At 33.5% G+C, this 72,089-nt stretch overlaps 1 protein-coding gene across 1 annotated transcript; it reads right to left on the bottom strand.

The window, feature by feature from the left end:
- Positions 1-33,643: 33,643 nt before the first annotated feature.
- LOC139848964 (protein NRT1/ PTR FAMILY 4.6-like) lies at positions 33,644-36,317 on the bottom strand. The gene is made up of 4 exons (XM_071838645.1): positions 36,105-36,317; positions 35,424-35,849; positions 34,724-34,845; positions 33,644-34,610 (listed from the first exon to the last, which is right to left on the bottom strand). Exons 1-4 carry the CDS (start codon positions 36,300-36,302, stop codon positions 33,644-33,646), a joined length of 1,713 nt encoding a protein of 570 aa, XP_071694746.1. The 5' UTR covers positions 36,303-36,317.
- Positions 36,318-72,089: the final 35,772 nt, after the last annotated feature.

Raw genomic sequence — 72,089 nt, 5'->3', positions numbered from 1 at the left:
TATTTTAGTAATAAAATATTAATTATTATGTGTTATATGAATATTTGTATTCATATTTTAAGTTATACGTTTCTACGTGTCGCGGATTTCTATCCGGCGAATCTTTTCGGTTTTAAAACCAACGGTCAAGTTTTTGGGATTTTTAAATCTAATTATTATAAATATGATATTTTAATGTCATATGATTATATATAGCATTTATATATATTTTTCGTCGCGTATTTGTATCTCTCCGAATTTTCAATCGCGTAGTCGTGTTTTCGCGTTTCGGGCTTCGTTCGGGCATTTGGGCCACAAGACTTCCTTCATTTATCAAATTTGGGCCATATGGGGCCCACCCCATACCATTTTCGTCTAGACCTCCCAAGGGAGGGGTTGGTTTTGCCATTCCGTGTAACTTGTGATTATTTTGATCAAAACCACAAAATTCATCTCATTCTAACCTAGCAACTATTTTATGTTTTTTTCTCCTCCTCCTTGCTTCTTTGGCCATCACCTACAGCACCAATATCACCATCATTCATCATCAAATCAAGCTTGGATCATAGGGCTTTTTACATAATCGGATTGCTCCCGTTCTTCTCTACGCGTTCATATAAATCAATTCTTGATTAGGGTATAAACCCTAACACTAGCTTTTAAATTTTTATTTAATTTTCTGTATTTTGATGTTATTTTGATAGTATGTTGATTACATGTTGTTGTAATGGTGTTTGTGAAATGTCCCGTTCTTATTGATTAAAAACGTTCCATATTAATTGATTTCGTTGCGAGGTTTTGACCTCTATATGAGACGTTTTTCAAAGACTGCATTCATTTTAAAACAAACCATAACCTTTATTTCATCAATAAAGGTTTAAAAAGCTTTACGTAGATTATCAAATAATGATAATCTAAAATATCCTGTTTACACACGACCATTACATAATGGTTTACAATACAAATATGTTACAACAAAATAAGTTTCTTGAATGCAGTTTTTACACAATATCATACAAGCATGGACTCCAAATCTCGTCCTTATTTAAGTATGCGACAGCGGAAGCTCTTAATAATCACCTGAGAATAAACATGCTTAAAACGTCAACAAAAATGTTGGTGAGTTATAGGTTTAACCTATATATATCAAATCATAATAATAGACCACAAGATTTCATATTTTAATACACATCCCATACATAGAGATAAAAATCATTCATATGGTGAACACCTGGTAACCGACATTAACAAGATGCATATATAAGAATATCCCCATCATTCCGGGACACCCTTCGGATATGATATAAATTTTGAAGTACTAAAGCATCCGGTACTTTGGATGGGGTTTGTTAGGCCCAATAGATCTATATTTAGGATTCGCGTCAATTAGGGTGTCTGTTCCCTAATTCATAGATTACCAGACTTAATAAAAAGGGGCATATTCGATTTCGATAATTCAACCATAGAATGTAGTTTCACGTACTTGTGTCTATTTTGTAAATCATTTATAAAACCTGCATATATTCTCATCCCAAAAATATTAGATTTTAAAAGTGGGACTATAACTCACTTTCACATATTTTTACTTCGTCGGGAAGTAAGACTTGGCCACTGGTTGATTCACGAACCTATAACAATATATACATATATATCAAAGTATGTTCAAAATATATTTACAACACTTTTAATATATTTTGATGTTTTAAGTTTATTAAGTCAGCTGTCCTCGTTAGTAACCTACAACTAGTTGTCCACAGTTAGATGTACAGAAATAAATCGATAAATATTATCTTGAATCAATCCACGACCCAGTGTATATGTATCTCAGTATTGATCACAACTCAAACTATATATATTTTGGAATCAACCTCAACCTTGTATAGCTAACTCCAACATTCACATATAGAGTGTCTATGGTTGTTCCGAAATATATATAGATGTGTCGACATGATAGGTCGAAACATTGTATACGTGTCTATGGTATCTCAAGATTACATAATATACAATACAAGTTGATTAAGTTATGGTTGGAATAGATTTGTTACCAATTTTCACGTAGCTAAAATGAGAAAAATTATCCAATCTTGTTTTACCCATAACTTCTTCATTTTAAATCCGTTTTGAGTGAATCAAATTGCTATGGTTTCATATTGAACTCTATTTTATGAATATAAACAGAAAAAGTATAGGTTTATAGTCGAAAAAATAAGTTACAAGTCATTTTTGTAAAGGTAGTCATTTCAGTCGAAAGAACGACGTCTAGATGACCATTTTAGAAAACATACTTCCACTTTGAGTTTAACCATAATTTTTGGATATAGTTTCATGTTCATAATAAAAATCATTTTCTCAGAATAACAACTTTTAAATTAAAGTTTATCATAGTTTTTAATTAACTAACCCAAAACAGCCCGCGGTGTTACTACGACGGCGTAAATCCGGTTTTACGGTGTTTTTCGTGTTTCCAGGTTTTAAATCATTAAGTTAGCATATCATATAGATATAGAATATGTGTTTAGTTGATTTTAAAAGTCAAGTTAGAAGGATTAACTTTTGTTTGCGAACAAGTTTAGAATTAACTAAACTATGTTCTAGTGATTACAAGTATAAACCTTCGAATAAGATAGCTTTATATGTATGAATCGAATGATGTTATGAACATCATTACTACCTTAAGTTCCTTGGATAAGCCTACTGGAAAAGAGAAAAATGGATCTAGCTTCAACGGATCCTTGGATGGCTCGAAGTTCTTGAAGCAGAATCATGACACGAAAACAAGTTGAAGTAAGATCATCACTTGAAATAAGATTGTTATAGTTATAGAAATTGAACCAAAGTTTGAATATGATTATTACCTTGTATTAGAATAATAACCTACTGTAAGAAACAAAGATTTCTTGAGGTTGGATGATCACCTTACAAGATTGGAAGTGAGCTAGCAAACTTGAAAGTATTCTTGATTTTATGTAACTAGAACTTGTAGAATATATGAAGAACACTTAGAACTTGAAGATAGAACTTGAGAGAGATCAATTAGATGAAGAAAATTAAAGAATGAAAGTGTTTGTAGGTGTTTTTCGTCGTTGGTGTATGGATTAGATATAAAGGATATGTAATTTTGTTTTCATGTAAATAAGTCATGAATGATTACTCATATTTTTGAAATTTTATGAGATATTTCATGCTAGTTGCCAAATGATGGTTCCCACATGTGTTAGGTGACTCACATGGGCTGCTAAGAGCTGATCATTGGAGTGTATATACCAATAGTACATACTGTAACATCCCGCATTTTTCCGTTAAATTATTTTAACGCCCGTCTTTTTCTTTTTAAATAATACCCTTCGTATCTAAATTCGTATCCTTTGTTATGTAACATTTTAAATATTTTCGTTATCGGATTTTAATATCTCCCGTACTCCCGTGTAACTTAAAATAATTCGTTCGGTTATTTTCCGCACCCGATTCAAAGTTGAGGGACCAAACTTGCCAAGGGTTCAAACCTTTGACTAGGTCAAAGGGTCAAACCCTTTCCACCCTTTCATTATCACCTCCTCCATTTTATTACTTCCTCCATTTTTCTCTCTAACTCCAAACACAAAGATTCATCATCCATTTATGATCTAGCGGGTATTTTGCAAAACAAATTACATATTTGAGCTCCTTGCAACTTCCTCTTCGTTTTGGTACCAACTTCATCTCATTTGGGTAACATTTCTAAAACACTAGATTTCTTTAAATTCGTGTTCTTGACTTATAAAGTTGTTAATTAGCGTCTATGGCTCATTGTGATGTCGTGTATGTAATTTGTATGCTCGATTCGTTGTTTTTGGTGTAACTAGTTCAATATAAAAATTACTTGCTAAATCCTTGATTTTGGATGATCAAATGTTGTTAGATTGTTAAAGTGCATGTTTTAAAAGTGTTACTAGTATCATTAGCTTTGTTTTGATGTATAGTTTGATTAAGGAAACCTCCTAAACTTGATTATGAAATTTGGTGAATTTAGTTTAGGGTTTGATGAACTTGAAATGAATCTTAGATGCATTGAATGATTACCATGTTGTTTTGTTTGCTTTTAGTTGTATTGTATGCTTGATTATCTTCAAAACGGCGTATTACACATGTGCATTAATTTCCCGAATCATAATATGGCATTTATGAACTTGGAGTAATAAATGATGAGCATTAATGGTGATTTTGATATGAGTTTGTTTGGTTTTGATTGAGTAAATGCGTTTAGTTATTCTCCTTGTCAAATTACCTTTCTAATGATATATGATATGCGTTTTAAGTGTTTTCGGTGCATGAGATGTGTTAAATTGTATTTTGGTTCGTGACTTGGACCATTTTTCTGCAAACTGCATGTTTCCCAGGTATTGCGCGCCGCGCATATACCCGCGCGCCGCGCAGAATTAGAAATCCCAGATGTTTGCCTTCGTGGTTAAGTTCTGACCAGGATTTACACTTGGGTGCGCGCCGCGCAACCCATAGCGCGCCGCGCATACTGCCCAGCTCATTTTGTCTTTGTTTTTCATGTCACAAAAATGTTTCCCTCTTTACTATAACCCCGTTTACCATGAAACTTGACTATTATGCTCGTATATGACTTCTCATCATGAGAAAATTGTCGGACACCCGACCCGACCCCGTTGACTTTGACTTTGACCAAGTTTGACTTTTAGTCAAACTTAACCAAACGATTATACAATCGTTCTAACATGCTTAACTACTTGTGTCGTGCATGAAACTTGACAAATTGATCCACGTGCTATATTAATCGAGTCGTAACGAGCCATAGGACTAATTGAACATCTTTGACCCTTCGTGACTATCGTTATTGATACAACCTATTTGTTTAGGTCAAGACTAGCATTGTTTCTTGCACGTTTACTTGTCGAAGTACTTTTTGGTTCGTGCATACAAGGTGAGATCATAGTCCCACTTTTACTCTTTTAAACTTACTTTTGGGATGAGAAAACATAAACGATTCTTTTGAACTAAGTGAACACAAGAACGGGAAAACAAACATTCTACATACGAGTTTAGAACGAAAATCCTCAATCCGATTATCATTAGTTACATCAGATGGTGTAAGCGAGAACTTATGTTATATGGCCATATGGGTTGACAACCCTCATCTTTGACGGTTCGCTACCGTCTACGGATGAAATATATTTTCGGGAAACAGTGTTGTTCTAGCACTAATTTATGGGGTATTCAACGGACGGAATGTTAAGCTTTGATAATTGGGTGCTCGTGAATATTAACTTTTAGAATGTACTATGACTTTATCAATATTGCAACTCTTGTGGTTCAGCTTGCTTTTACTCATTTACTTATTTAAACCTATGATTTCACCAACGTTTTCGTTGACAGATTCTCTATGTTTTTCTCAGGTCTTTGAACTTAGGTGATACATGCTTCCGCACATACTTTTTGACACTTGCATTGGATGTCGAGTATACTTGTATACGTGGAGCGTCTTTTTGGCTATTTTAAACTATGTCGCACGTGTTTCATATGAACAATAACTTTTGTTATGTACTTGTCTTGGGAATTACTTTTGTAAACATTGAAACATCCTTTATGAAATGTATGCGACATATTTTGGTCAAACGTTGTCATAAAGACTTATGACCAGGTGATGGGACCCATGTAGACGACGCCGTCACTTGACGATTTGTCGGGGTCGCTACACATACATCTAAAAGTTGTGTATTGTACGAGTACGAATACGGGTGCATACGAGTAGAATTGTTGATGAAACTGAACGAGGATGTAATTGTAAGCATTTTTGTCAAGTAGAAGTATTTTGATAAGTGTATTGAAGTCTTTCAAAAGTGTATAAATACATATTAAAACACTACATGTATATACATTTTAACTGAGTCGTTAAGTCATCGTTAGTCGTTACATGTAAGTGTTGTTTTGAAACCTTTAGGTTAACGATCTTGTTAAATGTTGTTAACCCAATGTTTATAATATCAAATGAGATTTTAAATTATTATATTATCATCATATTATCATGTATGAATATCTCTTAATATGATATATATACATTAAATGTCTTTACAACGATAATCTTTACATATATGTCTCGTTTAAAAATCATTAAGTTAGTAGTCTTGTTTTTACATATGTAGTTCATTGTTAATATATTTAATGATATGTTTACTTATCATAGTATCATGTTAACTATATATATATCCATATATATGTCATCATATAGTTTTTACAAGTTTTAACGTTCGTGAATCACCGGTCAACTTGGGTGGTCAATTGTCTATATGAAACATATTTCAATTAATCAAGTCTTAACAAGTTTGATTGCTTAACATGTTGGAAACATTTAATCATGTAAATATCAATCTCAATTAATATATATAAACATGAAAAAGTTCGGGTCACTACAGTACCTACCCGTTAAATAAATTTCGTCCCGAAATTTTAAGCTGTTGAAGGTGTTGACGAATCTTCTGGAAATAGATGCGGGTATTTCTTCTTCATCTGATCTTCATGCTCCCAGGTGAACTCGGGTCCTCTACGAGCATTCCATCGAACCTTAACAATTGGTATCTTGTTTTGCTTAAGTCTTTTAACCTCACGATCCATTATTTCGACGGGTTCTTCGATGAATTGTAGTTTTTCGTTGATTTGGATTTCATCTAACGGAATAGTGAGATCTTCTTTAGCAAAACATTTCTTCAAATTCGAGACGTGGAAAGTGTTATGTACAGCCGCGAGTTGTTAAGGTAACTCAAGTCGGTAAGCTACTGGTCCTACACGATCAATAATCTTGAATGGTCCAATATACCTTGGATTTAATTTCCCTCGTTTACCAAATCGAACAACGCCTTTCCAAGGTGCAACTTTAAGCATGACCATCTCTCCAATTTCAAATTCCATATCTTTTCTTTTAATGTCAGCGTAGCTCTTTTGTCGACTTTGGGCGGTTTTCAACCGTTGTTGAATTTAGATGATCTTCTCGGTAGTTTCTTGTATAATCTCCGGACCCGTAATCTGTCTATCCCCCACTTCACTCCAACAAATCGGAGACCTGCACTTTCTACCATAAAGTGCTTCAAACGGCGCCATCTCAATGCTTGAATGGTAGCTGTTGTTGTAGGAAAATTCTGCTAACGGTAGATGTCGATCCCAACTGTTTCCGAAATCAATAACACATGCTCGTAGCATGTCTTCAAGTGTTTGTATCGTCCTTTCGCTCTGCCCATCAGTTTGTGGATGATAGGCAGTACTCATGTCTAGACGAGTTCCTAATGCTTGCTGTAATGTCTGCCAAAATCTTGAAATAAATCTGCCATCCCTATCAGAGATAATAGAGATTTGTATTCCATGTATGGAGACGACTTCCTTCAAATACAGTCATGCTAACTTCTCCATCTTGTCATCTTCTCTTATTGGCAGGAAGTGTGCTGATTTGGTGAGACGATCAACTATTACCCAAATAGTATCAAAACCACTTGCAGTCCTTGGCAATTTAGTGACGAAATCCATGGTAATGTTTTCCCATTTCCATTCCGGGATTTCGGGTTGTTGAAGTAGACCTGATGGTTTCTGATGCTCAGCTTTGACCTTAGAACACGTCAAACATTCTCCTACGTATTTAGCAACATCGGCTTTCATACCCGGCCACCAAAAATGTTTCTTGAGATCCTTGTACATCTTCCCCGTTCCAGGATGTATTGAGTATCTGGTTTTATGAGCTTCTCTAAGTACCATTTCTCTCATATCTCCAAATTTTGGTACCCAAATCCTTTCAGCCCTATACCGGGTTCCGTCTTCCCGAATATTAAGATGCTTCTCCGATCCTTTGGGTATTTCATCCTTTAAATTTCCCTCTTTTAAAACTCCTTGTTGCGCCTCCTTTATTTGAGTAGTAAGGTTATTATGAATCATTATATTCATAGATTTTACTCGAATGGGTTCTCTGTCCTTCCTGCTCAAGGCATCGGCTACCACATTTTCCTTCCCCGGGTGGTAACGAATCTCAAAGTCGTAATCATTCAACAATTCAATCCACCTACGTTGCCTCATATTCAGTTGTTTCTGATTAAATATGTGTTGAAAACTTTTGTGGTCGGTATATATAATACTTTTGACCCCATATAAGTAGTGCATCCAAGTCTTTAATGCAAAAACAACCGCGCCTAATTCTAAATCATGCGTCGTATAATTTTGTTCGTGAATCTTCAATTGTCTAGACGCATAAGCAATCACCTTCGTTCGTTGCATTAATACACAACCGAGACCTTGCTTTGATGCGTCACAATAAATCACAAAATCATCATTCCCTTCAGGCAATGACAATATAGGTGCCGTAGTTAGCTTTTTCTTCAATAACTAAAACGCTTTCTCTTGTTCACCATTCCATTCAAATTTCTTCCCTTTATGCGTTAATGCAGTCAAGGGTTTTGCTATTCTGGAAAAGTCTTGGATGAACCTTCTGTAGTAACCAGCTAGTCCTAAAAACTGGCGTATGTGTTTCGGAGTTTTTGGGGTTTCCCACTTTTCAACAGTTTCTATCTTTGCCGGATCCACCTTAATACCTTCTTTGTTCACTATGTGACCGAGGAATTGAACTTCTTCCAACCAAAATGCACACTTTGAAAACTTAGCGTACAATTCTTCCTTCCTCAATACTTCTAACACCTTTCTCAAATGTTCACCGTGTTCTTGGTCATTCTTTGAGTAAATAAGTATGTCATCAATGAAAACAATGACAAACTTGTCAAGGTATGGTCCACACACTCGGTTCATAAGGTCCATGAACACAGCTGGTGCATTAGTTAAACCAAACGGCATGACCATAAACTCGTAATGACCGTAACGTGTTCTGAAAGCAGTCTTTGGAATATCATCTTCTTTCACCCGCATTTGATGATACCCGGAACGTAAGTCAATCTTTGAATAAACAGACGAGACTTGTAGTTGATCAAATAAGTCGTCGATTCTCGATAGTGGGTAGCGGTTCTTGATGGTAAGTTTGTTCAACTCTCGGTAGTCGATACACAACCTGAATGTACCATCTTTCTTCTTGACAAACAAAACAGGAGCTCCCCACGGTGATGTGCTTGGTCAAATGAAACCACGCTCTAAAAGTTCTTGTAATTGGCTTTGCAGTTCTTTCATCTCGCTGGGTGCGAGTCTGTAAGGAGCACGAGCTATTGGTGCAGCTCCTGGTACAAGATCTATTTGAAATTCAACGGATCGATGTGGGGGTAATCCCGGTAATTCTTTCGGAAATACATCGGGAAATTCTTTTGCAATGGGAACATCATTGATGCTCTTTTCTTCAGTTTGTACTTTCTCGACGTGTGCTAGAACAGCATAGCAACCTTTTCTTATTAGTTTTTGTGCCTTCAAATTACTAATAAGATGTAGCTTCGTGTTGCCCTTTTCTCCGTACACCATTAAGGGTTTTCCTTTTTCTCGTATAATGCGAATTGCATTTTTGTAACAAACGATCTCTGCTTTCACTTCTTTCAACCAGTCCATACCGATTATCACATCAAAACTCCCTAACTCTACTGGTATCAAATCAATCTTAAATGTTTCGCTAACCAGTTTAATTTCTCAATTCCGACATATATTATCTGCTGAAATTAATTTACCATTTGCTAATTCGAGTAAAAATTTACTATCCAAAGGCGTCAATGGACAACTTAATTTAGCACAAAAATCTCTACTCATATAGCTTCTATCCGCACCCGAATCAAATAAAACGTAAGCAGATTTATTGTCAATAAGAAACGTACCCGTAACAAGCTCCGGGTCTTCCTGTGCCTCTACCGCATTAATATTGAAAACTCTTCCGCGGCCTTGTCCATTCGTGTTCTCCTGGTTCGGGCAATTTCTAATAATGTGGCCCGGTTTTCCACATTTATAACAAACTACATTGGCATAACTTGCTCCGACACTACTTGCTCCGCCATTACTCGTTCCGACACCATTTGTTCCTTTCGTTCTATTAACCCCTGGTCCGTAGACCTCACACTTCGCCGCGCTATGACCATTTCTTTTACACTTGTTGCAAAATTTGGTGCAGAACCCCGAGTGATACTTTTCACACCTTTGGCATAGCTGCTTCTGATTGTTGTTGTTGTTGCGGTTATTATTGTTGTTGGGATGATTGTTGTAGTTGCTGTTGTTGTTGTTGTTGTTGTTGTTGGGCCGTTTGTTGTAGTTGCGATTGATGTTGCGATTGTTGGGATAATTGTTGCGATTATTGTTGTAATTGCTGTTGTTGTTGTATTGGTGATTCTTATCATCGTTTTCCTCCCACTTTCTTTTGACTTGCTTCACATTGGCCTCTTCAGCAGTCTGTTCTTTAATTCTTTCTTCAATCTGGTTCACTAGTTTGTGAGCCATTCTACATGCCTGTTGTATGGAGGCGGGCTCGTGTGAACTTATATCTTCTTGGATTCTTTCCGGTAATCCTTTCACAAACGCATCGATCTTCTCTTCCTCATCTTCGAATGCTCCCGGACACAATAGGCACAATTTTGTGAATCGTCTTTCGTACGTGGTAATATCAAATCCTTGGGTTCGTAACCCTCTAAGTTCTGTCTTGAGCTTATTGACCTCGGTTCTGGGACGGTACTTCTCGTTCATCAAGTGCTTGAATGCTGACCACGGTAGTGCGTACGCATCGTCTTGTCCCACTTGCTCTAGATAGGTATTCCACCATGTTAACGCAGAACCTGTGAAGGTATGCGTAGCGTACTTCACTTTGTCCTCTTCAGTACACTTACTTATGGCAAACACCGATTCGACCTTCTCGGTCCACCGTTTCAATCCAATCGGTCCTTCGGTTCCATCAAATTCCAAAGGTTTGCAGGCAGTGAATTCTTTGTAGGTGCATCCTACACGATTTCCTGTACTGCTGGATCCAAGATTATTGTTGGTATGTAGCGCAGCCTGTACTGCGGCTATGTTTGAAGCTAGAAAAGTACGGAATTCCTCTTCATTCATATTCATGGTGTGTCGAGTAGTCGGTGCCATTTCCTTCAAAATAGTCAAATGGAACAAGTTAATCATACAGAATATTAAGAGTAGTTAATAGTATTTCGTAGCATAATATGAACTCATTTATAAAAGCTTTTTCTTCATATTAGCGTTTTATAAGTTTAAATTCGGGTAGTACCTACCCGTTAAGTTCATACTTAGTAGCTAATATACAATTCAACTACTACAATTCTATATGAAAAACTGATTATAATAATATTTCGCGTTCAAACTTTTACACAATATTTTACAAACTTACAATACCGCTTATTTTACATATAGCATGAAATATAGCACACAATAAATTTGATACAAGATGGTTGTGAAGATAATTCTAGCTAGTACACAAGTCGTTCAGCAAAGGCAATAAAGACACGTAATTCATATGTCCAGAAACGAGTCATGCATTCTGGTTTTACTAGGATTACTTCCCATCCTTGGTCTTGTGGAACATAACCGTTATGGCCGTTGATAAGACAGCGTGTTGTAACGTCGTCAAAGGGACGAGGGTTACGTAATGTCCAACAGTCCCGTAACAATCTAAAAACCTCATTTCTTACCCCAATTACCGACTCCGTCACTTGTGGGAACGTTTTGTTTAATAGTTGTAGCCCGATGTTCTTGTTCTCACTTTCGTGAGAAGCGAACATTACTAATCTGTAAGCATAACATGCTTCTTTATGTTGCATGTTAGCCGCTTTTTCTAAATCACGAAGTCCAATATTCGGATATATTGAGTCAAAATAATTTCTTAACCCATTGCGTAAAATAGCATTTGGGTTCCCCGCAATATATGCGTCAAAGTAAACATATCGTAACTTATGGATTTCCCAATGTGATATTCCCCATCTTTCAAACAAAAGCCTTTTATAAACCAACGCATTCTTGGAACGTTCTTCGAATGTCTTACAAACTGATCTCGCCTTAAATAGTTGTGCCGAAGAATTCTGACCGACTCTAGACAAGATTTCATCAATCATGTCTCCGGGTAGGTCTCTTAAAATATTGGGTTGTCTATCCATTTTGTATTTTTATACTGTAAAATAGACAAGAGTTAGATTCATAAAAAAAAATACTTATTAATACAAGCAATTTTTACATATATCATAAAGCATAAGCACACTATATTACATATATTACACCACACGAATACAACTATCTTATTCCGACTCGCTTGTTTCTTCTTCTTTGGTTTTGGTTCGTTTTGCCAAGTTTCTAGGGATATATGATGTTCCCCTAATACGAACCATCGTTTTCCACATTGGTTTAGAAAAACCTGGTGGTTTAGAGGTTCCCGGGTCATTGTTACAACTTAAGGACTTCGGGGGTTGACGATACATATAAAGTTCATCGGGGTTGGAATTAGATTTCTCTATTTTTATGCCCTTTCCCTTATTATTTTCTTTTGCCTTTTTAAATTCAGTTGGGGTAATTTCTATAACATCATCGGAATTCTCGTCGGAATCCGATTCATCGGAGAATTGGTAATCCTCCCAATATTTTGCTTCCTTGGCGGAAACACCATTGACCATAATTAACCTTGGTCGGTTGGTTGAGGATTTTCTTTTACTTAACCGTTTTATTATTTCCCCCACCGGTTCTATTTCTTCATCCGGTTCCGATTCTTCCTCCGGTTCCGACTCTTCTTCCGGTTCCGACTCTTCTTCCGGTTCCTCTTCGGGAACTTGTGAATCAGTCCACGAATCATTCCAATTTACATTTGACTCTTCATTATTATTAGGTGAGTCAATGGGACTTGTTCTAGAGGTAGACATCTATCACATAATATCAAACGCGTTAAGAGATTAATATATCACATAATATTCACATGTTAAAAATATATAGTTTCCAACAAAATTTGTTAAGCAATCATTTTTCAAGTAAACACGGTCGAAGTCCAGACTCACTAATGCATCCTAACAAACTCGATAAGACACACTAATGCAAAATTCTGGTTCTCTAAGACCAACGCTCGGATACCAACTGAAATGTCCCGTTCTTATTGATTAAAAACGTTCCATATTAATTGATTTCGTTGCGAGGTTTTGACCTCTATATGAGACGTTTTTCAAAGACTGCATTCATTTTAAAACAAACCATAACCTTTATTTCATCAATAAAGGTTTAAAAAGCTTTACGTAGATTATCAAATAATGATAATCTAAAATATCATGTTTACACACGACCATTACATAATGGTTTACAATACAAATATGTTACAACAAAATAAGTTTCTTGAATGCAGTTTTTACACAATATCATACAAGCATGGACTCCAAATCTCGTCCTTATTTAAGTATGCGACAGCGGAAGCTCTTAATAATCACCTGAGAATAAACATGCTTAAAACGTCAACAAAAATGTTGGTGAGTTATAGGTTTAACCTATATATATCAAATCGTAACAATAGACCACAAGATTTCATATTTCAATATACATCCCATACATAGAGATAAAAATTATTCATATGGTGAACACCTGGTAATCGACATTAACAAGATGCATATATAAGAATATCCCCATCATTCCGGGACACCCTTCGGATATGATATAAATTTCGAAGTACTAAAGCATCCGGTACTTTGGATGGGGTTTGTTAGGCCCAATAGATCTATCTTTAGGATTCGCGTCAATTAGGGTGTATGTTCCCTAATTCTTAGATTACCAGACTTAATAAAAAGGGGCATATTCGATTTCGATAATTCAACCATAGAATGTAGTTTCACGTACTTGTGTCTATTTTGTAAATCATTTATAAAACCTGCATGTATTCTCATCCCAAAAATATTAGATTTTAAAAGTGGGACTATAACTCACTTTCACAGATTTTTACTTCGTCGGGAAGTAAGACTTGGCCAATGGTCGATTCACGAACCTATAACAAATATGTACATATATATCAAAGTATGTTCAAAATATATTTACAACACTTTTAATACATTTTGATGTTTTAAGTTTATTAAGTCAGCTGTCCTCGTTAGTAACCTACAACTAGTTGTCCACAGTTAGATGTACAGAAATAAATCGATAAATATTATCTTGAATCAATCCACGACCCAGTGTATACATATCTCAGTATTGATCACAACTCAAACTATATATATTTTGGAATCAACCTCAACCCTGTATAGCTAACTCCAACATTCACATATAGAGTGTCTATGGTTGTTCCGAAATATATATAGATGTGGCGACATGATAGGTCGAAACATTGTATACGTGTCTATGGTATCTCAAGATTACATAATATACAATACAAGTTGATTAAGTTATGGTTGGAATAGATTTGTTACCAATTTTCACGTAGCTAAAATGAGAAAAATTATCCAATCTTGTTTTACCCATAACTTCTTCATTTTAAATCCGTTTTGAGTGAATCAAATTGCTATGGTTTCATATTGAACTCTATTTTATGAATCTAAACAGAAAAATTATAGGTTTATAGTCAAAAAAATAAGTTACAAGTCGTTTTTGTAAAGGTAGTCATTTCAGTCGAAAGAACGACGTCTAGATGACCATTTTAGAAAACATACTTCCACTTTGAGTTTAACCATAATTTTTGGATATAGTTTCATGTTCATAATAAAAATCATTTTCTCAGAATAACAACTTTTAAATTAAAGTTTATCATAGTTTTTAATTAACTAACCCAAAACAGCCCGTGGTGTTACTACGACGGCGTAAATCCGGTTTTACGGTGTTTTTCGTGTTTCCAGGTTTTAAATCATTAAGTTAGTATATCATACAGATATAGAACATGTGTTTAGTTGATTTTAAAAGTCAAGTTAGAAGGATTAACTTTTGTTTGCGAACAAGTTTAGAATTAACTAAACTATGTTCTAGTGATTACAAGTATAAACCTTCGAATAAGATAGCTTTATATGTATGAATCTAATGATGTTATGAACATCATTACTACCTTAAGTTCCTTGGATAAACCTACTGGAAAAGAGAAAAATGGATCTAGCTTCAACGGATCCTTGGATGGCTCGAAGTTCTTGAAGCAGAATCATGACACGAAAACAAGTTCAAGTAAGATCATCACTTGAAATAAGATTGTTATAGTTATAGAAATTGAACCAAAGTTTGAATATGATTATTACCTTGTATTAGAATAATAACCTACTATAAGAAACAAAGATTTTTTGAGGTTGGATGATCACCTTACAAGATTGGAAGTGAGCTAGCAAACTTGAAAGTATTCTTGATTTTATGTAACTAGAACTTGTAGAATATATGAAGAACACTTAGAACTTGAAGATAGAACTTGAGAGAGATCAATTAGATGAAGAAAATTGAAGAATGAAAGTGTTTGTAGGTGTTTTTGGTCGTTGGTGTATGGATTAGATATAAAGGATATGTAATTTTGTTTTCATGTAAATAAGTCATGAATGATTACTCATATTTTTGTAATTTTATGAGATATTTCATGCTAGTTGCCAAATTATGGTTCCCACATGTGTTAGGTGACTCACATGGGCTGCTAAGAGCTAATAATTAGAGTGTATATAACAATAGTACATACATCTAAAAGCTGTGTATTGTACGAGTACGAATACGGGTGCATACGAGTAGAATTGTTGATGAAACTGAACGAGGATGTAATTGTAAGCATTTTTGTTAAGTAGAAGTATTTTGATAAGTGTATTGAAGTCTTTCAAAAGTGTATAAATACATATTAAAACACTACATGTATATACATTTTAACTGAGTCGTTAAGTCATCGTTAGTCGTTACATGTAAGTGTTGTTTTGAAACCTTTAGGTTAACGATCTTGTTAAATGTTGTTAACCCAATATTTATAATATCAAATGAGATTTTAAATTATTATATTATCATGATATTATCATGTATGAATATCTCTTAATATGATATATATACATTAAATGTCTTTACAACGATAATCGTTACATATATGTCTCGTTTAAAAATCATTAAGTTAGTAGTCTTGTTTTTACATATGTAGTTCATTGTTAATATATTTAATGATATGTTTACTTATCATAGTATCATGTCAACTATATATATATCCATATATATGTAATCATATAGTTTTTACAAGTTTTAACGTTCGTGAATCACCGGTCAACTTGGGTGGTCAATTGTCTATATGAAACATATTTCAATTAATCAAGTCTTAACAAGTTTGATTGCTTAACATGTTGGAAACATTTAATCATGTAAATATCAATCTCAATTAATATATATAAACATGAAAAAGTTCGGGTCACTACAGTTTGTATGCATAGAATTACTCATAAACACATGTTTTCGGTTTGATAAAATTGGGACAGCAGCTATTTCGTGTAGTTCTGATATTGTGACTGTTATAAAAGTTAAAATAAAGTATCTAGATGAGTTCCTCTCATCAAGACATTAATTTTAGACTCCGGATTCATGTCGTTTCGATTCCCGGAGCCCTAGATATGATCAAAGTGGTATTTTGTTAAGATTGAAATGTGATATTGGTAAGAACCAGGTTTGGTCCGACTATGTGACCATATTTGGTGACTTTAGGGTGTGTTAGTGTGTTAGGATCAATGATGGGAAGAACTTTCATGTTCGGGTCATCTAAATCCGAGCCACGAATCACCCGTTGCGTCTAAAACACGATTTTGATTGAATTAAAGTTTCAAGTGATGTCTTGGCTGATCACCACGACTTGTGGGCTGTTCTTGGTGTGTTATTGAGTGTACCGAAGTTTCGGGTGGTTTGATTAGGCGGAGATATATGTAAGGCTCGTCGAAAACCGACACCCGAGGCTCAAGATACGACCCGATGAACTTTTGATTTAAAACTTGTGATTAATTATTAAACTTATGATATAAATAATGAATTTCATTATCATTTAATTACTTATGATATAAAAAGTAATTATTATAATTTAAGACTTATGATATATATTTATTATATCATTTAATTATTACTTATGATTTAATTAACATTTTAATTAAACTTATGATTAATAATACTTTTATTATTAATGAAAAATACTTATGATAAGTATTAAACTTATACTATAAGATTATTATTATAAGACTTATAATAAAGATTAATTAATTATTTAATTATTATAAGGCTTAGTTATTATTTAATTATAATTTAATTATTAAATACTTATGATTTAATAATTATAATTAGAAACTTATGATATGATTAATAATTCATTATTAATTAATAATACTTATGATATGATTTAAAATTTATTATTAATTAATAATACTTATATTATGACTAATATTTAATTAATTAATTAAATACTTATGTTATATTAATTATATCATTTAAACTTATATTAACTTTAATAATTCATTTTAATTTAATTAAACTTATGTTATGACATAATTAGACATATTTAACTTTAATAAACATTATAACTTACATTATTATTACAACTTACACTTTTAAAATTAACGTTGACTATGTTTGACCAAGGTTGACTTTTGAGTTGACTTTCGGTTGACTTTGACTTTCATTTGACTTTTATTGACTTTCTAAATAAGGAAACTTTCCTAACTCAAAACTTTCCAAAAATAGAAACTTTCCAAAAATAGAAACTTTCCAAAAATGGAAACCTGCTAAAAATAGAAACTTTCTAAAAATAGAAAGTGTGTGTCCGTACGCTGCTCCGATCAAATCGATGCATGTTGAGTATTGTTCTATGACTACTTGCAACATGTACAATAGCTATCATACTAAGACTTGACCTAAGTTAGTTATTTATATCGACCTTCTTTATTTATAGGTCGGCGTTGTGATTATTCCTGATCACTTTACTTCATTTGATGTTCGCATATTTGTGTGGTTACTTCGTTTGCTATTAAGGTGAGTTATAGTCCCATTTTCTGTTTTAAATCTTTTGGGATGAGAATACATGCAATTTATTTTATATTTTGGACACAAGTGGAAGTTGGTTTAAATTATTCATTGTGAGTTGAACAAAAATATTCCCTAGTCTGGTAACTGTAATCACTGGTTTCTACTAGTGAACGCGAATCCTACGGATAGATATATCGGGTTTGACAATGTCGTGACCCGTCCCAATCCATAGGAACAAATACAACAACATATGATTACATCGCGAGGTACTTGACCTCTAAATGGTACATTTTACAAACGTTGCATTTGTTTTTAAAAGACAACCTTTCATTACATCAAAAGTTGACAGGTATGCATACCATTTCATAATATCCAACTATAAATGACCTAATCTGTCATTTACTTAATAACAATCTCTAATGAACTTCAATGACTCAAATGCAACGTCTTTTGAATTATGTCATGAATGACTCCAAGTAATATCTTTAAAATGAGCTAATGCACAGCGGAAGATTTCTTTCAAACCTGAGAATAAACATGCTTTAAAGTGTCAACCAAAAGGTTGGTGAGTTCATTAGTTTATCATAATCATTTATTTCCATCATTTTAATAGACCACAAGAATTTCATTTCCAGTTCTCATAAATATACGTCACATGCATAGAGACAAAAATAATCATTCATATGGTGAACACCTGGTAACCGACATTAACAATATGCATATAAGAATATTCCCTATCATTCGGGAATCCTCCTTCGGATATAAATTTGGAAGTACTAAAGCATCCGGTACTTTGGATGGGGTTTGTTAGGCCCAATAGATCTATCTTTAGGATTCGCGTCAATTAGGGTGTCTGTTCCCTAATTCTTAGATTACCAGACTTTAATAAAAAGGGGCATATTCGATTTCGATAATTCAACCATAGAATATAGTTTCAATTACTTGTGTCTATATCGTCAAACATTTATAAAAGCGCATGTATTCTCAGTCCCAAAAATATAAAGGGTAAAAAGGCAAATGAAACTCACCATACTGTATTTTGTAGTAAAAATACATATAACGTTATTGAACAAGTGCAAGGTTGGCCTCGGATTCACGAACCTAAATTAATTATATATATTTAGATGTTGGTCAATATTTGTCTAACAAATTAGGTCAAGTCATAGTGTACCACAATCCTAATGCTCGAGTCTGACTCAACAGTATAGTAACATGTTATATTACTCATGTTCAGTTAAAATTCTAGTAAAAGGTGACGTGTGAAACAACGTAACACAAATGGTTTCATAATCATAAAATAGTATTTTAGTTTTTAGAGAAAGTCAACACAAAAAAAAAATTAACTGAAAAGTTAACGGGAAAAGTCAAAGTTCAAAGTCAAAAGTCAAAGGTTAAAGTCAAAAGTCAAAGGTTAAAGTAAAAACGAGGTCGCATGCAAAAATACAATAACTTATACCAAAATGATTCTCGGTCAAACATGACTAAACGGTCACTTCAGCGATTTTTAGAAAAATTATCGGAGCTCCGATTGATAAACGGCCAAAGATAAAAGTTATACATTACCAAAAAGATTAAGCATAAATGTTACATAAATAAACTAAACCTAGACAACTCGTAGTTTCCAACACGGTTTCGGCGTTTCAAAGTTAATTTTTCAGCTTTAATAAATTTACAAAAGTGACCGAGTAGCCTACTTTGGAGATTTTTAGAAATTTTCTCGAAACTCGGATTGACAAACGGTCAAAGCCTTCAAATTCTCGTTACCACAAAGATATAACATGATTTTTGGCAAAAGTAAACACACATCAGGACGACCATGACAACTGATACAAAACTGACATTTTTAATAAAAAGTTTCAGCTCTTTTTAGAATTTTAAAATGTGACCAAATAGTCAACTTTGACGATTTTTAGAAAAATCGTCGAGACTCGAATTGACAAACAGCCAGAGTCATTTGTTAGACCTTACAGCAAAGAATTTAGTGGTATTTTTGTTTTAATCTGAAACAACGCAGATCAGCGAGAATTTCAGTTTCCGTTTCGACATTTCATCAAAATTTACAAAACTTCTTTTGTCCATAACTTGACAACCGTTCAACGAAACGAGACGTGCTTTATATGAAAATTCATCTACTCGACGAGTAGAATCCAAATAACCACATTTTATAACCCAGAAAATTAGTTCACTAATTATCATCAGCAATTTTAATTACGAAAATTAATTATGCAATTTGTTTATTTCATAATTTTCTAACCGTTACTTGGATTCAAGCGATTCTTAAACCAAAATTCAACTATTTTTTCTAGTTTTCCAACGACATGCATATTTTGTACCCTATTTCAACCGCATATGTAACTAATTCAGGATTCAACATAACCTATCTAATGGCAATATCAAAAGGACAAGAATGCATAATCCTATTTTCTCGAGCACTAGTCAGGGATACACTATTAGTATGTAAAAATTAAATTATTAGTACTTACGTATCAATATTGAGGTTCAATATTGCAGGAAAGGTACGTAGACGCAACGGAGATGATAAACACTAGTTTGACCTCACGAGCATACCCCCGAACATTACCCATAACCTCCATAGCTATAACCCATAATTTCCTTAGCTCTATCCCGCTCGCAACACTCGTTTGAAAAGCATGCGAACAGCACTCCGTCGTAATATTTTATGTATAATACTAATATTAACGCTACCTAATAATACTAATATTACTAATAATAATAATAATAATAATAATAATAATAATAATAATAATAATAATAATAATAATAATAATAATAATAATAATAATAATAATAATAATAATAATAATAATAATAATAATAATAATAATAATAATAATAATAATAATAATTTATAATAAAATAAATATTACGGAGTATAAGTAAGATCAGAGAGATTGATCGATATATGAATTGGTGAAATCATCTAAACTGCGTTTGAGATTTATAATACATTTTAGGGACCCATTAATTTCAAACTTTCAAAGTAATGAATAAAAAGATCCGCAATTTGCGGCAATCATACATGGACGTCCAATTTAACATTCATATTTAGATTTTAGATTTTATAATATATTTAATTTATGTAATTAATTAAATATTATATTATATTTACATTCATGGTAAACATTTCTTTTTTCATGTACAGTATACGTTTTAGGGACCCATTAATTTCAAACTTTCAAAGTAATGAATAAAAAGATCCGCAATTTGCGGCAATCATACATGGACGTCCAATTTAACATTCATATTTAGATTTTAGATTTTATAATATATTTAATTTATGTAATTAATTAAATATTATATTATATTTACATTCATGGTAAAAATATAATTTTTACTAAAATGACTCGTACATTGTCACTCGACTCATGTACCACTTTCGGTTTTTCGAGCGCACTTTCGTACGTTTAGAAAACTAGCCTTTTACGTTTCGCGACGTGTACCTTTAATAATAACTTGACTTATTTATCAAAAATTTACTTTATGAAAAATGTAACTTATAAAATTTAGTGTTGTGGTCATTTCCTTCTATAAATCAGGGACTCGTTGTTTATCCAAATGTATTATTTTAAATCAGGACGTTTTATGACTAAATTAAAATATATATATTTTTATATTTTTTATTATTTCGAAATATAAATTTGGGACAATATATAATATATAGTTTTTCAAAACTAAAAATATTCAAATTTATATATTTTGAAATCGTTTAAGTAATAAGAAATATTATTTCATAACATTTGTATTTTTAAAATTTAAAATTGATATACTTTAAAAAAAATGTTTACCAAGACATTTTAATATTCCAATTTACTTTATTTCCAAATCAATTTATCACAAGGGTTATAATAGTAGAAGTTGTTATGTCATAAGACGTTCTTAAAAAAAATCTGTTATATCGAAAAGACGTTTTCGTTTATGAACTTAATATCACATATGAATTATATCAGGTTTCAAGGTTTTCACTTCTAGTTTAATAATAACTCGTAAGATTAAGTCTAAAGAAAAAAGTTCAAACATAAGGAATCATCTTAATGTAAAATGTCATTCTATTTAACTTGTCAATATCTATTTTATAATTTACCTACCTTCCCTAGTTTCACTTTCACAATACTTAATATGAAGGCTGATTAATTTATCTTATCAAAAGTTACGAGGTAATTATTGTAAGGCATATATTGAAATTTAACAGGACTTTCCAACCAATCTGACTAGTTCTCGCTACTTGACACTTTGTCCTCACTCGAAGATCACTTTACCATTTATTCCGAATATCGTTAAAAAGGAAAAGTTTCCTAATTCAAAGTGGACCTCTCAACAGAGACTCATAATCAAAATTCAATGTATCTGATAATTCAATCATTTGATATTATCTCTTAATCTCATCGATTAACTTACATCGAACAAATACTTTCATGTAAAGTATTATTCATTCAATACCTTGATAGCATTTCCAAATTCATATAATAGATCTCATAGCTTATATTCATATTAACTAATCCGTTCAATGTTTCATTAACATAACTCAATTTAGTAATCGTATATCTAATTATTTACACATAATTGTTCGTGAATCGTTAGGCATGGTCAAAGGGTATTTGATTAAATGAATATAGTTTCAAAACTTTCGAGACTCAACATTACAGATTTTTCTTATCGTGTCGGATATATATAAAGATTAAAGTTTAAATTTGTTCGGAAATTTCCTGGTCATCACAGTACCTACCCGTTAAAAGAAATTTCGTCCCGAAATTTGATAGAGGTCGTCATGACTAACTATAAAAATGTTTCCATAACGAGTATAAGGTGATAAATAGAGTTTTATCCACATTGAGTTAATATAGATAAAACAATTTGTTTATGTGAAGATTATGAGTGAAACTGTCACATAAGAGTGAAAATGAATAAATGCAGGTTTGACTTAACCGGTGGCGTATTCAAGATTTATTTATGGGATTTAAGGAATTTAGAAGAAAATCTTCAAAATAAGATTTGATTCTTCGGTAATTAAGGAGATTCAGATCTTCTTTGGTTAAACGCGATAATCTGCTGCGATTGCTCTGTCAAATATTTTCCTATAAATCCACCCTCTCCATTTCCTTACAACTCACACCTTCTATTCTTTCTTCCCCAATTCTTACTTTAAAGTATTCGTTAATATGCTCCATCCCATTCTGATCCTTGATATACTCTTAACGTTCATATCTGTCATTCTTCTTTTTAACTTACCACCGGAAGAATCTATTTACTTTTACTATACCCTAGGGTTTATAGTGTTTTTAGTTCTCCCGTGTCTTTACGTTGCTATATGCATCGATATATACGGTTTGTAATTTTCCGGTTGTTGCTAGATTTTATATCCTCCCTTATATTTCGATGTCCCTGCTTCTATCTTCTATAATCATCGTCATCCACAGTTAACGCTCTCTTCTATTTGCTGCGGTTTATACCCCAAATTTCTATTTCAGAGCTTTGTCCTTTCGTTTCTTCTTCTTGCGATTAAATAGCTCTTGTAATGGTCCGGAATTCGTAGGTATGGATTTCAGAAGGAATATAGTAATTGTTCTAAGAAGGAAACGGTAATGGTAAAATATTGATTTGTTAAATTACCATAATACCCTGGAAAGAACCGAATCATCAAGAAATATTTTCTTGATATGTTTAGAGATTAGATAGAATGTAAGAATCGTGTAAATGACACATGACGACGGTATGATCTGTGAATCATCACATTCCATTAGAAACTCAGCATGAATTACTGTAATATAATCACGTTGATCAAGTGCAATTATATTATACTAACTCATGCTTCAGTTCCCAACACTACTTCAAAAACATTCATATTCGAATTTTTCATAATTTAGAAACTAACACAGTTTCTTTTATGTTGCAGATATTACGGAGAGAGAAATGATTTCAGATAAGAATAGTTGTAAAAATATCTCCAGAAATATGGAGAATATGTATAATGAAAGATACGAAGATATCTTATAATATTTAAGATAAGATGATGATGAAGAATAATGCCCGCAAAGGTTTAGAATAAGGAGTAAGGTATTCGTTAATAACTTCAGCAGGTACTGAACCATTTGAATTCTTTTGAAGACAGGTTTAGTCCTTATGGTTTATCCACAACCTCCTTCATGGTCTGCTCAATCCGTTTTCCGGTTCCAAATTTTCTATCGAGCGTTCCTAACACTCCTTTCTTTATCATCAAACTCTTGGCCATTTAGGCCATCTACAATTTTACTGTTTTCTCTGCATTTAATGCAGCCATATTTGAATCGTCAGTTATCAATCCGAGGTGGTTTCAGGAGAATGGTGTTTTTAGATGATTAAACGCTGATGGTAATATGGTGAAATATAAAAGGTTCCCCGGTAACAATGGCAAAAGGCAACGTATCTATCGAGATTATAATAAGACTAGTCTAACTAAAAAGTCAAAGTTGACTTGTTGGAGCTGTGACAAAATTGGCTAATTTGGAAAAGGAAATTGTGAAATTGTTTTTTTTTTTTTTTTTTGCTAATAAATGCTAAAGGATCTGTCGCGGGTACGTGTTAAACTATGACTTTGGTTTCGAGAGTTTTTCAGGTATAAGACTTCGGTTAATGTATGGTTGGATCATCATCTCGATTGTTCATTATTTGAAGTGTCTTCCGTAATTTCGAAGTGTTTTAATGCAGCTTGTCATTGTCAATATCCAAAGGATGAAATCGTTATGAATCTCGATTGATTCTCATATCCTTCTGAGTGTTACAAATAAAAGTGATGTTCTATCACAGTTTTTTTTTTTTTTTTTTTTTTAAGTCAAAGTATAGCTTTGAAAGATGTAAGAGTTTTAAGAGTGAGGATTTCGGTTATATCCCGAATTGAATTCTGAGATTTCAAAATCAGAATATGTACTTAAATTTGAATGAATATGGTTGTTTTGATTTCTTATAAGAGAATGTATACTGTTGTGAAAATAGGGAGTATAGTTGATGATTTACCGAATTAGAATCGAAGAATTATATTAATTGTGAATTTATATATCTCTCGGGTATTACCTACCCGTAAAAAAATTCACAGATAATATTTTGAACAAGAATTTTCATTACAGTCTTTATGAAAATATATGTGGGTATATTTTCTTCAGATGTAATACAAATTCAATGAGTTAATATCCTATTAAGCTCATTTGATTTTCGGTTTGAATTAGAAATGAATAATCTCTAAAACATTAGAGATTACATAATCTTCGCGGAGTATTTCACTAATGTAATTAATACTTCAATATTTATTCTTATAGATATTTCCTTAGTGAATCATGCTGATGCTCATAGAACTCTTGCTAACTTCGCAAGATACGAATGTTGTTTTTCAGTAAGTTTCGAGTACATCGAAGATGAAAGTGTAAGATCAAACATGTTATTGAACGATACACTTGATTTATTATGAAACCGAATTCATTTAATTGAAACAGAGATTGTAGTTAACGATGTTTATGTTGTTAACGAAGGATGTACATCATAGCATATTAATAATATGAATTTAACCGAGTAGTTCCAATTCATACTCAATAGCTTAGTACGAAATATTTATATTGTTTCGGAATTCATATATATATAATATATATATAAATTCTTCTGAAAAAATGAGTTATTGTTTCATAACTCGTTGATACAATATACTCGTTGTTGATCAGTGATGATGTCCACGGCGATTCTTGAAATGGCGGAGCTGGTGATGCTATAGGTGCTGCTAGTGCTGACGATACTGACAACACTGACGGTACTGGTGATGATGACGGTATTGTTGGCACCGTTGATACTATCGGTACTGTTGATGCTGCTGGTAAAACAAGTCTAGCTTGTAAATTGCGTGCCATTCTTGTTAGGTTTTGATTCTTCTTTCTATCATCTATGTCCACTTATCTGATTTATGGTTAAGACTAAGATAAATAATCTCTAAGACTTTAGAGATTACATAATCACCGTAGAATCTTTCTTCGATGAAGTTATGAATTAATACTTCATCGTTTGTTGTTGTTGGTACTCCTTGGTATCTATGGTGCGTGTGATGTTGATATCCGAGGTACTGATTATGCTGCTGGTGCTGCTGATGGTGTTTGTAATCCTTGCACCATGTGTTCCAAAGCCACTACTCGAGCGCGAAGTTCGTTAACTTCTGCTAGTACACCGGGATGATTGGCGGTTGGAGCGAGTGGATGAATAAGATTCGTAATATGGGATAGTATATAATCGTGACGAGATACTCTAGAAATGAGAGAGAAAATGGTGTTTCGAATAGGTTCGCCGGTAAGTGCTTCAGGTTCATCGCCAAGAGGTGATTGTGGTGGGTGGAAGGGATCACCTTCTTCTTGTCTCCAATGATTTAGTATATTACGAACCCATCCCCAATTCATCCAGAATAGATGATGGGAAATTGGTTGATTCATTCCGGTCACGCTGCTTTCAGAGCTCGTGTGGAAATCCATATCGGCATAGCTGTCGGAATCTGAGGAGTTCGAACTGGTTGAGGGATCCATCTCGTATGATCAGGGAAAGAAGTTTTGGTATGAAGTAGATTGTAGAAATTAGATTTGGTATTCTTCCATTACATAATTTGCATATGTATATATAATACCAAAATCTCAATAATTACGGAGGAATCTTTGAAAAAAAATGTCAGTCAAAGTTCACAGTAATAGATATGCTAAGATAAGAATTTGTCTATACACTATTATGCAATAAATGCAGGAAAAAGCGTCTAGACTTAAGAATGATAAGCAGGTAATTTTCTAAGGATGATAAGAAGATGATTTTTGACACAATTGATAAGCAAAACTTTTGACATGCAGACACGGTCGAAGTCCAGACTCACTAATGCATCCTAACGACTTATCAGTTAGACACAATAATGTAGACCTGGTTCGCTAAGACCACCGCTCTGATACCACATGTCGTGACCCGTCCCAATCCATAGGAACAAATACAACAACATATGATTACATCGCGAGGTACTTGACCTCTAAATGGTACATTTTACAAACGTTGCATTTGTTTTTAAAAGACAACCTTTCATTACATCAAAAGTTGACAGGTATGCATACCATTTCATAATATCCAACTATAAATGACCTAATCTGTCATTTACTTAATAACAATCTCTAATGAACTTTAATGACTCAAATGCAACGTCTTTTGAATTATGTCATGAATGACTCCAAGTAATATCTTTAAAATGAGCTAATGCACAGCGGAAGATTTCTTTCAAACCTGAGAATAAACATGCTTTAAAGTGTCAACCAAAAGGTTGGTGAGTTCATTAGTTTATCATAATCATTTATTTCCATCATTTTAATAGACCACAAGAATTTCATTTCCAGTTCTCATAAATATACGTCCCATGCATAGAGACAAAAATAATCATTCATATGGTGAACACCTGGTAACCGACATTAACAATATGCATATAAGAATATTCCCTATCATTCCGGGATCCTCCTTCGGACATGATATAAATTTCGAAGTACTAAAGCATCCGGTACTTTGGATGGGGTTTGTTAGGCCCAATAGATCTATCTTTAGGATTCGCGTCAATTAGGGTGTGTGTTCCATAATTCTTAGATTACCAGACTTTAATAAAAAGGGGCATATTCGATTTCGATAATTCAACCATAGAATGTAGTTTCAATTACTTGTGTCTATATCGTCAAACATTTATAAAAGCGCATGTATTCTCAGTTCCAAAAATATAAAGGGTAAAAAGGCAAATGAAACTCACCATACTGTATTTTGTAGTAAAAATACATATAACGTCATTAAACAAGTGCAAGGTTGGCCTCGGATTCACGAACCTAAATTAATTATATATATTTAGGTGTTGGTCAATATTTGTCTAACAAATTAGGTCAAGTCATAGTGTACCACAATCCTAATGCTCGAGTCTGACTCAACAGTATAGTAACATGTTATATTACTCATGTTCAGTTAAAATTCTAGTAAAAGGTGACGTGTGAAACAACGTAACACAAATGGTTTCATAATCATAAAATAGTATTTTAGTTTTTAGAGAAAGTCAACACACAAAAAAAAAATTAACTGAAAAGTTAACGAGAAAAGTCAAAGTTCAAAGTCAAAAGTCAAAGGTTAAAGTCAAAAGTCAAAGATTAAAGTAAAAACGAGGTCGCATGCAAAAATACAATAACTTATACCAAAATGATTTTCGGTCAAACATGACTAAACGGTCACTTCAGCGATTTTTATAAAAATTATCGGAGCTCCGATTGATAAACGGCCAAAGATAAAAGTTATACATTACCAAAAAGATTAAGCATAAATGTTACATAAATAAACTAAACCTAGACAACTCGTAGTTTCCAACACGGTTTCGGCGTTTCAAAGTTAATTTTTCAGCTTTAATAAATTTACAAAAGTGACCGAGTAGCCTACTTTAGAGATTTTTAGAAATTTCCTCGAAACTCGGATTGACAAACGGTCAAAGCCTTCAAATTCTCGTTACCACAAAGATATAACATGATTTTTGGCAAATGTAAACACACATCAGGCCGACCATGACAACTAATACAAAACTGACATTTTTAATAAAAAGTTTCAGCTCTTTTTAGAATTTTAAAATGTGACCAAACAGTCAACTTTGACGATTTTTAGAAAAATCGTCGAGACTTGAATTGACAAACGGCCAGAGTCATTTGTTAGACCTTACAGTAAAGAATTCAGTGGTATTTTTGTTTTAATCTGAAACAACGAAGATCAGCGAGAATTTCAGTTTCCGTTTCGACATTTCATCAAAATTTACAAAACTTCTTTTGTCCATAACTTGACAACCGTTCAACGAAACGAGACGTGCTTTATATGAAAATTCATCTACTCGATGAGTAGAATCCAAATAACCACTTTTTATAACCCAAAAAATTAGTTCACTAATTATCATCAGCAATTTTAATTACGAAAATTAATTATGCAATTTGTTTATTTCATAATTTTCTAACCGTTACTTCGATTCAAGCGATTCTTAAACCAAAATTCAACTATTTTTTCTAGTTTTCCAACGACATGCATATTTTGTACCCTATCTCAACCGCATATGTAACTAATTCAGGATTCAACATAACCTATCTAATGGCAATATCAAAAGGACAAGAATGCATAATCCTATTTTCTCGAGCACTAGTCAGGGATACACTATTAGTATGTAAAAATTAAATTATTAGTACTTACGTATCAATATTGAGGTTCAATATTGCTGGAAAGGTACGTAGACGCAACGGAGATGATAAACACTAGTTTGACCTCACGAGCATACCCCCGAACATTACCCATAACCTCCATAGCTATAACCCATAATTTTCGTAGCTCTATCCCGCTCGCAACACTCGTTTGAAAAGCATGCGAACAGCACTCCGTCGTAATATTTTATGTATAATACTAATATTAACGCTACCTACTAATACTAATAATAATAATAATAATAATAATAATAATAATAATAATAATAATAATAATAATAATAATAATAATAATAATAATAATAATAATAATAATAATAATAATAATAATAATAATAATAAAATAAATATTACGGAGTATAAGTAAGATCAGAGAGATTGATCGATATATGAATTGGTGAAATCATCTAAACTGCGTTTGAGATTTATAATACATTTAAGGACCCATTAATTCAAACTTTCAAAGTAATGAATAAAAAGATCCGCAATTTGCGGCAATCATACATGGACGTCCAATTTAACATTCATATTTAGATTTTAGATTTTATAATATATTTAATTTATGTAATTAATTAAATATTATATTATATTTACATTCATGGTAAAAATATAATTTTTACTAAAATGACTCGTACATTGTCACTCGACTCATGTACCACTTTCGGTTTTTCGAGCGCACTTTCGTACGTTTAGAAAACTAGCCTTTTACGTTTCGCGACGTGTACCTTTAATAATAACTTGACTTATTTATCAAAAATTTACTTTATGAAAAATGTAACTTATAAAATTTAGTGTTGTGGTCATTTCCTTCTATAAATCAGGGACTCGTTGTTTATCCAAATGTATTATTTTAAATCAGGACGTTTTATGACTAAATTAAAATATATATATTTTTATATTTTTTATTATTTCGAAATATAAATTTGGGACAATATATAATATATAGTTTTTCAAAACTAAAAATATTCAAATTTATATATTTTGAAATCGTTTAAGTAATAAGAAATATTATTTCATAACATTTGTATTTTTAAAATTTAAAATTGATATACTTTAAAAAAAATGTTTACCAAGACATTTTAATATTCCAATTTACTTTATTTCCAAATCAATTTATCACAAGGGTTATAATAGTAGAAGTTGTTATGTCATAAGACGTTCTTAAAAAAAATCTGTTATATCGAAAAGACGTTTTCGTTTATGAACTTAATATCACATATGAATTATATCAGGTTTCAAGGTTTTCACTTCTAGTTTAATAATAACTCGTAAGATTAAGTCTAAAGAAAAAAGTTCAAACATAAGGAATCATCTTAATGTAAAATGTCAATCTATTTAACTTGTCAATATCTATTTTATAATTTACCTACCTTCCCTAGTTTCACTTTCACAATACTTAATATGAAGGCTGATTAATTTATCTTATCAAAAGTTACGAGGTAATTATTGTAAGGCATATATTGAAATTTAACAGGACTTTCCCACCAATCTGACTAGTTCTCGCTACTTGACACTTTGTCCTCACTCGAAGATCACTTTACCATTTATTCCGAATATCGTTAAAAAGGAAAAGTTTCCTAATTCAAAGTGGACCTCTCAACAGAGACTCATAATCAAAATTCAATGTATCTGATAATTCAATCATTTGATATTATCTCTTAATCTCGTCGATTAACTTACATCGAACAAATACTTTCATGTAAAGTATTATTCATTCAATACCTTGATAGCATTTCCAAATTCATATAATAGATCTCATAGCTTATATTCATATTAACAAATCCGTTCAATGTTTCATTAACATAACTCAATTTAGTAATCGTATATCTAATTATTTACACATAATTGTTCGTGAATCGTTAGGCATGGTCAAAGGGTATTTGATTAAATGAATATAGTTTCAAAACTTTCGAGACTCAACATTACAGATTTTTCTTATCGTGTCGGATATATATAAAGATTAAAGTTTAAATTTGTTCGGAAATTTCCTGGTCATCACAGACAACCCCATTTCGAGCTAGTCGCGCTAGCAATTTATAATCGGAATGTTTAGTACTTCGTATTTTGTTGTAGATACACTTGTTCGGTGTATATTATTTATTGTGTTTGGCCGGGTAAATAAATGGTTAAGTGGTTACCAGGTGGCTCACGGAAAATGGAATAATATTTTTATATGTTTTCTAGCATATAATTTTGTGGTTCAAAAAGGAGTTTTTATGTTTTCAAACATAAATTTTTATGGTTTTTATTAAATATTGTTTGCAATATTAAACCTATAATTCACTCAACATTTTTGTTGACAGTTACTCGCATGTTTTATTCTCAGGTTCATGATTGATTGCTTCCGCTGTGCTTAGAGAGTCTGCATATTTATGATGACAGCTTTTGTTAAACAATAACTTGCATTTTATTTTGATACATTTAATAGTGGATGCTGTTGACTTTGTTTTGGTCAACTTTTGGTTAAGTAATAATGTATGGTTTTTCTAAACTTACATATTTTGATAGGTTTCCTTTATAGGAAATTATTTTTAAATAAAGAATGCAAGGTTATTTATTAAATTCATATAGAGTTATGATCAAGCTGTGGGACCAAGATAACGATAGTCGTCAAGTGTACTTTGTCGATTCGTTAAAATTATCATTGTTGCGGGTGGTTATACCACCAGAAGTACTAAAGTTGGGTTTGATTCCCTTGACCCTAATTTTTATTTGCCCTTCTAATACTCTTTGGAGTTAGTAACTTGTGTGTATGTATAAAAATTATTAGGCCATGAACAATTGATCATGTTGTTCTCCTCTTTAGGTCGGGCCTCTATATCATCAAGGTATTTGTCTTGTTGATGATGAGAAATGGTTTCATATTGATACGAAGATATTTGTTTGTCGTTTCAGAAGAGATTTAGGGAATATTATCATTGCTGCGAATGCTTATACGACAAGAATGGCGAGGACACACTTTAGAGCGTGTTTTGATATTCACGATAAACTACCGCTTCCACCAGGTTCTTGATTTGTTTAGTACTCGATCTGTATTTGTTATAAATTATTTTACTCCGCAAATATTAATTTGTTTAATACTCTGTATTTGCTAGAAAACATTATACTATAACATTACATTTGAATATGGTCTTCACAAGTTAATTAAAAAAAGTTACAAGGTTTTCTCTCGAGTTATATGTGTGGATGAGTAATCTAACCCCATACTCGATTGTATGCCGTCCATCGAGATTATTATATTGTACGCAGTCAATAAGGAATATTCCTTGTTGTTTCCAACTTCTCCCGAGCCAGACGTGGAGACGAGGGGGGACTGAGGGGTGTTAAGCCTTCCTCGAGATCCAAATTTATTTGTATTATATGCCAAATAATAGAAATTTAATTGTCTCAACTGCCCAAGTCTCATCTATTTCGTGTTTGATTTACTTCCAGCCCATTATCACTTTTAAAATTAAGTTTGTTTTACATTATTATTAATTATACGAAACAACAAAACTAAAACTAGAATTGCTCAATTCATGATAATTGGCGACTTCACGAGCGACCTTAATCTTTTTTATAAATTCATCTTCTTATAAAAGTTTTCATTACGTATAATATTTGTTATGTTTGCGTTTCGATTATGTAATATAGTTAGAAATTACTTTTTGTTCTAGATTGTATGTTTTCTAAAGAGAATTATTGCTATTAATTATTATTTTTTATGATTATTGGTATTTGTATTTTTTTATTGTTATTTTATTCACAAATTTTTTTTGTTAGAGTAGGTTATTCCCTTATTGTTATTATTGCTTATTTTCTTCCCAAAATAATTTTTTGTTATGGCTTGTTGATATAAGTTCTTCTTCTTCTTTTTTTTTTTTTTAGTAATCTGATTATCAAGTAAGTCCTTCTCAGTATTAAATTTTGACTTTGCCTCTGTCGCTTGCAGGGGTGTCTTTGAGCATATGCAAGATAGACAACCGACTAGAGCTCAAAAATTTAGAAGGGCCCTCAATTTTGAATATGTAAATATTTTTCTCAATATATTTAATTAAATCAAATAAAAATTGTCAATTAAAGTTAAAATGTCATGTTTTTAATAGTTAAATATAATGTAAGTAAATAAATAGATAAATATTAGACCTACTGCAAGACAATTAAAAGTATATAATATTTTGTTACTATAGTTAGTCCAATAAAACGAGATTTAATTAGTTTTTTCTTCTTTTTTTTTTAACTTAATTATATTAATTTTTGAAATTTTTTACTTTGTGTTTTCCATACTCAATATGTATGACCGTGGATCGTATCATTGGATTCGGCCGGAGGCAGGTGTCTCTCTGAATGAACCCAATTTCATATAGGCTGGGAATATTTCTTGGGCTCCTAGACCAATATCCTTTTATAAAATTAATTGCAAAACAGTTTCAAATTTCTGTGACAAAATTATGTTGCATACAGTTCAAGATTTAAAACACAAACATGGTACTCTACTTTCATGTATGCTGGTTAGAGCTTATGCATAGAATAAAAAAACACAACAAAAATACACAAATATGAAAACTGATCTATCCAAATGGACGTCTTCAAGAGTCTGCTTTTAAATCTGTAGAAGGAGCTACATGTTCTTTTTCATTGTTGACAACTTCATTTGTTTCATCAACACTTGTACTTTTCGGTAACGTATCTTCACTCGCACTCACCATGGCTACACTAGTAGCCGTGGACCCCATTTCGGTTACTAATAGACCATCCTCTTCCTTTTTGTACTTGTACAATGAAGCCGAAAGCAAGTAAACCGCAAAGTTTATCAAGCTCAACACAGCCAATAAATAATAAAACAAATTCAAATTTATGTCATCCAAAATCATCCCATCAACCCATCCTTTTTTGGTATGCGTCCTTGTAACAGAATTAACGATATCCACTAAAACACTACTTAAAAAGTAACCAATCGCCATCGATATCCATGTGAATGATGTCGACAATGACCTCATTCCTACTGGAGCTTCTTTATAGAAAAACTCAAGTAAACCGACTAACGAGAACATATCTGCAACTCCGAAAATAGCATACTGAAACGAGAGCCAAAAGAGACTAATAGGTTTAAGTGGATTGATTTTCGATTGGTTTCTTCTTTTTACTTCAACAAGTCCTGCAACTCCCATTGAAATAGCGGATAGAACGAGCCCAATTCCTACGCGTTGGAGTTGGGTGATACCTTGAGGATGTTTTGTGAACTTTCGTGCGAATGGTATAAAGAAGAACTCGTAAATAGGGAGAAGAATGGTCATGAAGATAAGCGGGATTACGGGAATCGAGCCTGCAGGGAAGTCAAGTTTGCCGAATTTTTTGTTCATGAAGTTTCCTTGAGCTTGTGAAAATGTTTGTAATTGGGCTAAACAAGTGTTCAAGACAACAGTACTTAGTATGATAGGAAGCATTCTTATTAGGATCTTAACTTCTTCGACTTGTGTAACAGTGCATACATCTGATGGCACAAGTTCACTTGATTTCGATTCGTTTGGAACTATTGCTGCCTTGTCCAGCCATCTATACACAAAAATGCAGTAAACTTAAATCAAAGTATTTAAGTAACTGAAATTATTTATTTATTTATTTATTTTTTTTCATTTATTTATATCAAATGGCACACTAATACGTACGTGTATTGATTGGTTCGAGTGAGCTTTCTCTCAATCGCAGGCTTATTTGAGCTGCTCTCATGCAATTCTTCTGTAGTCTCCGGTAGTTTTAAATTTCGGTTCTTAACAGCTCCAAGAATGACCTGTTTAAGATTATAGTATTTGAATATTACTGTCCCACACCGACCGGGACTTTTTAAGTATTTCTTATACAACTTTGACTTTAAATATTTTTGTAAGTGTTATATAATATTTGATGAAAGTTATACCAATGAAAACACATTTTAAAGCCAAACCCATTCATATAATATTCATCAAACTCCCTCCGTCCCTAATTTATTGTCGACTATTCCATTTTGAGATTTCATAAATTAATTGTCCACTCTCATTTTTAGCCATTCAAAAATAGTTTAAGTGGATCAAAATGAAATCTGATTGGCTAACACATTAACCATTATACTACTTTTCTTAAACATTATACTACTTTTCTTAAACTGTGTGCAATTCTAAGTAACAGTTAAATAGGGACGAAAGGAGTATTATATAGCACAAATAAAATATTTAAAGTCAAAATATAAAAGAAAGACTTTGACGGTTATTTGGAGTAATATTTTCTTCGTCATTAAACAAGGTGTTGTCACCCCTTCTCATGAACAAGGATTCGTTAGTTTATTATGATATTATGATCATATAAGTGAATAAATACAGTGAGAGTACTGACCTGTCCGATACTAAGGAAGGGACTGTTTTTGGGAACATGAATTTGGTAAAACGGTTTACCCATCAGAAACAAACTGAACCCGACGAAGCAACATATGACAGATAAACAGAAGGTCCACCACCATCCGTCGTTAGTTCCAACCCAAACAAATCCAAGCACTCCTACAATCGCACCGGTGGTGGTACTGAGCAAAAGCCAATTAAAATAGCTTCCCTGAGCCTTTTTCCCGTTCGGTTTTGTGATGTCAAACTGGTCAGCACCAAATGCCGCAAGCGCACCTCTAACCCCGCCACTGCCTAATGCTAGTAACGCTAATGACGTGTAAAACATCATTCCTATTCCTCCTTCCATACAACTTTCCTTACCAATACAACGTTTAGGATGCAGATTTTTGTCATGTGCTTGAATTGTCATTATCGTGAAAGCCTGCAGCCATCGTCGATTACAATTCTTTAATTTGCTGAAAACTCGTAGTAATGTTTTTTTTTAAAGGCAAGCGCACACACTCAACACGATTTTTTAAACGAATATATACATAATGTCCACTCCAGGATTTAAACTCATGACCAAAGGGACACCTCGATACCGCAAGGCACTGGCCCTTTGGTAAACTTATTGTGATACTACATGTTTGTGTTAAAGGTTTAGCTTATATGATATGATGATGGTTGTTTAACTTACCACTATTTCGACAACCCCGAACATTAGAATAGTATGGAATCTAGATATGTATGTGTCCGAAATGAAGGCACCGATGATTGAGAGAAGGAAAGTGGAGCCCATGAAGTTTGTGACCGTGTTTGCAGCCCCAGGGATGCTAAAACTCATGTCCAAAAAGAAATATGTGAACATAATCAACACACATGATATGAATCCCATGTTCTCCAATGCAACCAAACCTGTAAATTCATAAGAATTGTATTTGATTAGTCAAGAAATTGGTCTTCGGTCTAACGCTACATGAAAATCTCATCAACAAAGAGGTTGCGAGTTTAAGTCTGTTGGAAAGAATATGTAAACATATGTGTGTGAATATTGCATATACTTAAGAATAAGTTGCAATTTTGTCCTCCTAAAAAAGTAAGTACTCGGTAGTATATTATCAATTGAAACCATCTCTCATTACATAACTTAAATTCCTAAATTGACATTACAATACCATTTTCAAAAATTAAAATCGCAAAAACCTTTTTCTACAGTTCGAAAGTTTATGGCAGTTGACAGTTATAACAGTCAGAAGTACCCAAATTAAGAAACATTTATGAAAAGTTGAATATATAATGACCGTGACTAAAAAGGGAAAAAAGTGACATTTGAGAAACACTTGTTGGATTTAATGTTGAAAACTCACAGGAATTCTTCACAAACTAGGGTCCACCAAGACCTCTTTTAGTTAAAAGTTGTTCAATACTTTCATATAGTTTAAAAATCATAAGGCCACTCCCTATCGTAACTAAATTATTCATCCTCTTAACCTTCCACATCAGCGCCACATCAACACCAATATTCTATAACTAACTCATAACTAAACACTCCCTATAATGGCTAAAAAAATACTCCTCTTAATATACAATGTACAAGCAATAAAGCATCAAGTCCAAACAATAAAAAGCCATTGGGACCCATAATTACTATAACCAACCTTCATACTTCCATTAAATCCATGGTGGAAGCGGGTAACTAGCTCGTGCCTATGGTTCATTACGGGTAATGATGGATAATGAGCGGGTAACGGACGGGTAACTAACCATAGGGGTGGTCTAAGTAAACTCACTACAAAAAATTATTACATACTTGACACTTTCATTAGTTTAAAGCCCGAATAACTTTGACATGTTTTTGGCAATTGACAGATATAAGTGTCACAAAGTTTTTGACTCTTAGCGTCAATAAGAAAACCCAATACACTTAAAAGTGTCAAAAAATTAATAAAACTTAAAAATTTTGACACCACATTTTTTTAGGTTTGTTAAGTTTTTTGACCCAAATATATTTTTCAACTTATATTCACATTTTTAGACATTAAAAATGCATTTGTTAAAAACTACAAGATTAGTTGTAATGACTTATATATCAAATTATCTACTAACTCCTAATCTGCCAATATAATTTTAATTTGTTCTTTATATTAATATTAATCACCAATGAAACTGGCTAGCTTGATGATAATTATTATAACAATGAGATCGAGGGACTATAGATCGCATTGAACAAGTACTATATGCATGTTATTTATCAAATTTTTTACCATAGATGAAACTAGAAGCTCCGAAGCCACCCTTTTGATCAACGGACTTGAAGCTGAATCGGCCAAGAAGTTTGTAGTCCGCTGCCGATTTTTCATCCCCCTACGTACACAATTAAGTTAGATTATAATTAAGCATTATGCATAATTACGCATGCATATAGATATGGATCAGGGCGATGATCGATTACATACCATGTTTGTAAACTCTGAGAGAGTGAGCTTCGAAGCTTGAGATCGAGTATTGTAAGAACAGAGGGTGGGTTTAAAAAGCAGGAAAGAACTAAAGGGAAACTTTGTAGTAAACGTAAGCTGTAAAAAAACACACAAAAACAATAACATAGGTTGTGTTTATGGACATTGTTTCATCCTCACAACAAGAAGTCAACAAACATAATACCCTTTTCTTTATGTCGTATTATCTGGTTGCCGGCCAACTGCATTTTTCATTTCCCAATCACTTCACAAAAACTCCATTCTTGTACATGACCAAAGGCGTCATAAACACATGACCAACCTATATATCCACCCTTTTTTTATTTTTATTTTTTATTAATAGTTTCTTGATGGCACTCGCCAGGTGTTTCACGCATGTAGTCAGCTAAAACATTGTAACTGTCTAAATGGAATAAAAACTATAAAACTAAAACATATATCATATATCAAAAGTTTTATTCAACTCTTCCGCATACCACCAATCACCGACATGATGGTTAAGCTTTGTCGATTAATATACGGACTACAAATTAATCCAACATGTCCTACAATATAAGCCAAAGAATCCCTATTTTCGAGTATAAGGATTAACCACAACAGCAAACGACAGAGTAAACATAAAAATTAAATCGTATATTAACGTAATTATATGTAATCAATGTGATTACTTTTTTAGTTTAATCTACGGCCAGACTAGAGAGATTTCATTGATAATTTCGTGCATACAATGTATGAGTTACATAGGATTTATTTATAGTGCAAAAAAGATGAACGAATTGGACTCAAACGGGGATTCCTAGTCAATTTTCAATTTTGGCCGCCCAGGGCTTTTTTCGCGTTCGCGAGCAATAAGCTCCGACTCGCGAAGTTGTGATCGAAGCTAACTCTTCCTCCAACTGCATTGACTCGCGATCGCGACTTTACTTCTCCCACTCGCGAAATCATTGCCGGATGTAAACGTCTGATTTTTTGTTTCAATCTTCTTCACATCCAACAAACTCCCACTTGAAATAGACTTTAAACAAACCATATCATCATCAACCCAATAACGACACGATCTAACCAAGAACGTTGAACCACCGTTTATATCGCCAAACACTATTTGGAACACGCATACCCTCATCACATTCTTCGGATAAGTAGACTTTCGATACAAGGTCTTCAACACTACATGTTATAATCGAAACCACAATCATCTCTCTCTTTCTCTAATCGACGTCTTCTCTCATTAATTCATAAGAAGACCGGTTGAGGCAATGCTAAACCTCAACTTATCCGTCGTCACCACCTTAGAAAATATATCGGAAGGATTCTTCGTACCAAGAACTTTGTCCAATATTAAAGTACCATCATTTGCGAGATCGCGAATAAAATGATACCTTAAATTTATGTTTTTGTATGACTATGAAACACCATCACTAGATAGCCCAGTGGTTGGGGTCCTGAGTTCCTTGCAAGAGGTCTCAAGTTCGAAACCCGTATAGGGCGAATATTTAGTGGTGGCCAGGGATGGGTTGGAAACAGCCAGGGAGTAATCCTGCTGGGCTGCGTACATCAGAGTATGGGGTCGGATTACTCGCCCTCCCGGGTAACCCGAACAGGAAAAACCTTCTACCTTTGTATGACTATGAAATACCGAATTCTTCCCAACATGAACCGCACTTTGATTGTCACAATATAAGACGCAATAGTCTTGATCTTTACCCAACTCACCCAAAAAGTTCTTCAACCAAACAAGCTCTTTAGAAGCTTCCCCAACAACCATATATTCGGCCTCGATGTTTGACAAAGCAACACTATTTAGTAGTCGAGACATCCAACTAATCGCCGTCTTCCCCACTGTAAACACATAAACCGTAGTACCTTTACCCGAATCATCATATCTGATAATGCTAGAAACGAACATATATTTCATAGCATTATTCCTCAAGAAAGACAAGCTTTTAGTTGCAATTGTTCTATTTACAAGTGATATTCGTTTAAATAATAAAAGGTGAAGACAAAAGACAGATTCGACGAATTGAAGACGCAAACGACCAAAAAGCTCAAAAGTACAAAAGACAATCAAAAAGGTTCCAATTATTGATAAGAAACGTCTCGAAATCACAAGAGTACAAGATTCAAAACGCAAAGTACAAGATATTAAATTGTACGCGAGGACGTTCGAAAATCCGGAACCGGGACTAGAGTCAACTCTTAACGCTCGACGCAACGGACTAAAAATTACAAGTTAACTATGTATATAAATATAATATAATATATAATTAATTATATTAATTATATATATATTATATATATATATTAAAAACCGTCGGCAGCAGGAAACTCCAAGGGTGTGAGCTGTAAATATCTCTCCGCGACTCGCGGAGTTTTAAGGCCATTTTGCCGCGAGTCGCGGAGCCCCAAATTTCAAGTCTGGCTATAAAGCCAACCGAATTCTGATCAAAATAACACATCTTTTTTCTCTTCCTCTTCATACGTAAATATATTTATATTTATAATTTATATTTTAATTTTAATTATAATTCTAATAATAAGGGTATGTTAGCGAATGTTGTAAGGGTGTAAGTCGAAATTCTGTCCGTGTAACGCTACGCTATTTTTAATCATTGTAAGTTATGTTCAACCTTTTTACATTAATGTCTCGTAGCTAAGTTATTATTATGCTTATTTAAAACGAAGTAATCATGATGTTGGGCTAATTACTAAAATTGGGTAATTGGGCTTTGTACCATAATTGGGGTTTGGATAAAAGAACGACACTTGTGGAAACTAGACTATGGGCTATTAATGGGCTTTATATTTGTTTAACTAAACGAAAGTTTGTTAATGTTAATATAAAGATTTACAATTGGGCGTCCCTATAAATTACCATATACACTCGATCGGACACGATGGGCGGGGTATTTATTTGTACGAATAATCGTTCATTTAACCGGATACGGGAATGGATTAATAGCCACTAGAATAATTAAAACAAGGGTGAAATTACATTCAAGGGTAATTGGTGTAATTGTTAACAAAGTAGTAAAACCTTGGTTTACACGCAGTCGATAACCTGGTGTATTCATTAAACAAAGTATTAAAACCTTGTTACAATTCGAATCCCCAATTAGTCGGAATATTTATCTTCGGGTATAATAATAATTTGACAAGGACACTTGCAATTTATATTTATGACTGATGGACTGTTATGGACAAAAACCAGACGGACATATTGAATAATCCAGGACAAAGGACAATTAACCCATGGGCATAAAACTAAAATCAACACGTCAAACATCATGATTACGGAAGTTTAAATAAGCATAATTCTTTTATATCATATTTAATTTCCTTTATTTTATATTTAATTGCACTTCTAATTATCGCACTTTTATTTATTTTATTTTATCGCACTTTTAATTATCGTACTTTTTAATTATCGCAAGTTTATTTTATCGCACTTTTATTATTCGCAATTTCATTATCGTTATTTACTTTACGCTTTAATTTAAAGTCTTGTATTTATTTTATATTTTACATTAGGTTTTAACTGCGACTAAAGTCTTAAAATCGACAAACCGGTCATTAAACGGTAAAAACCCCCTTTATAATAATAATATTTCTTATATATATATTTGTATTTTTATAAAAGTAAACTAATATAGCGTTCAGCTTTGTTTAAAGATTTCCCTGTGGAACGAACCGGACTTACTAAAAACTACACTACTGTACGATTAGGTACACTGCCTATAAGTGTTGTAGCAAGGTTTAAGTATATCCATTCTATAAATAAATAAATATCTTGTGTAAAATTGTATCGTATTTAATAGTGTTTTCCTAGTAAAATAATAACTATTTTATATACACCTCGCTCCGCGCCAAGTATTTTTGGCGCCGCTGCCGGGGAAGCACCAAAGCGAAACGTCAATATAAAAAAAAAAATATTTTTAAGTTTTAATTAGTTCTTGTTATATATATTTTTGTTTAAAAATTATAAAAATTTAAAAAGATACAAAAAAATTAAAAAAATCTTTTAAAACCGAAAAAAAAAAAAGTATTTTAAATATATCTTTAAGTTTTTCTTTTATTTTTACAAAATTATAAAGTATTTTAAGTTTATTTTTAGTTTTTAAAATTAAGTTTTATTTTAATATTTATCTTTTAAATATAAAACAGAAAATAAAAAAAATAAAATAAAGAAAAACGCGTAAAAAGTAAAACCTGTCAACTGAATTCTGGATCCCCGCGACTCGCGGGGATTTCTTCTTTATTTGCCGCGACTCGCGGAGGGTTTCTGACACACGGACAAAAACCCTAATCAAGCATTGATTACGGGTTTTAATTTATTATTATTATTATTAAAACTTAATTATTATTATTATTATTATTAGTTTTATTTTTACTTTTACTTTTTATTTATATATTTTAGTTTAATTAGTTTTATTAAATTGTAAAATTAGTAATTTTATAAAATAAATTATATAAAAATAATATTTTTATAAAAATTGTACTTTTTACAACTTTTTGTATATTTTTATATTTTGTACCTTTTTAATCGTTGTAGTGTAATATTTGTATTTTTTTTAGCTCATATTAAATTTTAAACTTAGTTTTTGCTATAGTTATTTTTACTCCTATATTTTTAGGCTTTGCCGTAAAACTCTCTTAAGTGCTTTTTCTTTAGACTAAGATTTAGGTGCTTTAGAATTTTGCGACGCCTTTTTAAGTTTTAGTTTCTTTTTAAGTTATTTCCATTTGGGATTTAGTTTTTCCTTGTAAGCTTTAATATTTTTAGACCTTTTACTATGTATCAATTATCATTCCAATTAGTAATTTCAATTTGCGATTATAATTTTAAGTTAGTTGTAGTAATAAGGTTAGGTTAGTTAAGTATTTTTAAGTTTTTATAAGTTTCTTTTATTTTTCCGTCACCTTTTATTTTTCAACCATTTTTTTTCTTTTTCGACCTTTTGCGACAAATTCTTTTTCTCTCTTATTTCTCGCTATTCTAGTTTTAGGACTTAGAATTTTTTCTACTTCTTATCTAAATTTCTTAAAATTACGAAAATTTATTTTAAGTAGTTAAATTAATAGACATCAAAATTTTCTGGTTCGTAGTAATAGTTGGATTTGTACGTGGACCGGGTTATTGGAGCCAAACAGTCCTCAATTATATTGAGACCAAACGAATCCTGCCCCTCTGCTGCATCTTTTGGCTATTCGAAACGTGGGCAAAATCAGAAAAGTCTATTGATTGGATAACTTATTATAATTTTTCTTTCCTTTTAAAAACTAATAGGATATTCTGTGAATGCACCGAGCAAGACGTTCATCACCTTTTGTACGTTCACCACCTGTAACTCGATCAAGACATCGTTTAACAAATATAACCGCCGTTGATTTTTCTTTAGAATCGTCATCCAGTCGACCAAGTACTTCAGTTCAAATTTCCGATAATCCAGTTTTTGAAACAAACCTCACAATTGAGAATCCAGAGAATATTCAGGAACGGTTCATAGATCCTGAACCATTAAACTTTCCTCCGGAACCACCAATCATTCAAACAGAGATTGTTGAGGAACGAACTATTAAATCAGAATCATCTAGAGATACCGAGTCAACAAATTCAATTATGGAGAATCTGGAACCTTTAAGTATGGAAGACCGAATGAGAGCTAAACGCACTGGCCAAGGTCACGCAATTACTCATCCAGACATTAATGCGCCAGATTATGAAATCAAAGGACAAATTTTACACATGGTGACTAATCAATGCCAATTTAGTGGTGCGCCGAAGGAAGATCCAAATGAACATCTACGTACCTTTAATAGGATCTGCACACTATTTAAAATCCGAGAAGTGGAGGATGAACAGATATATCTCATGTTATTTCCCTGGACTTTAAAGGGAGAAGCCAAAGATTGGTTGGAATCGTTACCTGAAGGGGCGATCGATACATGGGATGTTTTAATTGACAAATTTCTTAAACAATTTTTTCCCGCATCTAAAGCCGTAAGACTTCAAGCAGAAATTGTTACGTTCACACAGAAGCCAAATGAAACTCTATATGAGGCGTGGACAAGATATGGAAAGTTGTTAAGAGGATGTCCGCAACATGGTTTAGACACCTGTCAAATAGTACAAATATTTTACCGAGGATGCGACATCACTACAAGAAAAGATATAGATATAGCAGCTGGTGGTTCTATTATGAAGAAAACCGAAACTGATGCTTACAAAATTATTGATAATACTGCTTCCCACTCACATGAGTGGCACCAAGAAAAAGATATCATTAGATCATCTAAAGCAGCTAGAGCCGATTCTAGCCATGACTTAGATTCCATTTCGGCAAAGATAGATGCTTTCGAGAGACGAATGGAAAAGATGACTAAGGATATTCACTCTATACGAATTAGTTGTGAGCAGTGTGGAGGACCACATTTGACAAAAGATTGTCTCAGTATTGAATTAACAATAGAACAAAGAGAGAATATTTCATACATAAACCAAAGGCCTGGAAATAATTATCAGAATAATTATCAACCGCCAAGACCGATTTACAATCAAAACCAGAATTATAACCGAAATATTCCATATAACAACCAACAAGGTCCTAGCAATCAACAAGTATCCAATAATACTTATAATCAGCAAAGACCGAATTTTCAAAACAAACCACCACAACAAACCGATGATAAAAAGCCAAATTTAGAAGATATGATGACGAAGCTAGTTGAAACTCAAACGCAGTTTTTCACATCTCAAAAACAAACCAATGAACAAAATGCTCAAGCATTTAGAAATCAACAAGCTTCTATTCAAAATCTGGAACAAGAAGTAAGTAACCTAGCAAGGTTAATAGGTGAAAGAAAACCGGGAAGTCTACCTAGCGATACAAATGCTAACCCCCGGAATGAAACAGCTAAAGCTATTACCACAAGAAGTGGTACAACACTTAAACCACCTGAAATACCTGTAACTTCTGATGAAACTATTCCTACTCCACAAGAACCACAACCTGATCAAGATAAGGAAAAAGAACCGGTAGTTGAAAAGGTTAATGAAGATAACACAGTTAAGGATAAACCTTATGTTAAACCATATCAACCACCACTTCCTTACCCGAGTAAAATGAAGAAAGAAAAACTAGAAGCCGAGCAATCCAAATTCTTGGATATGTTTAAACAGATAAATGTAAATCTTCCTTTCATTGATGTGATTTCAGGAATGCCAAGGTATGCTAAATTCTTGAAAGATCTAATCACGAATAGAAAGAAAATGGAAGAACTCTCGGCTGTTACTATGAATGCTAATTGTTCAGCAGTGCTGTTGAATAAGATACCAGAAAAACTATCTGATCCAGGAAGTTTCACAATTCCATGTTTTCTGGGTAGTCTTAGTTCAATAGAAGCATTGGCAGACTTAGGTGCTAGTATAAATCTAATGCCGTATTCACTATACGCTAAACTAGACCTTGGAGAATTGAAACCAACCAGAATAAGCATACAACTAGCCGATAGATCAATAAAATATCCTAGAGGGATAATGGAGAACATGCTAGTTAAAGTTGGTACTTTAGTATTTCCAGTAGATTTTGTTGTTTTGGACATGGAAGAAGATTCTCAAGTTCCTCTCATATTAGGAAGACCATTCTTAAACACGGCTAAAGCAATGATAGACGTGTTCGGTAAGAAACTGACCCTAAGTATAGAGGATGAGAGTGTTACCTTTTCAGTTGATAGAGCCATGCAACAACCACAATCTGCAGATGATACATGTTATTATATTAAAACTATAGATGCACATGCAGAATTATTAGAAGAATTTCCAGAATTACAAGGAACAGGAGAATGTTCTTTAGGAGAAAGTAATGAACCAATTGATGAAGCTGAAATGTTAGCTACACTTATAGCTAATGGATATGAACCAACAACAGAAGAAATTCAAATGCTAAAAGAAGAAGACAGATATCGATATAAATCATCGATAGAAGAACCTCCGAAATTAGAGTTAAAGCCACTTCCAAACCATTTGGAATACGCTTATTTACATGGTGAATCTGAATTACCTGTAATAATATCGTCTTCTCTTACTGAAAATGAGAAATCACAACTCATTTCTGTGTTGAAAGCTCATAAACCAGCCATTGCATGGAAGATTCATGATATTAAAGGAATAAGTCCTTCGTATTGCACACATAAAATCCTTATGGAAGAAGGTCATAAAACGTATGTGCAACGTCAACGAAGACTAAATCCTAATATGCAAGATGTAGTTAAGAAAGAGATTATTAAACTGCTAGATGCAGGTTTGATATATCCAATTTCTGATAGTCCATGGGTAAGCCCAGTTCAATGCGTGCCGAAGAAGGGTGGCATGACTGTCATTACAAATGAGAAAAATGAGCTTATTCCTACTAGGACTGTAACAGGATGGCGTGTATGTATTGATTATAGAAAATTAAATGACGCCACCAGAAAAGATCACTTTCCCTTACCTTTCATAGATCAAATGTTGGAAAGATTAGCCGGAAATAGTTACTATTGTTTTCTAGATGGATTTTCCGGATATTTTCAAATTCCAATAGCACCCGAAGATCAAGAGAAAACCACATTCACGTGCCCTTATGGTACTTTTGCTTACAAACGCATGCCATTTGGACTTTGTAACGCCCCTGCAACCTTTCAAAGGTGTATGATGGCGATTTTTCACGACATGATAGAAGAATGCATGGAAGTATTCATGGATGACTTTTCAGTCTTCGGTGATACATTTAAATCATGTCTAGTTAATCTGGAACGAATGCTAATTAGATGCGAAAAATCAAATCTAGTACTTAATTGGGAGAAATGCCATTTCATGGTTAAAGAAGGCATCGTTCTTGGACATAAAATTTCAAAAGAAGGAATTGAAGTGGATAGAGCTAAAGTAGATGTAATTGCTAAACTTCCACATCCCACCAATGTTAGAGGAGTTAGGAGTTTTCTAGGGCATGCCGGTTTTTACCGACGTTTCATAAAAGATTTTTCTAAAATTGCCACTCCTATGAATAAACTCCTAGAAAAGGATGCGCCATTCATCTTTTCAGATGAGTGTATCAAATCTTTTAATATTCTTAAAGAAAAACTCACTAATGCGCCGATCATGATAACACCAAATTGGAATCTACCATTTGAACTAATGTGCGATGCAAGTGATTTTGCAATGGGAGCCGTTTTAGGACAAAGGATTGAAAAACGATTTCAACCTATATATTATGCTAGTAAGACATTACAAGGAGCACAAACGAACTATACAACTACTGAAAAAGAACTCCTTGCTATTGTCTTTGCTTTTGACAAGTTTCGATCATATCTCGTTCTAGCAAAAACGGTGGTCTATACCGACCATTCTGCTCTTAGATACCTATTTTCAAAACAAGATGCTAAACCAAGATTAATCCGTTGGATCTTACTCTTACAAGAGTTTGATATTGAAATCCGAGATAAAAAAGGAGCAGAAAATCTCGCCGCTGATCATCTTTCTCGTCTTGAAAATCCCGAATTAGAAGTTCTGAATGAATCGGCCATACAAGACAACTTTCCTGATGAATATCTATTGAAGATAGATTATAAAGAAATCCCATGGTTTGCAGACTATGCAAACTACTTAGTTTGTGGATTCCTTGAAAAAGGATTATCGTACCAAAGACGAAAGAAATTCTTCAGTGATATAAAACACTATTTCTGGGAAGATCCACATCTGTTTAAAAGTTGTCCCGATGGAATAATACGCCGATGTGTATTTGGAGATGAAGCTAGTAAAATTTTAAACCATTGTCACACAGGACCAACAGGAGGGCATTATGGGCCTCAACTAACAGCAAGAAAGGTTTATGAAGCTGGATTCTATTGGCCTACAATTTACAAAGACGCACACCTTCTTTGCAAATCCTGTGATGCATGTCAAAGGACCGGAAAAATAAGTCAACGTGATGAAATGCCGCAAAATGTCATCCAAGTATGTGAAGTATTTGACATTTGGGGTATTGACTTTATGGGTCCATTTCCAAAATCTAATAATAATCTATATATACTCGTAGCCATTGATTATGTATCTAAATGGGCGGAAGCACAAGCTCTCCCAACTAACGATGCACGAGTTGTAGTCAACTTTTTAAAACGTCTTTTTGCAAGGTTTGGAACACCGAAAGCTTTAATAAGTGATCGGGGTACTCATTTCTGTAATAATCAACTTGAGAAAGTTCTTAAAAGATATGGAGTAACTCATAAAATCTCCACCGCATATCATCCACAAACAAGTGGACAAGTTGAAAATACAAACCGAGCTTTAAAACGTATTCTAGAGAAAACCGTAGGATCAAATCCGAAGGAATGGTCCATTAAATTGGAGGATGCACTCTGGGCTTTTAGAACAGCCTACAAAACTCCAATTGGAACCACACCTTTTAGACTTGTTTATGGAAAAGCATGTCATCTTCCAGTAGAAATTGAACACAAAGCATTTTGGGCTTTGAAAACATGTAATCTTGATTTACATGAAGCCGGACGTCTACGATTAAGTCAACTAAACGAATTAGAAGAATTAAGACATGAAGCATACGAAAATTCATTAATCTATAAAGAAAGAACGAAGAAATGGCATGATAAAAGAATCAGAAGTTCAAAAGAATTTAAAGAAGGAGACAGAGTTCTTCTTTTCAATTCACGATTCAAACTATTTCCTGGAAAATTGAAATCAAGATGGTCTGGACCATTCATAGTCAAAAGAGTTTTCCCATACGGAACGATAGAATTAATAAATTCAAATGGGATTGAATTTAAAGTTAATGGTCACAGAGTTAAACATTACATACATGGTCCGATGGAAGTCGAAAACGAAGTTACTCACAATTTCGACACCACAGCTAACTAAGTGTGGGGAGAATCAAGTCTTTAAAGGATAATATGTATTTCTATTAGAGTTAGATTGTCTGTTTTCGTGTAGTTCTCGAAAATGGAACACGTATGGTCTTTCCCTAGCAGACCCTAAAGAACTAGTCTTCTCCCCCCATTCTGAATTTTTATTTTTTTAGGTTTTTACGAAATGAAGACTGCCTGTGAACTAAACCATGGTCTAATGCTACACGCTTTGATCACTAAACGTAATAATGACATACTCCCGAGTGAAATAGTATCAGTAATCAGAGAAAGAATGGACGGAGTTAGAAAAGGATCCAGATGCGAAGATAATAAGTTACAATTTGGTAAAGGAAAATCAAAATCCGCAGCGAAAAGAAGAGCACGACACCTAGAACGATGTCACAAATGCGGAAAATGGTCACATGGAGGTAAATGTTCAAATAATCAAACCTATTCAAATACCGAATTTGTTACTTTATGCAGAGACGGACCGTTCATATGTTTAGAAGAAAAGACAATGAATGCTCGAGGTTACGCCTATGCAGCCATGGAAAACCAATTAAACCGACTATCTTATGAATATAATAGATCATATAACTAAGAAATCTATTTCACAGGTATGTCTGTACAGTTTTTATTTTTATTTTTATTTTTAACCTTTTGATAATAAACGCTAATTTGTTCGCTAAAAAGTATTAAATTGGTATTAAATAAAATTAGGTTTGGCGACCGAAATTATTGATATCATTCAAAAATTTATTACATCACTGCGAAATTTAACGTTTATTCTTAAGGTATAAATATCTTTAATCAATCAAACCAAAATATTTCAAAAATTCGTCATGAGTTAAATTAGGTCTTGGAACCGAAATTACTTTACCGAAAAGAGGGGCGCATATTTTTGATAATATTTGATTGATTAAAGTGGGATAAAAAAGACAAAAAGATTTTTAATTTTATTTTTACCATATTTTTAAAAATTAATATTTAAATCTTAAATTAATATTGTAAACTTTGTAAAAACAATATTTTTAAAATTGTAAATATTTGAAAAATTAATATAAGTTTGGTATGAATTTATAAATTTTTAAATTAAGTTTGGTGTGAATTTTTAATTTTTAAAATATTAATTTTTAATTTTATGCATTTTAAATTTTGAGTTTGGTGTGAATTTTTAATATTAATTTTGAATTTTATATTTAAGTTGTGTGAATTTAAAAACAAAAATTTACTTTATCTCATTAAGTTAAAAACATGATTTTTAAAATTCGTCGTAAGTTGAAGACTAGGTCTTTGAACCGAAATTGCTTTACCCGAGGGAGGGACGAGAACTTTTATTATCAATATTTTTAATCTTGTTGATTTAAAGTATGCCAAAAACATTAAAAAATCCAAAAATCTTAGCTTTTAAAACAATCGCTACAAAAAGACAAATTTTAAAATTTTGTCAAGGGACGGACTAGGACATCGATCCGAAACGACCTCGTCCTAAATAACAAGGGAAACAAAATTTTAAAATTAATTTCTTAATTGTGTTATAAGTTAAAGATTAAAAAAAAAAAAAAAAAAAAAAAAGGGTAAACTCCGCGACTCGCGGAGTTTGCAGGGCAAAAACTCCGCGACTCGCGGAGGGACAAAATTACAGAAAAAAAATATAACAAGCTGCACGATCAGTTCACTCACCCACACACATAAACACCCAAATACTGCGAAAAAAGACCCCGAAAAACCCGAAAATCACCCCCAAAAATCTCAATTTTTAACCGTTAATCACCAAATTTTTTGCTAAAATCATGTTGAGAAGGATGATATCTAAGAACTACTCAAGAAAAACGGTAAATTTCTACACCTAAACACCATTTAATTCGAATTTTAGTGTTCTTGAGCTATTTTTCCCAAATTTGATTTTGATGCTTTCTAGTGTAATTAGACTTAAATTGTTTATGTATTATGCTTGTATAACCTAGATTGATGCTGTTTAACATGATTAGAAGCCTTAAACTTCAAATTTTGAATAATCTAGGGTTTGTGTTCTTGAGCAATTTGGGGCTTTTTGATATAAACAGGTTATGGCCGATTTTTGTCATGAATTGTTGCTAAATTGAGTAGTGTAACATGTCTAGGTAGTTAAATGATCCAAACTTTGAGCCTAAACATGATTTTGAGAATTAAAGTGGACTTTTTCAAGTCCAAAATTCATGAACTTGATTTTTGAAAGATAATGCCATTTGAGACTTGTTTATTTACTAGTAATGATTATTTTGACATGTTATTTGAGTTGAATGCTTATGAACTTGACGAAAATTTTCGTATATGCTTATTTGAAAAAGTGTAGATTTGATAAAAATGTGAAAATAAGCTTTAGTTTGATATAAATTGATAATGTCATTGTAATTATTTTGATTGATGATTTTGCTGACACTAATGCATATTTGGATGCACAAAATTTGTGTTTGATGTGTTTTGCAGAATGAAAGGGGTGAATCTTCATCCCAAGCCCGCCATGCTCCTGCTGAGAACTTGGAACAACAGGAAGTAGATAACCACTACAAGCAGGATGTACCTCATCCAGTCATGACCTTTTCAGATATGCACTTGGAACAGTTGCACCCGAACCTGAGATTTGACAGACTTTGGATAGATTATCCAAAATATCAACGGGGTTTGCATACTCTTCATTCCAAGGTTGTTGAGGTACCGAGGGTCATAGAATGGGGACCCTTGGAAGCTGTAGAATTGGCCGGGCCAATTAGGGAATTACTGGTACAGAGGTATGGTAATTCTTCTTTTAATGACTGGATATGTTTATTCACCATACGCAGACCTGTATATAAAGTATGGTGTGAAGAGTTGTTATGTAGTATAGAGTTGAATGATCGGGTAGCTAGTTTAACCGATCGTTCTTTTATTAGATTTTTGTTAGGCGGTTCGATGCGCCACATGTCTTTACTGGACATGGCTCAGGCTTTACGTATATATACGCCTGAGGAATTAGCGTCTGCCGATTGTAGAGGATTGATACTAAACGGTAGGAAAATAGATGAAAATTTTGATACACACGGTGTGTGGAGTCAAATGACAAGCCATCACCGTTTCAAAGGGGGAAACTACTCTTATTTGGATATAGATAGAGCCGAATTAAGAGTAATACATAGGTTTTTAGCTAATTCGATTACACAAAGGGGTAAAAACAAAGAAAAGGTAAATGAACAAGATTTGTTTTACCATATGTGTATTCGAGACCCACACAGCGCTGTAAGTATACCATATTGTGTGGGTTATTATTTATCAGCTATGGTTCGAGGGATGCGTCCACATAGCATAATAGGAGGTGGTATTTTTATTACTTTGATTGGTGAATATCTCGGTGTGGATATAAGTCGGGGGGGATTATTAGTAGAAGAGCCGGAACCCCGCGACACTATAGGTTTAAATGTATACCATGGTGCGAAAGTTTTGAAGCGGCGAAATAACGCCGCAGTACGATACAATGGTAGACATCCACAGGTAGAGAGAAACCAGGAACAAGGTAATGTAGGAGGGGGGAATGAGATGCAAGAAATGCATAGGTTTATAGCTTCTCAGGAATACGAAAATGCTAGACAAAGAGCATTTGAAGATTGGCAAGTTCATCAGAACCAGATCATAGCGCATTGCCAACATATAGGTAGAAACTATATTCCTACACCGAAACCCGTCTTCCCTCCTTGGTCGATAGAGATGCAGCCACCATATCCTACGTATGACCCTGCCGAAGCATTCTATAGCACTTATGGTTATGCGTGGAACCCCTATTGGTACCAATATCATCCTTAGTTTCCTTATTTTGTTTTTATTTTGTAATTTGTAATTATTGATATGTTTAATACTTTTGTTAATATTGTAATCATTTTTATAATTATCTAACTTTTATTCTTAGATTTTAATAATTTTTGAATGTGGGGTAATAAACCAAACTTCAAAAATATGTATATATGTTTGCAGTTTATCTTATGTACAAAACAGGGTAAAACAACGCATTTTCAAAGACTGGCATTAAGTTCAGCAAAAGCAACTAATTTTGACGACAAGATGCAAAATATATGTGAAATTACAACAAGACGGAATGAACAAATGATGTACACCATTTATCATTCAGCAAACAAACGCCAATATATTTGGAAACTTTGGTAAAAATTTTATCATTTTCACACAAATCACCCTCAATAATTTAAATTGTTACTGATTTCTTGCAAATGAGGGCATTGCAAGATCTTATGTGTGGGAAGGGGTTAAATTCTTTCGGATTTTAAAAATTTTTATATTAAACACTTGGTTACCATTAAAATACTAGTAAAGCAGTAGTTGTATTAGAATCTAGTGCTCTCTGATAAAAAAGAACAGCCCTAGTCTTATATACTGACTACCCAATTCTAGTAAAATTTTTCAATTAAATGAATTCAAATCATGTTTATACATATTTATGAACGATAAAACTAGGTTTTAACACCGAAATTATTGTTACCTCGGAAAGGACATAAATTGAGAAACAAACTAAAATGTTAAAATTCATTTAAAATGGAATAGAGGACGATAAAAAGAAAAATAAAAAGCCAAGTGTGGGAAAATTTACCAAGTTATTTTAAACATATGTCACATATATCTGTAACAAATAACTGAAAATACTTTTGCTTTGAACTAAACAAAACTGTTTTACCCGATGAAAGAAAAGAAGAGATGGATCTACACGATGAATCAATTCCATCATTAAAAGGAAGTAAAGTCTTCCGAAAAAAACACGCGCTTCTTGATTTAGGTCATGAAGTTGTCGTCCAGACCAGCTGTAGGTTGACGAAAAATCTAGAAAAGTCATCACTAAAATCAGCAGGAAATCCACGGACCTCAGCATTAAACAGGGTCGCCAAGTGGTCAGATTTATCCTAGCCATGAGAAGGATTTATCTCGTACAATGGGGAGGCACCGTGCAAATTAGCTTGATAAGACTAATGAATCAGATCCCCAGAAAGGATAATCTCCTTAAAGATTAAAAATCAGCTTTTAAGACTGATATTACTCAATCCTAGAGATTGACCTTAAAGATTGAGAATTACAAACTCATGGAATTCAATGATATCTAAACTCGAGCTTAAACGAGAAAATATTTTGATCAAAATTATAAACCGATTTGTTTTCTGAAAACCCTAATTTCAATGCGTTCATTACCATTGAACATAAAATACCTGGAATTCATTAGGTCACCTGAACTAAATCGGGTGTCAACCGTAAGAACGGTGGTTGCATAGTGGTCAAAGACATGACCTTGTGCCAGACCGACAAATTATAAGGGTGAGCTTTACTATTGCTCCTACCAAGGATAGTAATTGCGTCCGACGCGTTATAGACCATAATCAAAAGCATGTCACGGGACATTGCCTTAACAGTTGTTTGTTCAACGCTTTCCTTTACAACCGGACGGTAGTTTGCCGAAAGGTAATATACGGAACAAGTAAACTGGACGTGTTGCTTTCCAAATACAAGGTTAGCAAGTGGGTGACACAAAACCGCAAGTTTTGAGCTAAAATTTTCAATTCTGAAACCCACCAAACCCACAAAAATATTTTGCAAACACCGGTAAAGGGTTATTCCGGAAAACTTATCTAGGGTAAAAACTAGATTTAATTTTCAAAAGATCAAATGTTTTCATAAAGATCCAATTTCCTTAATGGATCTAAATTTTTATAGTCATGTGGGACTGTAAACCATATCGTTACTACCATTGTTTATACCGCCGTATAGAAATCACTGATGTACAAAGTGTGAAGAATAAAGAAGTGATTCTAGTATTTCAAGACAATATTGCTTGAGGACAAGCAACGCTCAAGTGTGGGAATATTTGATAATGCTAGAAACGAACATATATTTCATAGCATTATTCCTCAAGAAAGACAAGCTTTTAGTTGCAATTGTTCTATTTACAAGTGATATTCGTTTAAATAATAAAAGGTGAAGACAAAAGACAGATTCGACGAATTGAAGACGCAAACGACCAAAAAGCTCAAAAGTACAAAATACAATCAAAAAGGTTCCAATTATTGATAAGAAACGTCTCGAAATCACAAGAGTACAAGATTCAAAACGCAAAGTACAAGATATTAAATTGTACGCGAGGACGTTCGAAAATCCGGAACCGGGACCAGAGTCAACTCTTAACGCTCGACGCAACGGACTAAAAATTACAAGTTAACTATGTATATAAATATAATATAATATATAATTAATTATATTAATTATATATATATTATATATATATATATTAAAAACCGTCGGCAGCAGGAAACTCCAAGGGTGTGAGCTGTAAATATCTCTCCGCGACTCGCGGAGTTTTAAGGCCATTTTGCCGCGAGTCGCGGAGCCCCAAATTTCAAGTCTGGCTATAAAGCCAACCGAATTCTGATCAAAATAACACATCTTTTTTCTCTTCCTCTTCATACGTAAATATATTTATATTTATAATTTATATTTTAATTTTAATTATAATTCTAATAATAAGGGTATGTTAGCGAATGTTGTAAGGGTGTAAGTCGAAATTCTGTCCGTGTAACGCTACGCTATTTTTAATCATTGTAAGTTATGTTCAACCTTTTTACATTAATGTCTCGTAGCTAAGTTATTATTATGCTTATTTAAAACGAAGTAATCATGATGTTGGGCTAATTACTAAAATTGGGTAATTGGGCTTTGTACCATAATTGGGGTTTGGATAAAAGAACGACACTTGTGGAAACTAGACTATGGGCTATTAATGGGCTTTATATTTGTTTAACTAAACGAAAGTTTGTTAATGTTAATATAAAGATTTACAATTGGGCGTCCCTATAAATTACCATATACACTCGATCGGACACGATGGGCGGGGTATTTATTTGTACGAATAATCGTTCATTTAACCGGATACGGGAATGGATTAATAGCCACTAGAATAATTAAAACAAGGGTGAAATTACATTCAAGGGTAATTGGTGTAATTGTTAACAAAGTAGTAAAACCTTGGTTTACACGCAGTCGATAACCTGGTGTATTCATTAAACAAAGTATTAAAACCTTGTTACAATTCGAATCCCCAATTAGTCGGAATATTTATCTTCGGGTATAATAATAATTTGACAAGGACACTTGCAATTTATATTTATGACTGATGGACTGTTATGGACAAAAACCAGACGGACATATTGAATAATCCAGGACAAAGGACAATTAACCCATGGGCATAAAACTAAAATCAACACGTCAAACATCATGATTACGGAAGTTTAAATAAGCATAATTCTTTTATATCATATTTAATTTCCTTTATTTTATATTTAATTGCACTTCTAATTATCGCACTTTTATTTATTTTATTTTATCGCACTTTTAATTATCGTACTTTTTAATTATCGCAAGTTTATTTTATCGCACTTTTATTATTCGCAATTTCATTATCGTTATTTACTTTACGCTTTAATTTAAAGTCTTGTATTTATTTTATATTTTACATTAGGTTTTAACTGCGACTAAAGTCTTAAAATCGACAAACCGGTCATTAAACGGTAAAAACCCCCTTTATAATAATAATATTTCTTATATATATATTTGTATTTTTATAAAAGTAAACTAATATAGCGTTGAGCTTTGTTTAAAGATTTCCCTGTGGAACGAACCGGACTTACTAAAAACTACACTACTGTACGATTAGGTACACTGCCTATAAGTGTTGTAGCAAGGTTTAAGTATATCCATTCTATAAATAAATAAATATCTTGTGTAAAATTGTATCGTATTTAATAGTGTTTTCCTAGTAAAATAATAACTATTTTATATACACCTCGCTCCGCATCAATATCCACCCAAATTAGCATCCGCATAACCCCTAAGTATGACATTGCTTTTAGTGAAGCACAATCTCATACTAGAAGTACCTTTCAAATAAAGATGCAACCATTTGACCGCTTCCTAATCCTCATTCCCCGGATTCAACATATAACGACTAATAACTCCTACCGATGGGCAATATCCGGTCTCGTACAAACCATGACATACATAACACTACCCACGGCCGAATCATACGGTACCTTATCCATCTCCACTTTGTCTTAATCCTATTTAGGTGATTGATTCTTCGATAACTTCAATGTGTTATCCAAAGACATAGAACGAGCCTTTGCGCTATCCATGTTGAACTTCTCTACCACTTTCTCAAGTATTAAGTACCTTTCACACGATCACCCGCAATACTCATATCGAGTATTTTCCTAGCACCACCAAGATCTTTCATCTCAAACTCACGGGAGAGCAATACCTTCAACTTGTTTATCTCAGACATGTCGGCACCTGAAAAGTAACTTGTCTTCAACGTATAACAATAATAATATGTAAGAGGACTTGAATTTCTTCAAGTAATCGAATAGTAGTCATTTTAACTACTGGTGAAAATATCTCGTTGTAGTCAACCCCTTCCTTTTGTTGAAAGCCATTAACCACCACCCGAGACTTGTACATTTTCTTTCCATCTAAGTCATTCTTAAGACGATACATCCATTTATTTTGCAACACCCGTTCATCATGAGGTAGTTTCACTATTGATCAAGTTTCATTCTTCTCAATGACCCCATCTCTTCTTTCATGACAAGCTCTCATTGTTTGGATTTATTGAATTTCCTTGCCTCAAAATAACATTTTGGTTCACCATTTTCGGTATAGAACAAGTAGTTTGTTGATGGAAATCCAACGGTGTTGAAAGTCCCTTGTTGATCAAACAAGCCGCCGCATTGACCGCATCGGTCCAAAACATCTTAAGCAACCCTGCATATAACCTCAACATTTTAATTATGAGCATTGCATAATGGTCTTTAAACTCATGACTACCATATTTCCCTCCATGGTCCGACTTCCAGCACTTAACCATTAGGTTAGTCTCGTTCTCTACCATAGCCATCCACTTCACAAAAGTATCAAATACACTGGATTTAGCTTTAAGAAAATAAACACATACCTTTCGAGTAGATTCGTCAATGAAGGTGACATAATAACGAGAACCTCCATGTGATTCTATATTAGTTGGCCCAAAAACATCCGTATGAACGAGTTCTAATTTCTCCAACTTGGGTGCATTCCCCGATAACGCAAAAGTCACCTTCCTTTGCTTCCCATAAACACATGGTTCGCAAAACTCAAGTTCCACCTTTTTCAAATCCGGAATTCTTTCACTAGAAACAAGCATCTTCATACTCTTCTCACTCATATGCCTGAGTCTTCGGAGACATAATATAGAGTAAGCTCGGCACAAACATCAACCGTAGCAACCACCGTTTGTAAAAACAAAGCTAAAGAGAAAAGATGAGTAAAATAAGGCTTACGGAGCCATTTATACCTTACAACTCCAGTCCTAAAACAAAGCTTTAAAAGAAAGACAGACCAGATCGGTGGGCGGCCAGGCAAGAGTCTTAAGCAAATACTGGAAACAGTCTTAAAGAAAATAACTTCCAAGAACTTCTCATATCATTCAGTCACATTTTGTATAATCGTCAAGTGCACACAGTCCTTAGGTCCCGTTTGGCTAACGGAATCCAATGGGATTCCGACGGAATTGGAATTGAACTTAGACACGATATGTGTCTAAGTTCAATTCCAATTGTTATGTACGTTATTGGTACATAACAATTTTCCCTACATAACAAAAATTGTTATGTACATAACAAAAATTGTTATGTACATAAAAATTGTTATGTACATAACAATGGAAAATTGTTTGAGAATGCACTGAACATTTACAAAATTTCTATTGTATGTATTTAACTTTCAAATCTACTATTGTATGTATTCAACTTTCTGAATTGTTCTATTGTATGTATTTAACCTGTTATAATAGTCAACCTTCCAGGTCACCTCATTTTCATATTTACATTATTGGTCCCTTATGTTTGTAAATTTTAATTTCATTGGTCTCTTCATCATTATCCATCACCTTCATCAAGATAAAGCCTATCATTCTCATCACACAAATATTGCATCTTCTCTTCAACTAGATTTAACTACAATTATTAACAAAAAAACACTATTATCATAAAAACAAAAATCAGTAAACAAGAAATTGAGCATAGCAAAACACTCAATGTTTGTACTAAAAAATTGAGCAAAGCAAAACGCTAAACCAGTTTCTATGCTGTTTAAATAGAGATCGGTTTGATTTCAAAAGTCCGATCTTTATAATTCTTTTAGAAACGCTATTCAGTAAACAAGAACCGATCTTTATAGTTTTGCTTTTATGAACGGACATACTAGATTAGTAATTGAGGTCATTCATAAAATAGAAACTTCAAAAGTTTATAGCAACATATTTGCAAAGATCAACATAAAAAATATTTAACAACAATATTGGCACTATCATGAACATAGAAACAGAGGTCATTTAATATATAAACTTGAATACAAACTAAGTTACCACATTATGTTTGGCATACAGAACAAGCAACTCCAAATATTGTATATTGGACTCAACTGAGACTAAAACCAATTCATATTTATGTTCAATATCGTGTTCGGGATCCTGAAACAAAATCATCGTGCTGATAAAATAACAATACATAAGCAAATTGAATACATGAAAAATTCGACATCTTAACTTGTAAAATTAAAACAAAATAGAATTGAATACATAGATATAGATCCAAATATAACAGCATACCTTCCTTAATCGATATCAATCAATTAATTAACATTTACAATTGTGACGCCCCGTACAAAACCATCGTGTACGGATCATCAACAACAGGATCATTACAAGGTCAAACACTATATGTTGTTTAAAAACTAGTTTTGCATTCATGAAAAGATAACGTCAAAAGTTTTACAAAAGATAACGTGTTTCTACGAATAGAAAGCATAAACATAAGTACGTGACTCAAAGGTCATTACAAAGCCATTATTCAAAAATAACATAAGTTGAGAATGCAAGATAAAAGTTCCATAATTGAGACATCTCTAAACAATGTAGCGGAAGTCAGCAGTCTATTACAGCGGAAGCAATAAACGTCTTAGTTAACTGAGAATAAAACATGCTAAAAATTCAACACGAATATTGGTGAGCTATAGTTTTTGTAATCAATGATATAATGTAGACCACGAGATTTCGTATTCAAAACAGTATGAAAAGTATATGCTTATCCATGGGCACCCGGTAACTAACTTAACGTAAAAATAATATATCACCCCCCCTAAAAGTACACTTGGCGAGTGCGTACGTTCTCGAAGTATTAAACACCCGTTAAATGCTAGCGCGACTAGCCCGAGTGGGGATGTCAAACCCTATGGATCCATATCTAAGATTCGCGTCTACCGGTTCAAAAACCAATAGTTAAACGTTACCGTGCTAAGGGGAATGTTTATGCAGTTATATAACCCACACATATATAAAGTTTAAGTACTCGTGTCAAGTAGTAAAACATAAAAAGCGCATGTATTCTCAGTCCCAAAAATAGTAAAGTAAAAAGGGAAGCTATAACTCACAGTGATAAATGCGGTAAAAGTCGATATGAAAAGTATGCAAGTAGTAAGTCGGTCCGAAAGGTCCTCAACCTAAGTCAATGGTTGCTAAGTGTGATGACCCGAAAATTTTTGACTTATTTAAACCAATTCTCTATACGATTTATTATTTTAACACGTTAAACAAAGTCTGTTAGAATGAGTCTCAAAATTTTAGAACTGTTTCATATATACAATTAACTTTGACTACTCTCGACGATTCATGAACAATTATATGTATGTATATATATATGTACAAGTAAAAACGACTTTCCTACAGTAAAACCCTATTTGCTACAGTAAAACACTATTTACTACAGTAAAATACTATTTGCTACAGTGAAACCGTATTTTGCTACAGTGCTACAGTGAAAACGACTTTGCTACAGTGATTTGCTACAGTAAACACTATTTGCTACAGTAAAACACTATGAGCTGCAGTAAACGGAAAAGTAATATAAATACGCCTGTTTTGCTCGACGGATATCACATGTTTTCTTCTTCAGTAATAAAAATTTATATTTGAATTATAATTATAATTTTAAATTTAAGTTTAATAATAATAAGGTATATTCGAGGGTGTTTTAATTCGGGTTTTAAACCACTTTAAGCTAAGGAAATATTGGGTATTGTTCGGGGTATTGTTCTTGAATCCAAGGCCAACCATACAGTCGTCTACCATCATTACGTCTATGCAATTTGCCTACAATATTGAGTCTCAATATTGAACTGTGAGTTTATAGTCTCCCTTTTTAAATACTTTAAATATTTTTGGGCTGAGAATACATGCAATTTATTTTAAACGCGATAAGACACAAGTACATACTAAATTCTACACTGAGTTAAACCGGAAATCCCTTAGCTTTGGTAACTAGTAGCTGCCAGTACATAGGATATGGACTGGTGGGCGCGAATAATTGTATATGGATCCATAGGGCTTGACATCCCCGTCCGAGCTAGAGCGCTAGCCTTTTAACGGACGTATGTTATTTGAGTTTAAGACACGTTGGTTTGCGTGTATTAAAACGAATGGGGTAATTATCACTATAGCGTTAAGTTTAGTTACCAGGGTGCTCTGTTACGTAGAATCTATTGATAAACTTTTGATGAAATCTTGTGGTCTATCTTTATACATGTTTATGACTCGAGTAATTAAACCTATAACTCACCAACATTCGTGTTGACTTTTTAGCATGTTTTATTCTCAGGTCCTTAGAATGCTTCCGCTGTGATGTGCTTGTTGCCTGCATGGAGTCTCTCATGCTTTGTACAAAGTTTATTGCATTCAAAATAAAACTGCGTTGTGTAATAAATAATTGGACTGTGATGTCAACCTGTAAATTAAAGACTTATGTATTTCGGGGTTTTGCTTATACCTAAGCACTCGCCCACATGTTTATAACTTTCTATGTTTAGAAAGTCACTTATTTTAATGAATGCAATATTTTATCAAAACGTATCATATAGAGGTCAAAACCTCACTGTGGAATCAATGATTAACGTGCCGCGTCAATAGCAGTTTTGACGGGTCGTTACACTTAGTCAGTAAATTTTCCCAAAAGGTTTTAAAGTAAATAAATTAAGTCTTAAGTATCATCATCATCATCATCATCATCATCATTCGTAAAAGATAAAGTAAGTTTTCAACAAGAATAGAGATCGAAACAAAAGGCTGACTTCGGACAGCTGGTACGACCTCTATACAAACTGAAAAGATGCGTGGTCAGTGGCCAAGGCTCCGTATGTGAGTCCTCGTACCGCTATCCAATTTTCAGATCCTAACTCGATGTCGTTTGACCGTGGCGACGGTTCAAGCGCGAGTAGGTCAGAATTTTCAGCACGTCATTACAAAGGCGTAGTGATTTTCGGAAGGCTATAAATCCTAAACCGTACATCGGATTTAGGCGAGTCCTAAACGAAAAGTCATCTACTCGAACCGAACTATCTGAAAATCAATTTTCTAGAAGTCCCAGGAGTCAGATCAGACCCCGAAAAACAGAAAACAAATGCTCCGGTGGGTTCCTTGGTGCTTGATGCTCATCACGATTCTCATCCTTGATGCATGTAAGCTTCAAGTGTACAACTCTTTGATGTTTTAGCATCACTTTGACCAAGTTTCAACCATAAACACATAATGTCAAGACTAAGAAGTAATAAAACTCACTTAAGAGTCTTAGATGGATGATGAACTAAGGTTACATCATGTTCTTAGTCTTAACACAAATACAAGTTCTATTTAAGATTAAAGCTACAAACTTTGATTCAATCAAACAAGCAAGACATAAATTTGATCAATCAAAGTAATGGAACCCTAAGCTAGAGAGCTTGGATCCTTTAACAAATAATTATGAGATTGCAAAGCTAGAAAGCTTGAATCTTTTATGTTCTTGAGGATCTTTAAAGCAAGAAGCTAGATCTTCAAGTTTCATGAATATCATAAACACAAGTTTTGATCTTTTAGCAAAAACAAAGTGATCTTAAGCTATAAAGCTTAGATCCATCAAAGTAATGAAGATTCAAAGCTAGAAAGCTTGAATCTTTTATGTTCTTGAAGATCTATAAAGAAAAAGGCTAGATCTTCAAGTTTTATGAAGATCATAAACACAAGTTTTGATCTTTTTAACAAAATAAAGAGATCATAAGCTAGAAAACTTAGATCCAACAAAAGTAATGAAGATTCAAAGCTAGAAAGCTTGAATCTTTCATGTTCTTGAAGGATTCAAATCAAAGTTTGAATCTTCAAGATATAACAAGATCAAGAATCTAAAAATCTTGATCTTATGAAGATGATGATGATGTCGTGTATAAGAAGAAAAGAAGAAGAAGAAGAAAATTTAAAACTTACAATTTTTAGTGTGAGAAAGACTGGAGAGAGAATTAGAGAGTAAGTGTGTAAAATGAGAATGAAATCAAGTGTGAAATGGATGGAATAAGCTTGGTATTTATAATGGTGGAGGGTGTAGGATCGTTTAAGGTCCACCACCATGTACAACATATAAGCTCATGAGTTCCACATTTCTCTAAAACCAATTGGTGATAGAGGGAGGTTCCCATTGAAATGTCCCGTTCTTATTGATTAAAAACATTCCATATTAATTGATTTCGTTGCGAGGTTTTGACCTCTATATGAGACGTTTTTCAAAGACTGCATTCATTTTAAAACAAACCATAACCTTTATTTCATCAATAAAGGTTTAAAAAGCTTTACGTAGATTATCAAATAATGATAATCTAAAATATCCTGTTTACACACGACCATTACATAATGGTTTACAATACAAATATGTTACAACAAAATAAGTTTCTTGAATGCAGTTTTTACACAATATCATACAAGCATGGACTCCAAATCTCGTCCTTATTTAAGTATGCGACAGCGGAAGCTCTTAATAATCACCTGAGAATAAACATGCTTAAAACGTCAACAAAAATGTTGGTGAGTTATAGGTTTAACCTATATATATCAAATCATAATAATAGACCACAAGATTTCATATTTCAATACACATCCCATACATAGAGATAAAAATCATTCATATGGTGAACACCTGGTAACCGACATTAACAAGATGCATATATAAGAATATCCCCATCATTCCGGGACACCCTTCGGATATGATATAAATTTCGAAGTACTAAAGCATCCGGTACTTTGGATGGGGTTTGTTAGGCCCAATAGATCTATCTTTAGGATTCGCGTCAATTAGGGTGTCTGTTCCCTAATTCTTAGATTATCAGACTTAATAAAAAGGGGCATATTCGATTTCGATAATTCAACCCTAGAATGTAGTTTCACGTACTTGTGTCTATTTTGTAAATCATTTATAAAACCTGCATGTATTCTAATCCCAAAAATATTAGATTTTAAAAGTGGGACTATAACTCACTTTCACAGATTTTTACTTCGTCGGGAAGTAAGACTTGGCCACTGGTTGATTCACGAACCTATAATAATATATACATATATATCAAAGTATGTTCAAAATATATTTACAATACTTTTAATATATTTTGATGTTTTAAGTTTATTAAGTCAGCTGTCCTCGTTAGTAACCTACAACTAGTTGTCCACAGTTAGATGTACAGAAATAAATCGATAAATATTATCTTGAATCAATCCACGACCCAGTGTATACGTATCTCAGTATTGATCACAACTCAAACTATATATATTTTGGAATCAACCTCAACCCTGTATAGCTAACTCCAACATTCACATATAGAGTGTCTATGGTTGTTCCGAAATATATATAGATGTGTCGACATGATAGGTCGAAACATTGTATACGTGTCTATGGTATCTTAAGATTACATAATATACAATACAAGTTGATTAAGTTATGGTCGGAATAGATTTGTTACCAATTTTCACGTAATTAAAATGAGAAAAATTATCCAATCTTGTTTTACCCATAACTTCTTCATTTTAAATCCGTTTTGAGTGAATCAAATTGCTATGGTTTCATATTGAACTCTATTTTATGAATCTAAACATAAAAAGTATAGGTTTATAGTCGGAAAAATAAGTTACAAGTCGTTTTTTTAAAGGTAGTCATTTCAGTCGAAAGAACGACGTCTAGATGACCATTTTAGAAAACATACTTCCACTTTGAGTTTAATCATAATTTTTGGATATAGTTTCATGTTCATAATAAAAATCATTTTCTCAGAATAACAACTTTTAAATCAAAGTTTATCATAGTTTTTAATTAACTAACCCAAAACAGCCCGCGGTGTTACTACGACGGCGTAAATCCGGTTTTACGGTGTTTTTCGTGTTTCCAAGTTTTAAATCATTAAGTTAGCATATCATATAGATATAGAACATGTATTTAGTTGATTTTAAAAGTCAAGTTAGAAGGATTAACTTTTGTTTGCGAACAAGTTTAGAATTAACTAAACTATGTTCTAGTGATTACAAGTTTAAACCTTCGAATAAGATAGCTTTATATGTATGAATCGAATGATGTTATGAACATCATTACTACCTTAAGTTCCTTGGATAAACCTACTGGAAAAGAGAAAAATGGATCTAGCTTCAACGGATCCTTGGATGGCTCGAAGTTCTTGAAGCAGAATCATGACACGAAAACAAGTTCAAGTAAGATCATCACTTGAAATAAGATTGTTATAGTTATAGAAATTGAACCAAAGTTTGAATATGATTATTACCTTGTATTAGAATGATAACCTACTGTAAGAAACAAAGATTTCTTGAGGTTGGATGATCACCTTACAAGATTGGAAGTGAGCTAGCAAACTTGAAAGTATTCTTGATTTTATGTAACTAGAACTTGTAGAATTTATGAAGAACACTTAGAACTTGAAGATAGAACTTGAGAGAGATCAATTAGATGAAGAAAATTGAATAATGAAAGTTTTTGTAGGTGTTTTTGGTCGTTGGTGTATGGATTAGATATAAAGGATATGTAATTTTGTTTTCATGTAAATAAGTCATGAATGATTACTCATATTTTTGTAATTTTATGAGATATTTCTTGCTAGTTGCCAAATGGTGGTTCCCACATGTGTTAGGTGACTCACATGGGCTACTAAGAGCTGATCATTGGAGTGTATATACTAATAGTACATACATCTAAAAGCTGTGTATTGTACGAGTACGAATACGGGTGCATACGAGTAGAATTGTTGATGAAACTGAACGAGGATGTAATTGTAAGCATTTTTGTTAAGTAGAAGTATTTTGATAAGTGTATTGAAGTCTTTCAAAAGTGTATAAATACATATTAAAACACTACATGTATATACATTTTAACTGAGTCGTTAAGTCATCGTTAGTCGTTACATGTAAGTGTTGTTTTGAAACCTTTAGGTTAACGATCTTGTTAAATGTTGTTAACCCAATGTTTATAATATAAAATGAGATTTTAAATTATTATATTGTCATGATATTATCATGTATGAATATCTCTTAATATGATATATATACATTAAATGTCTTTACAACGATAATCGTTACATATATGTCTCGTTTAAAAATCATTAAGTTAGTAGTCTTGTTTTTACATATGTAGTTCATTGTTAATATACTTAATGATATGTTTACTTATCATAGTATCATGTTAACTATATATATATCCATATATATGTCAACATATAGTTTTTACAAGTTTTAACGTTCGTGAATCACCGGTCAACTTGGGTGGTCAATTGTCTATATGAAACATATTTCAATTAATCAAGTCTTAACAAGTTTGATTGCTTAACATGTTGGAAACATTTAATCATGTAAATATCAATCTCAATTAATATATATAAACATGGAAAAGTTCGGGTCACTACAGTACCTACCCGTTAAATAAATTTCGTCCCGAAATTTTAAGCTGTTGAAGGTGTTGACGAATCTTCTGGAAATAGATGCGGGTATTTCTTCTTCATCTGATCTTCACGCTCTCAGGTGAACTCGGGTCCTCTACGAGCATTCCATCGAACCTTAACAATTGGTATCTTGTTTTGCTTAAGTCTTTTAACCTCACGATCCATTATTTCGACGGGTTCTTCGATGAATTGGAGTTTTTCGTTGATTTGGATTTCATCTAACGGAATAGTGAGATCTTCTTTAGCAAAACATTTCTTCAAATTCGAGACGTGGAAAGTGTTATGTACAGCCGCGAGTTGTTGAGGTAACTCAAGTCGGTAAGCTACTGGTCCGACACGATCAATAATCTTGAATGGTCCAATATACCTTGGATTTAATTTTCCTCGTTTACCAAATCGAACAACGTCTTTCCAAGGAGCAACTTTAAGCATGACCATCTCTCCAATTTCAAATTCTATATCTTTTCTTTTAATGTCAGCGTAGCTCTTTTGTCGACTTTGGGCGGTTTTCAACCGTTGTTGAATTTGAATGATCTTCTTGGTAGTTTCTTGTATAATCTCCGGACCCGTAATCTGTCTATCCCCCACTTCACTCCAACAAATCGGAGACCTACACTTTCTACCATAAAGTGCTTCAAACGGCGCCATCTCAATGCTTGGATGGTAGCTGTTGTTGTAGAAAAATTCTGCTAACGGTAGATGTCGATCCCAACTGTTTCCGAAATCAATAACACATGCTCGTAGCATGTCTTCAAGTGTTTGTATCGTCCTTTCGCTCTGCCCATCAGTTTGTGGATGATAGGCAGTACTCATGTCTAGACGAGTTCCTAATGCTTGCTGTAATGTCTGCCAGAATCTTGAAATAAATCTGCCATCCCTATCAGAGATAATAGAGATTGGTATTCCATGCCTGGAGACGACTTCCTTCAAATACAGTCGTGCTAACTTCTCCATCTTGTCATCTTCTCTTATTGGCAGGAAGTGTGCTGATTTGGTGAGACGATCAACTATTACCCAAATAGTATCAAAACCACTTGCAGTCCTTGGCAATTTAGTGATGAAATCCATGGTAATGTTTTCCCATTTCCATTTCGGGATTTTGGGTTGTTGAAGTAGACCTGATGGTTTCTGATGCTCAGCTTTGACCTTAGAACACGTCAAACATTCTCCTACGTATTTAGCAACATCGGCTTTCATACCCGGCCACCAAAAATGTACTTTGAGATCCTTGTACATCTTCCACGTTCCAGGATGTATTGAGTATCTGGTTTTATGAGCTTCTCTAAGTACCATTTCTCATATCTCCAAATTTTAGTACCCAAATCCTTTCAGCCCTATACCGGGTTCCGTCTTCCCGAATATTAAGATGCTTCTCCGATCCTTTGGGTATTTCATCCTTTAAATTTCCCTCTTTTAAAACTCCTTGTTGCGCCTCCTTTATTTGAGTAGTAAGGTTATTATGAATCATTATATTCATAGATTTTACTCGAATGGGTTCTCTGTCCTTCCTGCTCAAGGCATCGGCTACCACATTTGCCTTCCCCGGGTGGTAACGAATCTCAAAGTCGTAATCATTCAACAATTCAATCCACCTACGTTGCCTCATATTCAGTTGTTTCTGATTAAATATGTGTTGAAGACTTTTGTGGTCGGTATATATAATACTTTTGACCCCATATAAGTAGTGCCTCCAAGTCTTTAATGCAAAAACAACCGCGCCTAGTTCCAAATCATGCGTCGTATAATTTTGTTCGTGAATCTTCAATTGTCTAGACGCATAAGCAATCACCTTCGTTCGTTGCATTAATACACAACTGAGACCTTGCTTTGATGCGTCACAATAAATCACAAAATCATCATTCCCTTCTGGCAATGACAATATAGGTGTCGTAGTTAGCTTTTTCTTCAATAACTGAAACGCTTTCTCTTGTTCATCATTCCATTCAAATTTCTTCCCTTTATGCGCTAATGCAGTCAAGGGTTTTGCTATTCTGGAAAAGTCTTGGATGAACCTTCTGTAGTAACCATCTAGTCCTAAAAACTGGCGTATGTGTTTCGGAGTTTTTGGGGTTTCCCACTTTTCAACAGTTTCTATCTTTGCCGGATCCACCTTAATACCTTCTTTGTTCACTATGTGACCGAGGAATTGAACTTCTTCCAACCAAAATGCACACTTTGAAAACTTAGCATACAATTCTTCCTTCCTCAATACTTCTAACACCTTTCTCAAATGTTCACCGTGTTCTTGGTCATTCTTTGAGTAAATAAGTATGTCATCAATGAAAACAATGACAAACTTGTCAAGGTATGGTCCACACACTCGGTTCATAAGGTCCATGAACACAGCTGGTGCATTAGTTAAACCAAACGGCATGACCATAAACTTGTAATGACCGTAACGTGTTCTGAAAGCAGTCTTTGGAATATCATCTTCTTTCACCCGCATTTGATGATACCCGGAACGTAAGTCAATCTTTGAATAAACAGACGAGCCTTGTAGTTGATCAAATAAGTCGTCGATTCTCGGTAGTGTGTAGCGGTTCTTGATGGTAAGTTTGTTCAACTCTCGGTAGTCGATACACAACCTGAATGTACCATCTTTCTTCTTGACAAACAAAACAGGAGCTCCCCACGGTGATGTGCTTGGTCGAATGAAACCACGCTCTAAAAGTTCTTGTAATTGGCTTTGCAGTTCTTTCATCTCGCTGGGGGCGAGTCTGTAAGGAGCACGAGCTATTGGTGCAGCTCCTGGTACAAGATCTATTTGAAATTCAACGGATCGATGTGGGGGTAATCCCGGTAATTCTTTCAGAAATACATCGGGAAATTCTTTTGCAATGGGAACATCATTGATGCTCTTTTCTTCAGTTTGTACTTTCTCGACGTGTGCTAGAACAGCATAGCAACCTTTTCTTATTAGTTTTTGTGCCTTCAAATTACTAATAAGATGTAGCTTCGTGTTGCCCTTTTCTCCGTACACCATTAAGGGTTTTCCTTTTTCTCGTATAATGCGAATTGCATTTTTGTAACAAACGATCTCTGCTTTCACTTCTTTCAACCAGTCCATACCGATTATCACATCAAAACTCCCTAACTCTACTGGTATCAAATCAATCTTAAATGTTTCGCTAACCAGTTTAATTTCTCGATTCCGACATATATTATCTGCTGAAATTAATTTACCATTTGCTAATTGGAGTAAAAATTTACTATCCAAAGGCGTCAATGGACAACTTAATTTAGCACAAAAATCTCTACTCATATAGCTTCTATCCGCACCCGAATCAAATAAAACGTAAGCAGATTTATTGTCAATAAGAAACGTACCTGTAACAAGCTCCGGGTCTTCCTGTGCCTCTGCCGCATTAATATTAAAAACTCTTCCGCGGCCTTGTCCATTCGTGTTCTCCTGGTTCGGGCAATTTCTAATAATGTGGCCCGGTTTTCCACATTTAGAACAAACTACATTGGCATAACTTGCTCCGACACTACTTGCTCCACCATTACTCGTTCCGACACCATTTGTTCCTTTCGTTCTATTAACCCCTGGTCCGTAGACCTCACACTTCACCGCGCTATGACCATTTCTTTTACACTTGTTGCAAAATTTGGTGCAGAACCCCGAGTGATACTTTTCACACCTTTGGCATAGCTGCTTCTGATTGTTGTTGTTGTTGCGGTTATTATTGTTGTTGGGATGATTGTTGTAGTTGCTGTTGTTGTTGTTGTTGTTGGGCCGTTTGTTGTAGTTGCGATTGATGTTGCGATTGTTGGGATAATTGTTGCGATTATTGTTGTAATTGATGTTGTTGTTGTATTGGTGATTCTTATCACCGTTTTCCTCCCACTTTCTTTTGACTTGCTTCACATTGGCCTCTTCAGCAGTCTGTTCATTAATTCTTTCTTCAATCTGGTTCACTAGTTTGTGAGCCATTCTACATGCCTGTTGTATGGAGGCGGGCTCGTGTGAACTTATATCTTCTTGGATTCTTTCCGGTAATCCTTTCACAAACGCGTCGATCTTCTCTTCCTCATCTTCGAATGCTCCCGGACACAATAGGCACAATTCTATGAATCGTCTTTCGTACGTGGTAATATCAAATCCTTGGGTTCGTAACCCTCTAAGTTCTGTCTTGAGCTTATTGACCTCGGTTCTGGGACGGTACTTCTCGTTCATCAAGTGCTTGAATGCTGACCACGGTAGTGCGTACGCATCGTCTTGTCCCACTTGCTCTTGATAGGTATTCCACCATGTTAACGCAGAACCTGTGAAGGTATGCGTAGCGTACTTCACTTTGTCCTCTTCAGTACACTTACTTATGGCAAACACCGATTCGACCTTCTCGGTCCACCGTTTCAATCCGATCGGTCCTTCGGTTCCATCAAATTCCAAAGGTTTGCAGGCAGTGAATTCTTTGTAGGTGCATCCTACACGATTTCCTGTACTGCTAGATCCAAGGTTATTGTTGGTATGTAGCGCAGCCTGTACTGCGGCTATGTTCGAAACTAGAAAAGTACGGAATTCCTCTTCATTCATATTCACGGTGTGTCGAGTAGTCGGTGCCATTTCCTTCAAAATAGTCAAATGGAACAAGTTAATCATACAGAATATTAAGAGTAGTTAATAGTATTTTGTAGCATAATATGAACTCATTTATAAAAGCTTTTTCTTCATATTAGCGTTTTATAAGTTTAAATTCGGGTAGTACCTACCCGTTAAGTTCATACTTAGTAGCTAATATACAATTCAACTACTACAATTCTATATGAAAAACTGATTATAATAATATTTCGCGTTCAAACTTTTACACAATATTTTACAAACTTACAATACCGCTTATTTTACATATAGCATGAAATATAGCACACAATAAATTTGATTCAAGATGGTTGTGAAGATAATTCTAGTTAGTACACAAGTCGTTCAGCAAAGGCAATAAAGACACGTAATTCATACGTCCAGAAACAAGTCATGCATTCTGGTTTTACTAGGATTACTTCCCATCCTTGTTCTTGTGGAACATAACCGTTATGGCCGTTGATAAGACAGCGTGTTGTAACGCCGTCAAAGGTACGAGGGTTACGTAATGTCCAACAGTCCCGTAACAATCTAAAAACCTCATTTTCTTACCCCAATTACCGACTCCGTCACTTGTGGGAACGTTTTGTTTAATAGTTGTAGCCCGATGTTCTTGTTCTCACTTTGGTGAGAAGCGAACATTACTAATCCATAAGCATAACATGCTTCTTTATGTTTCATGTTAGCCGCTTTTTCTAAATCACGAAGTCCAATATTCGGATATATTGAGTCAAAATAATTTCTTAACCCATTGCGTAAAATAGCATTTGGGTTCCTCGCAATATATGCGTCAAAGTAAACACATCGTAACTTATGGATTTCCCAATGTGATATCCCCCATCTTTCGAATGAAAGCCTT

This window comes from Rutidosis leptorrhynchoides, chromosome 1, assembly GCF_046630445.1.
Source record: "Rutidosis leptorrhynchoides isolate AG116_Rl617_1_P2 chromosome 1, CSIRO_AGI_Rlap_v1, whole genome shotgun sequence".
Lineage (NCBI taxonomy): Eukaryota > Viridiplantae > Streptophyta > Magnoliopsida > Asterales > Asteraceae > Rutidosis > Rutidosis leptorrhynchoides.
Note: the sequence above shows the minus strand (reverse complement) of the source record. Positions and strands in the feature narration are given on the sequence as shown.

Excerpts from the sequence above, each read along its gene's own strand:
- LOC139848964 (XM_071838645.1), bottom strand. The coding sequence starts at position 36,302 with ATGGGATTCATATCATGTGTGTTGATTATGTTCACATATTTCTTTTTG. Across the intron at positions 34,846-35,423 it reads CCTTCCTTAGTATCGGACAG|GTCATTCTTGGAGCTGTTAA; the intron begins GTCAGTACTCTC and ends AATCTTAAACAG. Across the intron at positions 34,611-34,723 it reads ACTCGAACCAATCAATACAC|ATGGCTGGACAAGGCAGCAA; the intron begins GTACGTATTAGT and ends TTTTGTGTATAG.